Source organism: Candoia aspera, chromosome 5, assembly GCF_035149785.1.
Source record: "Candoia aspera isolate rCanAsp1 chromosome 5, rCanAsp1.hap2, whole genome shotgun sequence".
In the NCBI taxonomy this organism is placed as follows: domain Eukaryota; kingdom Metazoa; phylum Chordata; class Lepidosauria; order Squamata; family Boidae; genus Candoia; species Candoia aspera.
The window spans coordinates 98,550,911-98,615,700 of NC_086157.1; the positions used below are offsets into that span (position 1 = coordinate 98,550,911).

Below are 64,790 nucleotides of genomic sequence, written 5' to 3' on the forward strand. Positions count from 1 at the left end.
TTTTTCCCTCACTGAAATTTTTCAGAATGGGGCCTGGTGGCCACCTATCCAGGAAATTAAGGGGATTCTTGAGCAGGGGTTTGAACTATATGAAAACCCTTCTGATTCAGGCATTCTATGATTCTATGGAAGGAAAAGCAAAACAATAAAGTAGCAGTATTATAGATTTGTAGACTGGATAGATAATTTATTTGTCTTAACGAATCATTGCTGTTTGCTGTTTGACCTATATTTTCTTGTTCTGCTGGTTTGAATTTCCTTAAATTAAAACAGTCATCTAGCAATCTTTCAAACCAACTAACAATAGTGTTACTTTTTCTTTGTGCAAAATAGCTGAGGAGTCAAGTAACAAGCTGTGTTTAAATACCTCTAATAAAAATATCCAGTTGAAGTGATAGGGTAAAACACACTGTGATGTTTTGTTAAAACACAGTCCGTGGAAAAATGTTGGAGTTGTTTCTAATTCCAGTAAGCGTTTATGGGGATCTGAAGCAAGGACTAAAAATTGGAAATGCATTTTGGCTTTGCGCCCAGCATAAATGTAACCTCTTCCAAACTATTTTCCTACCAGCTATATTTAAGGAGAAGTGGCTAATGTTGATGAAAGAAAAGCACTATATTACAGTACTGATCATCAAACATTCAATTCGATAAACATTCAGGGCCATGTCTCTTGGAACCAGACAAAACAAGGGAGAGAAAGAACACAGTGTGCCTTGCATTTTAATGCTCAACAAACACAGGGTGAGAAGGGGAGAGGCTTCATCAATTTATTCCATGTAGTGGGATATCTTCCTTGAGAAACAAAAACAGTATCCTGATCTTTCTGTAAAAGGAATTCATGGCCCTTTTTGGGGGGGTGGAGTGGGGGAAAATCCTATTTTCCTAAAAGGAATTAAAAGTGGAGGTATACTCCTTCATCTGAATGGTACATGACACACTGAGTGTGGTAGGTTAGTGTTGCCTTGTCTAGTCATGTGCCCTTCCCCATGATACTCCGTTCCATAGCTCTCCCCCATTGCATTTTCTCTTCCCCTTGCTACTGAATAAACAGAGTGGTCCTGAGAACCACCAAAAGATCTGTTGCACTGATGCAGAATTTTGGGCTCCCCTGAACACGCTGTGGTCTATGTTTTGGAGATAGATAGCTACTTGTCTGACTTGGGCTATTTTGTCTACAAAGACAACTATACTTATATCAGAAAGGGAAGAAAGAGAAGCCACAGATGGAATTCCGCACAGCAATGTCAGCAGGATCTTGCTGTTTCCATCAGAATGACAGAAGCAGAATCATGACATCAAGATGCAAACTCTGACCCTTTGGGGTGTGCATGTTGCATTGTGATGTAATATGGAAAAGGAGCAGGGTTCCTTTGTAATGTGGCACTACTGTTTTCATGATTCTGCCTACTGTTGCACCTGCTATGGATCCTGCCGGCCCTACAACAACATTTGCAGGATATTTCTGGTGGGTACGCATGCATTTGTATTACCTAAACCAGGGGTTAAGAAACTTTTAAAAAATGTTAAAATTGTAGGCCAGTTCTAAGCTGAGTCTTGTTTCATAATGCCATTTTTATTATTAGGTGTTGAAAATTTAGGAAGCTGAATAGCTTTGCATGTATATTAATGGAGGGTGTGGCTTTTGCGTGCAACTGAATGCCAAAGGGGAGTTGGCAATTTGATAGTCCCTCTCCACCTGGCTTGCAGGACTACACAGTGGACAGTGGACTACACTGCAAAGCTGCTGTAAGGACCCACAGTTGTCAAGCATACCATTCATCAAATGAATATCATGCACTGTTGGAAGGAACAAACAAGCAAACCCACATTTCTTGATGTTGAACACTGACCCTTGTTATAGGTGAGAAACCTATGTATGAAAAACCAACAAGGTAGGTTATGCATTCAAAAACTCTTGTGTGACAATGAGAATTGCTGCATTGTTGAAGTCTCTGTAGGGCTGATAGGAAGCAGATTTATGCTGCCGATTATATCTGCCTTAACGCCCTATTTATATTTACCCAGATCATCATCGTCATCATCATTATCGTCATCATCTTCCTGCGATCATTCAAAAGAAGAAAAACATCTCTGGAAATAAACCATGTTTCCTGTTCAGAATTGCCAAGTCTTATGCCTGCTCAAGGGTATAGATAATTTTAATGCGTATGTGTGCATGTGTGAAATTTATTCAACTTGGCGGGGGGCAAAGTTCATTCCTCTACATTGCATGCATTTGTATGATGTTGCCTATTTTTGATAATATAGGAAAATTCAGTTGTGGAATACTGTAAAGGATTTACATATTTAGCATATGCTTTCTTAGCTATCCCTTGCTTATCAAACCTACATCAGGAAACAATCAATATTTTCAGGTCAAGGGCCACCCTTTGAAAAGGGTGCTGGATGTAGCCTTCAGAAGAAAGGCAGCAGTCAGGACAAAGAAATAGATGAGGCTAGACAAAAATGACATTTAATTAATTTATATTACCTTAAATTAAAATTATTAATGCTGTTACTATGATTGCTCCCCCTGTATTTTCTATTTTTAAAACTATTTGAAAAAAAGGAAAGGAAAATGAGAACACCTCCCACAAAATACATAATAGATGCATGTAACAAGCTGTTAGCAATTAAGACACTTAACAATAATAAAAAGTAAATAAAATATACGAGGTATATCAACACAAATGTCTAAATAGTCCTCCAAATGAGGCTCCCCATGTATTTAATTGCCAGAGATGACGCAATACTGCAGTAGATTCATGCGCTGGACAAAGGGATGGAATAGATGATCTCTACAGCACCTTCCAACCCTTACTTTCTATAATTGTATGATTAATATTGTTTTGATGAGGTCAAGTTTTCATTTGTTTCATTCATCCTGGTACCAAAATTGTTTGAATGTTACAGCAATATTCATACAATTTTCCTAGGAACAATAGAGAGATGGTTTGCTGCTGCCTTCCTAGTTTGAATCTGGAATTGGCTTGCTTCACACATGCAGAGCCTACAGCCCTCATCCCCACTGTGGCTTACTTTTAGTTGTAGCCCTCCTTTTTTGACCTGGCCAGATCTTTACCTACAGCTCCTTCTCTCACCAGCTTGATTCTACAAACCACTGGAACTTCAGAGTCCTCCCAGCAATCAAGTTGTTCTAAGGGGTTTAAACTCTACAGGTGGTCCTCACTTAACAACCACACATCCAGTGACTGTTCAAAGTTACGATGGGGCTGAACGAGTGGTACTTACAACCGGTCCTCAAGTTTCAGCGATTGCAGAGTCCCGGCAGTCATGTGATCGCAACCTGGGCACTCGGCGACTGGCTCACAATTATGAGGTTGCAGTGTCCTGTGGTCACAGGATCGCCATCTGCGATCTTCCTGGCTGGCTTCCCACAAGCAAGTCCTTGGAGAAGCCAGCAGGAGGTCGCAAATAGCGACCACATGACATAATGCGGGATTAACAACATTGCGGGATTAATTTAATGACAGCGACTGGAAGTGCTGGAACTGCTTCTGCTAAGCAGCACGGTCATGTGATGTCGCACTTTATGACCATGTTGCTTAGCGACATAAATTCTGGTCTCAATTACTGTTGTTAACCGAGGACTGCCTGTACTGGAAACTGAACTGACAGATCATTGCACTTTAGATGACTATTCTTTTGTACGCCGCCCACAGTCATGTTGTCTGAGCAGAGCGCCATAAATATGCTTCAAATAAACAAACAAACAAACAAACAAACAAGCACACACAGCTATCCGCATCCTGGCAGTCAGTGGTTGCAGGAAGGAATATACAGGATCTATCAGAATGGTATATACAGTCCACTTTCCCCTAAGCTCTCAGAGAGAGCAGAGAGATACAGATGTAAAATTATGTCATGCCCCTGTGTACAGGGTTTTGCACAACTCGTCTAAAGTTCAAAGGTTCATGAGTTCAATTCCTGATAGAGGGTTTGAACACCATAGCATAACATCTGGTTACCGACCTCTGATGAGTCTCAGTAGGATGAAACTAGTCATGTAGTGCCTCCTGGAGATCAATGTAATTGAAAATACCACACAAGATATATACTCCGTGTAAAAACAGAGAAATTTCCCTCCTTCAAGGGGGGTGGAAGTCATGTAAAACCCTGTTTTAGATGATCAACCACCCCTATTTTCAATGGAGAAGAAATGGAGGGCAACCATCAATTTCCTACCTGCTGAATGTCTTCTCCCTGCTTTAGGTCACATGTGAATCATCAGTCTATGAAGGAGGAAATGTCACAGAGCTAGTTCTACAATTTTAAAGATGAATCTCCTGGTATGAGTTGTAATGCAGTGCAGTCAGTACATCTGGATCAATACTGTTCAGAAAAGCCAGTACATTTTTAGAAAAAGTTCATAAAAGTGGTCTGAAAAACCCCAAAGCAAAAATAGCTTGTTGATAAAAGAATGACACAACGCTTCATGCAATGCGCAGCTGAGCCTGGGTGCTGCAGCGAGTGTGAAATCCCCAGTCTGTTGTGAAAATTATTGTGTTGTTATTATTTATAGATAAGAGATGGGATATGGGAAGAAGAGATTATTCGTTGTATTTTAAGAGAAGGTGATAAATTACTAAAACTGTTTATACTTGTGATGAAGGAGGAAGTCATTTCTTTATATATTTCTTCTTTTTTTAAAAAAAACTATAGTCTTATTTTTTCTTTCTTTTCTATTTTTCTTTCTATTTTCTTTTTTTCTGCACCTTCTATTTTTTTTCTTTTTTTAGTTTGTATTGTTGTTGTTTATTAAAAAATTATGACGCTGTAATTTTTTAATAAAACTACTGTAAAAAATAAAATAAACTTCATGGTAAAATTTTTTACAGAAGAAGCAAATATCTAAGATCTCCCTGTTAAAGTTATGTCTCTCTTATGATAACAATAGTTTTAATTTTCCTGATTTTAAATAATACCTTTGGGCTTATTTGTTAATTGGGGGCTCAGCCTGAGAGTAACTGATTAGTATTTTTGCAATCCTGGCAAGTTCCAGGTTCTAATTACAGAAAAAAAATGGTTATTTTCTCAGCACTGAAGGTGACTGAACATATCTGGGCCTTTTGGGGCAGAAAAGTCAAATCTGGTTTTCCTCTCATGAAAAATTAATGAAATTTGTAAAATTTAGCTTAACGAAATTTGTAAACTCTCAGACTTTGAATCTGGTTTGTACTGGAGAAGAGGCAATGGAGGAGGAGAAGTTCTTGGAAAAAAGGCAAGAAATAAAAGCAGAATCACAGCAGATGGCACCAGCCAGCCAACTTTGGCTGATGTCAAAAGAACCGAGCAAGGTTCAGGCCTGGATAGTATTTGTGTAGAAATCCACCCAGCACTAAAGCCAAAATAATATCCTATCCTGCTTGATTCCCAAGAAAACAACATGTGGAGTTATCAGGAGTCAACCTTAACTCCAAGGAGACTTTATCTCTAAAATCACAATATACAGAATAAAATGAATAAGGCGGCCCATAAATTAAGCCAAGGGTCTGTTATCCCTCATCGCTGAAAAATTCTAGCCCAGTCTGAGGACTTTCTTGCTTCTTCTCCATCCTTGTCCCGCAAGGTGCAGAATGCTGGACAGCTGGAAAACTTGCATCTTCTTTGGTGCTATTTTACTCTGATAAAGGTATCCCCCAAGTAGGGATTATTATTATTATTATTATCATTATTATTATTATTATTATTATGGTTATCGCACAGTCAGCCAGATGTTTCGAATGGATTTGGCATTTTGTCCACCTATCGAGTCCTTCCCAAGGACCTGGGACAGGCAGATGTTGTTTAATAATATGAAAGGTATCGTCGCAGGGTGGTTGTTGTCGTTGTTATTATTTTTCACGAGCCAGCAAAGCTGTGATTGGGGTTTTACAGAGACGGCGGGAATTCGTAGAAAAAGCTCCCTCTTGAGGGCTGAAGCGCAAGGACTTCAGAGACAGACGCGAGCCAGGCCCGCTGCCCAGGTCGGTGGCGGGGGAAAATCGGAGGATTTGTTTGCCTGGATGAGCATACCCTGTTTTCATTCCGATGTTATTATTGTTCTATGCACTGGCCTGCAAGAAATGCAAATCAGGCAAACGTGCATTCTGGGTCAATTAGAATACAGATCCAGAATACGGCTAGGCTGCCGTTCGGGCGCGGGGACGCTCGGGCCAGCTAGCCTTCGGCCTGCCTGATCGGCGGGAGCCAAGCGAGCGAGCGGCGTCGCAGAACGGAGGCTGAACGCGGGCGCCGGCTTGGAGGACAGGAGCCACAGCAGCGGCAGCGGCCCCGCCTTTTCCCCTCCCCTCCTTCGATGCGGCCCTTTCTGTGCGCATCCCGGAGCCGGGCTGGAGTGAGCTCCTCGCACGCTCGCCATGGAGGGCGTCCGCTCGGCGGCGGTGCTGGAAAACGGCCGCCCGGCCGCTCCGCCGCTGGCGGCGGGGACAGCGACAGCACCCGCAGCTTCCCCTCCGCGCTCCTGCTGCGCCTCTAACCTCTGGGTCCGCGTGAAGGAAAAACTCTGCACGTGGTGAGTCGCAAGAGGGGCAAGGCGCTTTGCAGTGAGCCTGGCCGGGAGGAACTGCTGCAGCTGCGCGTGGGAGCGAGGGGAGCAATCGGCGGCTTTTAAGCCCCCCGAGGCGATCGACCCGCTGCGCTTGGTTGGGCGAGCCCGGTTATTTCAAGCGGGCGACGCCTTGCCAGCCAGCGGGACGAAGAGGTTCAAGGCTGGCGCTCCCCGTCTCCCACACGTGCTTCGTCTGCATCGGCTTCCTTCCTTTGTGAACTTTAGATTGGCAGCTGCTTCGCGCTCCGGGTTAGAAATCAGGCTGTTGAAATCCTTTCAGGCTAGACTGGAAACGGACAGGGAGGAAGGTTCATAGACTGGTTGTGCTTAAGCCCCGGGAAGAGAGGGGGGACCCGCCGCGCGCTGCACGAGCTCAACTTTTGTTCCATTGTTTGATATGTGCCCTGGACTGAGTTCTGATCCAGAACACAGTGTTTTCTGTGCGGTTGTGCCTGCTGGAGAACTTGGAAAAGATCCCTGTCAAGACCATTACCGTATTGTTTAATTTGGGGAAGGAGGACATGACCGGCAGCAGAATACCTGCTTTGGGTGCAGAAGGTCATCCAGGTTGGTCCATTGCTTCTTGAGTTAAAAGGTTCCAGGACCAGGTGGGAAGACCCTGATGTTCCTAACTGCAGAGCGGCAGATATTCTGGGTAAAACAAGTCTCCTGCATGTACAGTTCAACTTCGGATGATTTCAGGGACACAACAGTGTAGTTTTCTTGGCAACAGTATGGAATTGGCTCACTGTTGCCTCCTACCATGTTGTTTTCATCAGCTTCCCAATCTCACATACAGCACTGGTCTTTGCTGGTAGGAGAAACCTGGTCTGAACCTTACCTTCCAAGACCAGTCAATACCAGCCAGATGCTGCTACCTGCTGATTCTAGGAGCCACGGGGCCTCTGGAGGGAAGGGCAAAGTAAACAGTTGCAGACAAATAGCTTGGCTGTGTATAAGAGTATCTGAAGGTGCCCAAAATGATCTGTGGGATGTCAGATGCCTTGTACTGTAGAACAAAGGTGGGGAATCTGGGGCTGGACTTCCAGATGTCCTCAACTACAACTCCCAGCAGCCCCAGTTGAGCAGCCAAATAGAAGAATATTCAGAATTGTAGTTCAATATTATCTGGAGGGACACAAGTTCGCAATTCCTGTTTTAAAGGATGCCCTAAAGATGACAGTTCAGAGGTACCAGAAGGTCAATCTGACAGGCAGAGGAAGAACCTACCCATCTTTGATTTCTAGCTATTGCTACCTAATTGCTCCAATTTCTCAGCCTTATGTGGATTGAACCAGGGGGTTTCTACATGGAAGACCGACGTTCCATTAATGTAAGCCCCCCCCTTTTAAAATTACATATCTAGGCACAAAACAAAACTACTTTTCCAGGAAGCAATGAATTAATATTTTGTCCCTGGTAGAGAATAAAAATGCATACACAACTTCCACTTATCATCTCTTCTTTTCTAACCCTGTAGTCGTAGTGGCACAACACTTTTTGTCTGGTTACTGAATTAATCCATTTGAGGGAGTTGTACATTATGTGGAATTATACACTAATGAAATAATTTATTATTGGGTTTGCATAGCAGCCACATAAACAAAAAAATCTACTTAATTTTAGAATAACTAAGATTATCATGTTAGTTGGTAACTGATCAGGTTAAGCGAGTTAGTGTAGCTACTGTGTGTGGGCTGAGGGTATAATCCACATACCTATGAGCTCTGCCTGAAACCTGTATTAACTTTACAGAAAGGGCATAGACTGACTCAAAACAGACACACTGACAGGCAGGGCTGGCTTGCTTTATGTACATAGAGACACACGGAGAAAGATACGCACATCTGAATTGCAAGAAGGTGTAATTTTCTGTGGCCTGGGACACTTTTTTTTTTAAGAGTCAAGGGCTGCGGGGGGTGTGGTGGTGACATACTGATATCACAGGGTGGTACTAGACATATTTTTAACCCTTTTTAAAGTGCTGTGAATCGAATTGCAGTATAGGTGAGCATTCATTTGATATTGCCCAACTATATGAAAAGCAAGCAGCTTTAACCTTAAGAAAAAGCCCCCAATCCAGATTTCATCAGGCCAAGATAAGGCTACAATATGTTGTGCCAGAGAAATTTTTGCAACGGAAACCGAAAACGCATAAGGAAGAATATCAGAAGTTCAGGCCGTGATTCCCTGCGCAGCTTCTAATTAAATACTTTCAGGTGATTTGCTGGTGTGCTCTAGAATGGGAGGGTTGCATGCTCTGAACAGCCTCTCCAGCATCCAGAGACTGTGCTGCTCACAATAGGTTGGGACTGGAAGTGGGAGGACTCTGGGACTCAACCCTTGGCGTCCCCTCCCTCAACTGCCCCAAATTGAATTCTTCATGCCAATGGCAACCAGCTGTAGAGATACACAACTGTAATTTTTCTGTTCACCCGAAGTAAGTAAACTTCGGGCACTCTTGTTTTGCAAAAAGCCAGATTAAGTTCCTTATCTTCTTTTGGAACCAACTTAATGACATCTCAGTCCTGTTTTGCCTTTCTGCCTTCTCCATTTGGGGAAACCAGGAAGTAAGAAGTTCAAAGTTGTATCATCTGTAGAATTCAGCTGATCAAGCAGGTGGATTAATCTAAGCCAGATATAGTGTTAAGGCACCTCCATTCAGGCATAAATGACTTTTGTAATGTTTTATGGGAAAGCCAGGTTGGTGTAGTGATTAAGGCACCAGGCTAGAGACTGTGAGTTCTAGTCTTGCCTTGGGCATGAAGCCAGCTGGGTGACCTTGGGCCAGTCTCTCTCTCTCAGCCCTAGGAGGCAGGCAATGGCAAATCACTTCCAAAATTTTGCCAAGAAAACTGCAGGACTTGTCCAGGCAATTGCCAGAAGTCAACATTGATTTGACCCCCCGCCCAAAAAAAGTTTCATTGACTCTTTTAGGGAATGTTATATTTGTTTTTTATGACTAAGAAACTCAAGTAGTTCAGCAAAAAAATCTCTTCAGGGTTGATCAGACTCCTCAAGTAATGTTTTAAAAATATTGGATGTCACCCTTATTATGCTGGAGATGTAGTAAGTTTGAAGAGACTTTGGTACCTATGTTATGGACGCGTTCACTTGTAAATCCTTATTGTGTAGATATTATTACAGTGGTTAACCAGGTTCTTGAAGGCAGCTATAGGTTACAGATTATTATATCCCAACAATCTGGAATTTTTCCATCTCTGAAGAGCTTTAGATGTATCAAGTTTGGAAATCTTGAAAATAGTGCTTATGCACTTCTATACGCCCAGTGCTAAAAGTTGACTTATGAAAATTGTCAACTCTCAGACTTTGAGTTTGGTTTCTGTTAAAGATGAGGCAAGACCAGACAGTGTGATTCCATATGATCTAAGTTTAATTTGTTGTTCAAAACAACAATGAAATTGAAGAAAGTTACATGATATCAGTTTTTTTGTTTAAATGGGGTTCTTTTTGTTATTTTTAATATGAGAGGTGTATGTTTTTTAATTTCGTTCAGTTCAGGGTTCCCCAAAGCGGTCAATATCAACCCTCAAGGGTCAATGGGACTATCCAAGTGGTTGATGATTATTATTATTCCTGGTACTATTAATTAAAGTAGGATTTATTAAATTATTTTCATATAATCAGTGTTTGGGAGTCAGTGAACAAGCTGAAACTTCATGAAGGGGTCGATGAGCTGAAGAGTTTGGAGACCTCTGGTTTATTTGCTCCATTTATTTATTTATTTTCTATCCTGCCTTTATTATTTTTATAAATAACTCAAGGCAGGGAACATACCTATTACTCCTTCATCCTCCTATTTTCCCCACAACAACAACCCTGTGAGGTGAGTTGGGCTGAGAGAGAGTGACTGGCCCAAGGTCTCCCAGCCAGCTTTCATGCCTAAGGCAGGACTAGAACTCACAGGCTCCTGGTTTCTAGCCCAGCACCTTAACCACTAGACCAAACTAGTTCTTAATGGACTTTTCCTTTTCTGTTCATTTTTTATGGCTTGTTTTTTTTTTTCCCCTTAGTATATGATAGGATTTTTCTTTCTTCGTTTTCTCTCATGGTATAGATTTTTATACAATGGGCTAGGCTTCTTCTTTAAAGTATATAGTCTTTTATGTAAAAGCTGTATGTCATGTAGATTATGTTTAATATTTAATATTAATGACTTTTTTAAACAAATGCTAATTGTACTGTTTTTAAAGTGGAATTAAATTAAAAGGGGATTAAAAACAGAAAGGAGGAGAAGTTCTTAAAGAAAAGGCAAAGAATAAAAGCAGAATCACAACAGATGACACCAGCAGACTGGCTGATGCCGAAAGAGTCCAGCAAGATTCAGACCAAAATTGTACTTCTATAGGGATCCACCAGGAGATTGCAGCCCTCAGGGATCTGTTACCTCTCCTTGCTGAAAAATTCTAGCCCAGTTTGGGGACCTTCTTGTTTGCTTCCCATCCCTGTCCTGCCAGATGCAGAATTCTGGAGTGCTCAAAAGCTTGCATGCCCTTTGGTGCTATTTTACATGACTCTAATAAAGATATCCCCCAAGTACAAATTTATTTATTTTCCTACGGGCCAGCAAAGCTGTGACTGCAGGAATTCATAGAAAAAGCTCCCTCTTGAGGGCTGAAGCACAAATGCTCATGGCAAAGCCTTGATGAACCTATGTTCGACTGTAATTTTATTATTATTCTGTGACTGCCCTGAATGGTTGTTTAAATTAAAAGTAAATAAATTGCAAACCTTTTGGGAAGATAATTACTGGCAATTATCAGTTTTTGCATTCATGGTTTTGGTGGCAAAATGGGTTGCAAAGGAAAATCTTTTTCCCATCTGGCAGCCAAGATCTTTCCTGCTCCTATTCTGCTTAAGGAACTTGCTTTGAAACCTGAAAGACCAGATGGCATTACTGTGATTGATATAAGGGCAGAGTAGATGGTTTTAAAGGTCAGGCCTATTACTATGATTAAAGTGATGCTTAAAGATTCAGAAGAGTTTGCCACAATCCAATGGCCGTTGCCCGGATTCCAGTCTTCCCACAAAGAGTTTCAAATCACGAGGGTTCAGTCACAACATAATCCTTTTAGTATCCTGGTATAAAATCGATCTATGAGGTCACCAGGAGTTAAAAACCACTTGATGGCACATAATCAATCAATCAAAAATAATGGTATTATATTTTACCTGATTTTTGTCAGTCATATCTAAAGGTGTTTAACTTTGGCAGGCTCATGCATGTTTTCTCATAAAGCCTACATAGCAAGAAAAAAATAAGAAGCTTATGTGTAAAGCCACCCAGTTATGGGTTATTCAACAGATAACCAGGACATAATGCACTGTGTGAAACCAAGCTGTACTAGCCTACTTTGGCGTCTTCTCTGATGATGCTGGGTTCACATACCATGCAAAGCTGTATTTTCCTCAATAATGGTTTTGTGAAGATATCGCAGTACTGGGTTTACATATAATACTAATGCATAAACATGACTTACAAATCAGAATGAGTGAATTTACACAACAGGTAAACTCAAAACTAAATGGACTTTTTTTCTTAGGATGCATGCACCCAGCTTAAAGTAGATTCTTGGCTTGAATATCCTCTTTTGCTTTGTTTACCAACTTGCTTAATGAAGAGTTATTGTAAAGGCAGTAAAGTGATTATAGTAATATGAATTTTGGGTTCTTGTTCTTTCTAGACAAAATGGCTAGTTTTTAAAAAGTCTAAAAAAGTGAAGAACAAATTAAATTTCAACATTAGACAAAATGGATAGAGTTTGAACTCTAGTGTAGGCAAAAGCAAATTCAATGGAAGTTCAATTTGCCTGGTATTCCATCAAAAATGTAATTCTATGAGAACTTTCTTGAACAGTATTATTTTTAAGTGATATACAGTACTTCTGGACAGAAATAAGTTTTGAGTTAATTTAACCTTCTGGTCCAACATGTGAAGTTCACTTCTAATTTATAAGGCACTCTTTGAATTACCAGTAACCTAACTGTTAAACATTTACCTCCAATCACACCTTTGTACTTCTCTGCCAGTTAAAAACACATTTATGAACTCTGTCAGTTACAAATGAGAATGGAATGCAGTTTGGGGGATGCTTTCAAAATGTTAAAGGTTATCCATTGCCACTTCTATTAAAAATGTGCAGACTTGGTCAGAAATCAAAGCTCTCTAAAACAGAAGATGACTTCAGCCTTTCATTTAAAAGTCAAAGCTCTTCAAAGCAGAAGATGTTTAAAATCTTGTCCCTTATAAATTTGAAGCCCAGCTGGGGTCAATTTGGTCTCAACTCTTTTTTGTGTGTGTCTGATGCCCTTGGGAGGGCACAATCTTGTGATTGTGTCAGGTAATCTCCCTCTTTTTGTTGAAAAAAAATACTAGAATGTACAGTAGAGGTATGTTAAGCACCTGTTATAATTTAAACAGACTATCTGCCCAAGCAGAAAAAAGTGGCACAACCCTTGAAGGGTGAAAGAATAGGATGTCTCTTTGTCCATACTGTGTTGCACCTTCTTATAAGTGCAGTGCCCAGAACTGGATATAGTGCAGCAAATGAGCTGGATGACACTGGGGGGACTGACAGCTGACATGGGATGTGCAGAAAGATGGTAGTTTTCAAAGAAATGGAAGATGGGGCCAATAGAAAATGACCCAGAATTCTTACAATGGCTTTAGAAGAGTGGCGGTCATCCCACAAACTACGTGTGCCCCTCAGCCCCTATTTTCTTGTACTGCAGAGCTCCCTGAGACCATGTGGCTGAAATTTGTCAGCAAAATAACTAATTTATTTTCTTTTTTTGCTGTTATTAGCCTTAGGTGCTGCTTTAGTCAATAGATTCTGAGCTGTTAACAACATTCCACAGAGTAAAAAGTTCAAAAGCATACAAAGAAAAGCATAATTGACATTCAGTCTGGGGTCTTCCTATCATAAACCAGGATGAACTTCCACCAACGTCCTACGTGCCATCCCTGAGGGCCTTCCTTTTGAAAGATAACAGAAATGATGCCATCCTTGTCTCCAAAAATAAGTCATGCAAGGCAACTGCCTTTTGAACCAGCCGTAGCTTCTGCATGGTCCTCAAGGGCAGTCCTACATAGAAAGAATTACCACTGCTCTGGTTGTGAGATGACAATAGGAGGAATAGCCTTTGTTAAAGTCTCCCATTCTAGGAAAGGCTGCAGCTGGTGCACCAGCCATCCAGACCCTGACAGCCTCTGGGTACTGGCTAAAGACTTTGATTGGGTCTCCTGTTCTGTTAGGAGTGGAGATATGCAACTAGTTATCATCAACATGCTGATGGTAATTGAACTCTCCAGCAACTATCAGGTGGTCCAGAAGGATACTGCAATCAGTGGTATTGATTGTTGTTGAGAAGTGCAACAGGACCTAGAGAATCTCCTGCTTCTTTAGTCATTTTGATCTCTGGCAGCAGCATCCCCAACCACTCCTCCCTGGGTACCATCTTCCACCACTCTGTTCCACCAAAATTTTCATGTTTTCCCCTTCTCTTCTTCCTTCTCACTGCAGCTTCTCACATTCACTTTCCCACTCACTTTCCTCCTATATATCACTAAAGACTCAGATGCACTAGGAAAAAAACCATCAACCTACTTAATTCTCTCTTCCTGGCATGCAACACTTTTGCTTTCTGTGTCATCTTGCAAAACCAAACCAAACCAAAAATAAAAGAGCCAGTTTGGTCTAGAGGTTAAGGCAATGGGCTCTCAGCCCAAGAGCTAATCAGGCATGGTATGAGAATTCTAGTCCCGCCTTAGGCATGAAAGCCGGCTGGGTGACCTTAGGCCAGTCCCTCTCTCTCAGCCCAAGAGCCAATCAGGCGTGGTATGAGAGTTCTAGTCCCGCCTCAGGCATGAAAGCTGGCTGGGTGACCTTGGGCCAGTCACTCTCTCAGCCCAAGCCACCTCACAGGGTTGTTGTTGTGGGGAAAATAGGAAGAGGAAGGAGTGTTAGGTACGTTCACCGTCTTGAGTTATTTATAAGAATAATAAAGGGGGGATATAGGGACGCGGTGGCGCTGCGGGTTAAACCGCTGAGCTGTCGATTGGAAGGTCGGCGGTTCAAAACCGCGCGGCGGGGTGAGCTCCCGTTGTTAATCAGCTCCTGCTCACCTAGCAGTTCGAAAACATGCAAATGTGAGTAGATCAATAGGTACCGCTTTGGCGGGAAGGTAATGGCGTTCCGTGTCGTCATGCTGGCCACATGACCCGGAAGTGTCCTATGGACAACGCCGGCTCCAAGGCTTAGAAACGGAGATGAGCACCGCCCCCTAGAGTCGGACTCGACTGGACTTTACGTCAAGGGAAACCTTTACCTTTACCTAAAGGGGGGATAGAAAATAAATAAAATAAAAATAAATAAAAAATATAAAACCATTCACTGTTCTTTTTTTTTTGTTTTTCCCACCCTGAATATTTGGTGGCCAGGTTTTTTTTTAAATCGTATGGCATAGCAGTTTGGTGTTCATGCTGCTTTTTCTTGCTGGGAAATCCTTCATAGTTACTGGTAGCTCTGCTTTATTCTGCACTGGCCGGGCCACCTTTTGAATGATTTTTTAGTTCATGGAATGAATTGGAGTATATCCAGAAATGGATGATCTGGATGTTGAGGGCTGTATATGTTTAGTCCTATGAGCAATTGTTGAAAATGCTGCGTATGTTTAGTCTGCAGAAAAGGAGATTAAGACAAGTTATGAAAGCAATTGCTAAACATTTGGAAGATTGCTGTGCAGAAGTGGGCTTGGAGTTTTCTCTTGCTTCATACAACAAACTAGAATGAGGTGGGTGGAAACCTCAGGAAAGCAGATTTTGGCTAAACATGAGAGGCGGGAGCTCTTCGGCATTGGAAAGTCTTGCTTCGTGGGCAGAGTGAGGATTAGATTCTCCTCCCTTGGAAGTATGTTCAAACAGAGATTGGATGGCCTCTAATTTAGGATGCTATCTGTCTGTCCTTCACTGCAGTCTGCACTGATCAGGAAATCAAGTTAGGTCATCTCCAAGCTCCTACAGGCTCTTTGAATCTCTGCAGTTATTGACCATTTAAACTATCTCATAAATCACCTCTTACCTCCAGAGTAAGAATAAGGTAAAGAGGACCAATCTCAGTACAGATTCTTATTTCCGTCCATTGTGTGCACTACCCATTTAGTCCTTGTTCGTTTTATGTTATTGATTGAAATGCTACATTTACTCAGGAGCCTTTAGTGAGGAGGATCATCAACAAGTTTAATGTTTTAAATTTGTTAAATAAAAATCCTAAGCATTCTAGGTCTACTGCAGCCTTCCCAGATCTGTTGGACTACAATTCCCATTATCTAGGGAGCTGATTACTCTGTCACTGTCATTGAGAGGTCTCATTGATATATCTGGAGACCCAAAGATTTGGAGAAAGCAATGTTACCAGACCACCCCATTCCCATGCTTACTGACACTCTTAACGAATCCAAACAGGTTAATGAGTCGAGACTTACCTTTGCAGATGCCCTTTGTAATGGTACAAAGAATACAATGGTATTCTTGGGAGACAGGAGGGAAAGCCACAGACTGGAGAATCAGCATGTAAAAGGTGTCTCAGTCCTCAGAAGGGGGGAGGCCATGGGAAACGTTTTGGAAGGGACCCTCCCTAGTTTCATAGAGAGTAAAAGGAAAAGAGAGGAGAAATACTTTCAGTCTTACAATAAAGATAGAGCTAGTACTTCTGAGTGTGCTTCTTGTCTGGACTACCCCCCAGGACAGTACCCTTGCAGGGAATGTGCAAATGTCCAAGGGTACTGTCTATTCACAGGTGAACAGCTCTGTTGTGGTTTTGGGTCAGTGGAATAAATCAGGACCATACTCTGCATAACTAAAAGTCTGTCTGAGATCATTCCCATTACCTCATCCAAGAAGCAGCAGAAGCAAAAGCTCCAATATTAATCTTTACTGTCATTGTAAAGTGGGGCAGGGAAAGGCAGCCAAAAGATAATTCTTCTTTTATTTATGGGATGATAAATAATTGATAAGAAGTGGTAATCAATAGCTATCCCAGTAGCACAATTAGGGAAACAAGCAGAGAAGAACATGCTTATTAGGCAAGTATGTTTGTGATCCTTTCTTTATGGAAAACTGATTTCCACAGATGATATACAAGCTTTTTCAGCCATCATTCCAATATTATAATTCTATACACCCCTCCCTGGAATTCTCCCACTAGTAGAATGTTAACACCATCAAGAATTGCCCCACGTTTTATTTACAAACATACTGCCTCTTTAATTTCCATCATTTTGGCAGCACTTCTGTTTGGCACATCTTTTTATATTCTATTAATTTTGATATTGATTGTTTTCCATGGGGCAAAAGTTAGGTGATATGATGCATTGAGTTGTTCATATAACAAAATGCTTCTATGTAATTTAATGTGAGAACTTGTATGTAATGTTTGCACTGGGGAGAAACATTGAAGAAAACTGGTGCAAATAATAATACATTAACTTAATAGGTTTGCATTCTAAGAAGACGCCTCCGAGACTGCTACCAATGAGGGAAAATAAGATGTGGTAGGATCCTTAAAGTATGTAAGCAAAAGACAGTCATGAGCAATGTTTGGGGTCAGTGGGCACAGATGAAATTATGAGAGCACATATGGGCATTCTCACAGGCATGGAGTGTTTGCCCATTCACAAAAAAGTTGATGTGGATGGATAGCACCATTCACCAGAAAGCAAACTGGTGATCATCACTTGCTCTAGTCCTCCAGGAATGTCTGTCAACATAGTTTGTTGTTATAGTTAATCAAGTCAACTGTGACTTCTGGTGATTGCAAGAGCAAGTCCATGCAGATTTCTTTGTAATGTTTCTGTTGCCATTGCCTTTTTCCTGAGAGAGAGGGACTGGCCCAGAGTCACCCAGTTGTCTTTTATGCCTAGGCAGAACTAAAACTCAGTCTCCAACTTCTGGTCGAGTGCCTTTAGCCACTACACCAAAAATTGCTAGTTTCATTTTCTCTTTTTCTGGGCAGAGCAGAACTTTTCCAAACAAGGATTGGCAACCATTATTAGGGTCTAAGAACATCTATGGAACCTATAAAGAGCCTAGAGGTATTCATGTGAGTAAAAGCTATGCTTTACTTTCTCATATGCCAGTTTCCCACTTAATTTTTAAAATGAAAAAATAGGAGTGCATATCCCAGTGTAGAACATTTTCTCTTTAATCCTTAAAAAATTGCTGTTGCTGTTCTAACTCCTTCAGTTTAAATATTCTGCTGTGAGAATGGTAGAAATTCTTCCCCACTTGAAACGGTACTGCCTAAACAGTGAGAGCTAGATAGCATTGGATGTTGGTTCTGCAGGATCAGGCTTTCTCCTCACCCAAGTAACCACATGCCCCTTTATTCTTCCTTTTTCCAAGTATCTGGGTCAACTGATAAATGGAACACTTTGCTGATTAAATTCTTCTTACTAACAGAGATACAAGTACATTTCCAAGGGCATTGTCATGTATTATGGATTGCCTTATTCTGTAAATAGATAAATAAAGTAAGCCTTTCTAAACCACTCTCCTTTTGTATTTGCAGGCATATTGTGAAAACACTTCTCCTGGGTCAGATACTCTCCTTGCTTATTTGTGGGACTGCGGTCACAAGCCAGTTTCTTGCCGACAAGTACAGCATCAACACTCCAATGCTGCAGAGTTTCATAAACTATTGTTTGCTTTTCCTAGCATATACAACGACTCTGGCATTTAGGAAAGGTAAAATGGGATATGTTGAGTGCAGAGAGTTCCTGTGTTACTCTCCAACCATGCCGTCCTTCAGAATAGTCCATTCCACCCTCTAACTTCATCTTCTGTTTCCTATTAAATTTTATCCCTCCCTCCATTCAATTTATATGGCTCACTAACTCACCAAGGCAACTCTGAGTGGCTAACATAAAATTAAACAATAAGAAACAAGAATAATAACAAAGATATAGCAAAACATACATTCAGCACCATCAAATCCCACATGTACCACCTAAGGTGGGGACATCCAACTATCCTAGCTTTAGTCTCAGAGAGTGCTTTTTTCCATACCCCATTTAAATTCAGGTGTTGGTAGAACAGAAAACATCTGTGAACATCTGTGGAAAAGTACATGGACTGACATGTTTGCTTTTTCTTCAGATGGTGATGGACTCTTGCAGATCCTAAAGAGGAAATGGTGGAAGTACATTTTGCTTGGATTGGCTGATGTTGAAGCTAACTACACCATTGTAAAAGCCTATCAATATACAACCATAACAAGTGTCCAGGTAAAAATAATAGTGCATCTTTTGGCATATTAAACATTAATATTTTCAATGTGGCAAGAGTTTTTCTAGGCAACTGCTATTTAGAATCTGTCTAATATAGTAGGGTGATCCAAATTAGATCCTAACTTAAGTCATGAAGTTCATTGGGTGATCTTGGATGGATCTCTGTCTTGGCTTAACCAATTTTATAGGGTTGTTGCAAGAATGCAGTTATGGTGGAAAGAAACACTTATGCCACCTTGGGTTTCTTGAAATAAAAGTTGGATATAAATACAATAAATCAGTAGGAGAATGCTGAATCCATCTGTTTTAGGATAGAAGTGGCTGTTAAAATACAGCACTGCCCCTCTCCATGTAGCTCCTGCATTCCAAGAAAAGTTATCCCACATTGTTGTACTGAACTTACAATGACCTCATTTTGTGTGCCTACTAAAATGTGTTTTTATGACCAAATTTATCCCTGATTTTTAAGATTTTAGAAGCCTTCAGGCAAGGCAGAGCCATTAATGAAAGATCACAGCATGCAATCTGAGAATTCTTTCACATAGCCTTAAATTATATCAGTTTTCCTTGCAAAGTAAAAATTATACTGTTGTGCCGTTGGTCCACCCTGTGGGCTGAGCACCCTTTGGCACTGGTGCTGGGTGATGTGGATTTCACAGTTGAAATCATAGTTTCACAGTGGATAGATTCTCGACTTTGTAAATGCAAATACATATTTTTATTGTCTGCAGTCTACTAAACATAACCATTTCCTTGCTGACAGGATACTTTTGATGTTTCATCAGTGGCTTGTGTCCCTCTGCAGGTGTCTGTGTGGGGAGAGCATTGTGGTAATACATATAAATATGTTTCTGCTACTGAAGCAGTGAAATTTCTATTGGCCTAAAATTAGGGCTGAATTGAGAAGAAGCATTCTTTTTATTCAATTGTGGATTGTCACAAAAGTAGGACATTTCGGTGGAAGGAGCTCTCTTCCTTTCCTGACAATCCAACATTTTGCTCTGTAATGTTAGATTATGAGAGCCAGTTTGGTGTAGTGGTTAAAGGTGACGGACTATAAACTTGGAGATTGTCATTTGAATCCTCTCTTAGGCATGGAAGCTTGCTAGGTAATTTTGGATCAGTCTGTCGTGAGTAAGGATGGCGAGCAGCATTTCTTGGTTTTCTGAAGACATTCCAAATGTCTCTCGTTAATTTCTTGTTCCTCCCTCTTTTGATGGGAGTAGGAGTTTGTTAGGATTGATGTCCTAACAGCCAGGAAACACGCTGAGACAAGGAACTGGTCTCTAATGTTTTATTGCTTGTACATAACAGGAATCCTAACAAACTGAAGAAGCATGGGAAAAACCCAGCCATATAAACCCCAAAGGCTAAGGCGGGCCCGATCTGTGTCTCTTTGAATGGCTGCCCAATTCCTCAGTGCTACGCATGCACTTAACAGTCTGGATGGGAGCCCCCTGCTCGCCATCCTTGCTCATGACACAGTCTCTCTCAGCCCTAGACTGAGAAATCAAAGGTATCTTTCTACCAGCCTGCATTAGATCAGAGTGGAAGATTACAGTCCATAACCTTCAACAAAGAGATCTTTATCTTTCAGTGGATTGATTCAGGATGTTGTTGTTAAGTAATAAACATTCAACGCACCCCTGTCTCAATTTTAGACTACTGATTAACCTGTTTAACTATTCCTTCTCTAAGCGCTTGGGGACATATTGATGTTATAATTCAGTTGGTGTTTGGGGAGCAATATTTCTCCATTACCCTCATCCATAAATCAAGAGAAACTCTCAAGGCCTCCTCAGCCTAGTAGCCCACAGATTCTTCTTTTGAAATCACATAGTGTAAATGTGCATTGATAGATTGAAAAGCTGTCTTTGGTAAATTAGCATTTTTTTAAAAGATACATTTCTAGTAGAATTACTTACAAAACATTCTCCTCAACTGGAAACTTCCTCTCCGTGGGAGTGATCCAGCTGCTTGTTTTGGGTAAGAGAAACCAACTCTGTTTGCTTTGTTTTTCAGACTGATTTCAGTTTGAGGAAATGTTTTGTAGATTTTTTGTCTTTGAGGCCGATAGCAGTAGGAACGCTGATGCTGTTTCCCAGCTGCTAAGATCACAGTAAGACTATGGACAGTCTCCTGACTGTGAGCTTCATTGAATTCAGGGCCTCTTATGGTCTTGTGAGGAAGGTTAAACTGAGAGAGGGTGGTTGGTGCAAAGTTATTCAGTGAGTCTCCATGGCTGACAATGGTCTTGAACCTGGGTTTTACTAGACCTAGTCTGACATCTTAACCACTATATCACACTACTTCTCATGGTAAGGACAAATAGGGAGGGAATGGATGCTAAATTACAAGGATCAGAGGAAGAATTTCTTTAATTTCTGCTTGGTGGTGGCCAAGTTTTTATTTTAAAATGTGCCCAGGATAATTCCATTTGAAATGGCATACTTTTTATTGCTGTTGTTAATATGGCTTCATTTGAAAGAAAAAATTCCAACCTGGAAGACTCTTGTTCAGGGTTCCTGCAAGGCAACAGTGCCCTTTTTAAGTTGTTCCTTTCTATGAAGAAACAAAAGGGAGACAAAGAGGCAAATATAGGCTCCATTTGCAAGAAGGAATGAATAAAAAAACAAGGAAGGTTTATATGAAAAAAAATTACATAGCTTATGATATTGTCAGGCTCTTCATTTGTTGTTAATGTATGACTTGGTATGTGTGATTAATTTCTCCCAGTACAGAACACCTTATGAAAACTCTTGAGCAGAAATATTGACAGAAACAGAAGCATTAGCTAAAGGAAAATAAGATTTATAAAATGTGGTTAGCTCTTCATGTTTTCTTTCTTCGTCTTTTGGAAATATTTTATTTTGGCTACTGCAGCTATAGGGGAATGTATAGCTCTGTTGTATGGGAAAGACTCATAGCACAAATAGAGACTTCAGAACTCAATTCAGCAAAAATTAATGATTCAGTCCCAGTAAAAAACCTGGAACATAACTTAATCTCGACTGTCCTTAAGTTTGATTGTTTCCTTAGGTAGTGGGAGCAGAACATTTTTCAGCCAAGAACCAGGTTTGACTTTGGCAATCAAAGAAGTTTGACCAGGACACTAGACCTTGGCCAGGACAAAGATGTATGAGGGCAAAAAAAATGAACTTTGGTTTAATTTAAGTTTAGATTAAGGAAAAAATACTTTTATTAATTTAGAGCTAATAAGGTGAATAATTTTCTGTCACCTTGAACTTTACAATTCAGTGGCAGCTTTGGAAGGACCTTAGTTTATGTACCCCTGTGTTCCAGTAATGACCATCTGAAAAGATCTCCTTGAGTTGAGTTCAACCATTAAGTTTTCTTGGCAACAGTTTGGAAATACTGCCTTCTAGGATTTTCCCCCCCAGCATAAACTACAGTCCTTGGACTTTCTCATGGTCTCTCATTGAGCTATTAACTATAGTATGTACCATCCTGCTTGGCTTTGGTTGATCCAGCCAAGATCAACCAGGTACTGCTACTAACTGGGTATTAGTATAGCTCTTAAAAGACCATTTAGGCATTTACACTGGTCAGGTACCATATCCCCAGCATCGCCCAACTGGATGAGAAAGAGCACTTTCCATTCTTTTTTTATGATAGAGATCTCTTTCTTTCTTCATATGGCAGCTCCTGGACTGTTTTGGGATTCCTGTGCTGATGGCTTTATCATGGTTCATCCTCCGTGCAAGATATAAACTAATCCATTTCATTGCTGTTGCTGTCTGTCTGTTGGGCGTAGGGACCATGGTCGGTGCAGATATATTAGCTGGAAGGCAAGATGGTGAAGGTAAGATTTGGGCAAAATAACTTGGTGAAATATCCCAAAACTCTAACCATGATAGTGGCAAGAAACTTATTCAATATTTTGAATTTGTTGATGTGAATCAGATTTGTGCCTAGTAGTGGAGAATGTTCTCCAGAAAGGTCTGTGTAGACAAAATAATAGCAGTCCTCTTGTTTGGATAGAAAAAATAATTTTTCTACGCTGTGCTAAGTTCAGAAAGTCAGTATGCTTTATTGGTAACCTAGATATTTCCAGCCTAAAAAAGCTAGCTAGCTAGCTACATGGAAAGATAGATATACACACTTTTATCTAGACACTGATAGCAAAATCAGTTTACAAGAAAATCTTTGGCAGGAAAATGATTAGTCCTCTCTTTTTTCTCCAAAAACGAATTGGGAAACAAAAAAAAAATCCAAGAATTACTGTCAGGAAGTGCTGACTGTATGTTATTGAGAAAAATTAGCCAAATTATTGGTGTGGGTGGATTTCTTTTAAAGGAAAGAAATGTTCCTTACACTGCCGCAAAACTTAAGTCATCCACTTTGCTCCTTAAAAATCCCTCCAATGCCACATATGATTAGCTACTCTTATTTGAGGATATTCAGGGAGCTGGGTGGCATAAGTGGGATGTAGTTGCAGATTGCCCACCCTTGCATTAGGTGCTCAGTAGATCGATGACTTGGCTGAGTGTAGAAGAGCTTCAGAACTTCACTTATTGCAATACTGTTATTAATGCTTACTTATCCTGGCACAAGTGAGTTTCTGCTTGGATGGAAATGTCATGAACTGCTCTCATGAGGAAATTGGATAGCAGATGTACATTACTGCTTTCTTTAGATAGTGGAAGGGGGATAGCTTAGAGGAAGGTCCTAGATCCATATTTTGCCATTCAAGATACCTGCAGTACCTTTGAGATATTGTCTACCAGTGCAGCTGTGTTGCTGCAAATATGTGGTGCTGAAAGATTCATGTTTTCCAGCCAGCTGGTAAAGGAGAATAGATTATATACTTACAGTCCTGTGCACTCAGCTTGCAACCCACAAAGACTTTTCCTCCATAGAGCATGGGGAGGTGTTGTATGCAAGAGAAGATGGGAATTACTGTTTTCTGCCTCTCCTGCATAACATCCTGTGCTCTTCTCCAAAGAGTCAGGTGCAATTCTCTTCCTGCAAGGTTTTGTGCTGAGGAAAGCATGTGAGAACCCGCTGCCACCACGTTCCACCCCCTGATGTCATCCAGTTCTTGGGGAATGGGACAAGAATCCAGTGCCTGCCTAGTTTCATCACCAACCCCTCTCTATTGACATGGTTCTGGAATTTAGTTGTGGTGCATACTCAGCTGTGGAATACCTACTGGGCTTACAGGTGATTCCATGTTTAGCTTTGGCATATCCTTTTAGAAGGTCAGGTAAAGGAGGCCATCTCAGGGTTGGCAGTGGAGTTCCCCAGGCTTATGGTTCTGGAGGACTTCAACCTGCCTTCCCTGGGGCGGGCCTCTGAGGCAGCTCGGGAATTCATGGCTACCATGGCAGCCATGGGCCTGACTCAGATTATTCGCGACCCAACTCGAGACAGTGGCCTCACCCTGGATTTAGTTTTCTTGTCGGAGCAGTGGCAATGTGACCTGAGGGGAGAGTTACAGCTATCCCCATTGTCATGGTCAGATCACCCCCTGATGGCCTTGAGGTTCTCTTATGCCACCCCCCTCCGCAGGGAGGCAGAACCCATTCGATTGGTCCGCCCCCGGTGACTGATGGACCCAGTAGGGTTTCAGAGGGAGCTGGGGGTTATACCTGGGGATCTGCTGAACGGTCCAGCGGAGGCCCTGGCCGCCACCTGGAATAGGGAGGCGGCTGGGGCCTTGGACAGGATCGCACCTGTGCGACCTCTCTTGCCTCATCACACTCGATGCTCCCCATGGTTTACGGAGGAGCTGAGCATTTTGAAGAGGACTAAGAGATGTCTAGAGCGCCACTGGAGGAAGACAAAGACTGAATCCGACTGAACACTGGTTAGAGCCTCTATTAAGGCCTACCTGGTGGTGATAAAAGCGGCGAAGCGTCAATACTTCTCCGCTCTTATTGCATCTGCAGAATGCTGCCCAACGGTCCTATTTAAAATCACTCAATCCCTTTTGGGGAAGGTGGGTGCAGTGACCCACTTGCAGGGCCGTGCAGAGGAGTTCTTGGAGCATTTGCAAGACAAAATCGCTCAGATCCGCTCTACGTTAGACTCCAAGCGTGAGGCAGGGTCTGTGGAGATACCAAGGGATCGTACTGACCATGTTATCTGGGAACAGTTTGATCCTGTTGGACCCGAGGAAGTGGACAGGATCATCCAGACAGTAAATGCCACCACTTGCCAATTAGATCCATGTCCCTCCTGGCTGGTGAAAGCAGCTCGGGAGGTGACATGTGGTTGGGTCCAGGCGATGGTTAATACATCCTTGAGGGAGGGGGTGTTTCCAGCTGCCTTTAAGGAAGCACTGGTACAACCCCTCCTCAAGAAACCATCGTTGGTCCCTACTGTACTGGATAATTTTCGTCCAGTCTCCCACCTCCCCTTTTTGGGGAAAGTGGTTGAGAAAGTGGTGACATTACAACTCCAGAGGATTCTGGAGGAAACAGATTATCTAGACCCCTTTCAGTCAGGTTTCAGGCCAGGATATGGGACAGAAATGGCATTGGTCGCACTTATGGATGATCTCTGGCAGGAGCAGGATGGGGGTGGTGCATCCATCCTGGCTCTTCTTGACCTCTCAGCGGCTTTTGATACCATTGACCATGGTATCCTTTTGGGTTGGCTCAGGGAGTTGGGGGTGGGCGGCGTAGTTTTGCGCTGGTTCACCTCTTCCTCCATGGCTGGTCCCAGTCGGTGATGATGGGGGGGAGAGATCCGACCCTCGACCTCTCCTTTGTGGGGTGCCACAGGGCTTGGTCCTCTCTCCTCTCCTATTTAACATCTACATGAAACCGCTGGGCGAGATCATCCGTCACCACGGGATGAGGTATCATCAGTATGCCAATGATACTCAATTGTATATCTCCATCCCGGGTGAGGTAAGTGATGCTGTGACTGCCCTCTCTCGGTGCCTGGGGGCTGTAGGGGTCTGGATGGGGAACAACAGGCTTTGGCTGAACCCTGGTTAAGACGGAGTGGCTGTGGGTTAAGGGTTCCTCCGTATCCGGGACTTTGTCATGTTTAGTTCTGGATGGGGTTGCACTGCCCCAGACAGACCCGGTGAGTAACCTGGGGGTCCTCTTGGACTCATGGCTCCTGCTGGAAGAGCAGGTGGCAGCCGTGGCCGGAAGGGCCTTTGCACAGCTTCGTGTTGTGCACCAGTTGCACCCTTTCCTGGATCGGGAAGCCCTTCGGACGGTCACTCATGCCCTTGTTATCTCCCATATAGACTACTGCAATGTGCTCTACATGGGGCTGCCCTTGAAGAGTATCTGGAAGCTTCAGCTGGTCCAGAACGCAGCTGCACGGGCTATTTTTGGCGCCCCTAGAAGGGCGCACATAACACCTTTGCTACGTGAGCTGCATTGGATACCAGTTTGCTTCCAGGTCCAATTCAAGGTGTTGGTTATCACCTTTAAAGCCCTACATGGCATGGGACCGGGTTACCTGAGGGACCGCCTCTTCCCCGTATCATCAGCCTGTCCCACCTGTTTATGCAGAGAGGGCATGCTGCAGACCCCGTCAATAAGAGAAGTCCATCTGGCGGGGTCGAGGAGGCGGGCCTTCTCTGCAGTAGCACCCGCCCTTTGGAACATCTTGCCCCCGGAGGTAAGATTAGCCCCATCGCTTTTAGCCTTCCAGAGGAAGTTGAAGACCTGGCTCTGCCACCAGGCTTGGGGCAGGGAGGAGAATTGACATACTTGGGGTTGGCTGGTGCCTTGAAGTGCCCCTCCTACATGATGGTTGAAGAGATCATAGCCATCTGGATTTTATGAGCTGGGGTAGTTAAGAAATTGTTTTGGTTTTTAATGGGATTTTATTGGAATTTTACTGTGTTTTTATTTGAGTTTTTATTGTATATTTATTCTGTGCTGTAAACCGCCCAGAGTCCCTCCGGTTGGAGATGGGCGGTGACAAATTTGATAAATAAAATAAAAATAAAAAAATAAAATAAAGGAGACAGACTCTATCTGGAACCTTGAAGAGCCTTTGCCAATGATAGTACACAGGCTTGAAGAAAAACAGGCTGTGTCTCCAATTCAAATAATGGCCGCATAGCTTTCTGAATATGCCTCTAATTTATACTCATGGTATCTAATCCAGCAAGTCAAACTTGCATCAACTTTTGTGGATCAGGGTGTGGGCCAGAGTCCCTGCATCAATGTTCATCTCTGCCAGATCTTGTTTTCCATCTACCTTTCAAGTTTCTTTTTTTAAATAGTAATTTTATTAAAAAGTACAATTGCAAAGATAAAAACTAATACAAATTTTAAAAATGCAAAAGAATGAAAGGAAAATATAGAAGGTGCAGAAAAGAAAAAAATAGAAAGAAAAATAGAAAAGAGAGAAAACATAAGACTATAGTAAAGAAAAAGAAAAGAAATATATAAAGAAATGACTTCCCCCTTCATCACAAGTATAAACAATTTTGGTAACTTATCACCTTCTCTTAAAATACAACAAATGATCTCATCCTCCCATATCCCATTTCTTATATGTAAACACATCCTTAAAACCTTGTCATTTCAGTCCTGGTGTCAGCAAAAGTCCATTAAGGGTTACCAGAGATAACAACGTATCTATTTTAACCTTGATCAAATAAATAAACTTTATATTCCTTCCTTTTACTTTTAATAATCTTGATCTTTAGTCCCTTCAAATAATGTCCTAGAAGTTGATTTCTTTTCATTTGTCCCTTCTCACAAAATTTTTCAAAGCTTTAACAAGCTCTTTTGTAAATCCAATATAGGAAAATTATGCAGGTCACTCTCTTAGTTTGTTATTTGTATGTCCTTTTTAACTGTTAAGACATCAGCTGGTTTCGTTTATATATCCAGTGTAGCATCTTTTTCCATGTCGTTCTTTAGCCTGTCATTTTTAAATCCACTTTCAGATCAGTCTCAATCTTGTCATATATAACTTGTTCCTCTTTCATAATATCTTTTAAACACAGTCTATCTATAGAGGAAAGCACTCTTAAAATTAACTTCTGGATCCATTGTTTAAAAATATCCTTCAATATATCCAATGTTAAAATATTTTGCTTCATTCTGTATTAGTCAAATTTAAGTGTTCTTCTCCTTTAATTGTGATCTTTAGTTCCTTCTGGTTCCCTCTACCATCCAACATTCAGAGACTCATCCTGTCAGTTTTTTAAAGAGAATTCAAAACAAAAGCATTTTCCTATAGGAAGGATTCTTGTAATTAATTTCAAAATCTTATTTCAAATGCATATGGACCCTTAGTCCATTTGTAACTTTCCAAAATCAAAGTTCTAATCACCCCTTTGCTGTTTACTCCAAAAGAAGAAAAAAAAAACACAACTCTTTAAACTTGTATTTAAAACTTCTTTCGCTAAGGATTGAAGGAAACTCACCCAGTGCTATAAAACTTGTCAATCCAAAGGTTCCTAAACAGTTCCAAAGCAGTTGACAAGCAATTTCTGAAAGTGATTAGAAAAGGAAGTATCTTTAACAATTCTGACCGCAGTTTGAGCAAAGTGGCTATTCCTTGTCTCTCAGAGCTCTAAACCCGCTGGAGGCCACTGTCTTGTGGTCTCACGAGGAGGAACTGTCTGGAGCACTTGTGGGCAATCTAGAGTCTTCTCCTTCTCTGGAGAGGAATTATGAAGAGCTGGTCTAATCACTGACTCTTCATTCTACCACAGTCCTCAGCCCTGCTTTTAGCAGAGCCATCTTCAGTTGCCATTTCTTCCTTGGAAGTCGTACCTACCTTTCAAGTTTCATAGGTGTTTTTCAAGTAGGAGATTCATATCCTAGATAAAATAGTAAGTTCAATTGAGGACAGAGTGCTGAAGTCTCTGGCTGCCCTAATGATAGGCAGAAGTCCAGCACCTTCTTCTTGCCCTCTTGCAATAGCCGCATAGTCCTCAGAAATTTTTCATTTGTTTAATATCCACTTGTTTAAAAGACTGTAACTCTGCCAGGAAAAACACCCCCACCCCATAAAAACTTGCATTTCTGTTAAAAACAATAGTTTGGATGTTGAACAAGATTCTCAATAGGATCATGTTGCAGTAAGGCTTAGTAAAACAAGGGCTAAAAGTCTTGGCCTCAAAATAAAATAAAATTAACATCCATTTGGAAACTTTCTGAAATGAGAACTTGGTCCAGCTCTTACAGAGATTGATCTATTGATTTTCATGGAGAGTTAACTTAGGCCATTAATGCAAAAAATAGAGACATGCGGGGAGGAAATTTAAGATTCTGGAAAGGTAATAATTGGCATTAATTGGACATGCAGTTTTCTTCCGGGTTTCTTAAAATGTCCAAGAACAGGTAATATGTTTGTTTTCAACAAAATCACTTAAAATTGTCTTTGGCTATCCATATAGAATTCACTATTCACATTAGTGTTTAGACTGTCTGAATTAGGACTAGATATCATGTTTTAGAGCAAGAAAAGCTTTCTTATGTAGGAATGACCTGATTTCAGGAGGAACCCAAACATGAGTGTCTGCAGGAGCTTTTATCAAACTGTTAAAAGCAGTTTTGCAGCACAAGCTCTGGTTCTTTCGTAGGTGTGTGTAAAGTTGTGACACATGCACCAAAGAGACAGGGCTTATGTTGTGATGCCACAATGCTTTCATCATTCTGCCCCCCCACCTGCTTCACCCTGCAGATGCCACTGAACCCAAGCTGTTCTGAGAATGTTTCTTGACTTTAAAGTCAAAAACGACTTATAGGGAGTCCAAAGCCGACCTGTAGAGAGGAAGAGTAGGCAAAGAGCTTTGGAGTGAATACTGTCTGCACTCTCTGGAGCCTTTAATTATTGAAATAAATAGTTATTGAAATAAATAATTATTTAAACATGTGCTGTTAATGGACAGTTTGAGAATTGCTACTCTTGATTTTAGGCTTTGTAAAGAAATAGTTCTGTTTGGAGATAGGAAAGGTAGGAATATTTAGGAATTCAGCATCCATAGGGAGAGTCACTCTCTCCTTCTCTCTTCCCCTCTCCCTGTCCCTTTCCCTCTCTCCTGTACACATACACACAGAAGCATCACATGCCTTTGCCATATTTGATGCTTACTTTGTGTTTTCAGCTAAGTATTCTCAGCATCTGGTCAGGGTTTAGCCATCTTCTTAGTTGTATCTGCCTAATTATACTTTTCTGATTTAGGCTCAGTGCCTTTCAATGCATGACAACATCCAGGCTGTCAAAAAATTGAATAAAGGCGTAAAAGAATTTCCACCTGCAATGTAGGGGGAAATATAAATATATAGCCTTCAAATCAGTTTTGATTCCTGACAACTGCTGGACAAGTCCTTGCAGTTTTCTTGGCAGCATTTTCAGAAGTGGCGTGCCATTGCCTTCTTCTTGCAACGGCTGGGAGAAAGTGACTGGTCCAAAGTCCCCAGCTGACTTTGTGCCCAAGGCAAGACTAGAACTCATGGCCTCCTGGTTTCTAGCCCACTGCCTTTAACCACCACACCAAGCTGGGTCTCCAATGTAGAATAGTCAGGATGAAATAAAAAGATAGCCAGAAAACTCCTGCTGCCCCCAGAAAACAAAAAATGAAGAGGCAACAGCTGGCATCACCTAACAAAGCAGCAGTAAAAATCCTACGTGAGCAGCTCTACCTTGATGAGGTAAACAGGCTTCCTGAGAGAGAATATGTTGTAATGTTGGCACTGTAACCAGGATTAGAAAACTCCTCTGTATACTTGTGCTACACCTCATCTGGAGGACAAGGGAGGACCCACTGAGGATATTGGAAAAATATTTACCAGCAACAGTATTTTATCATCAGAATGCTGAGGAACAGAGAGACAGTATAAAGTTTTTAGTGAAGGTTTTATTTTGATGGTTACTTTGGCTAACAGATCAATAATTTCAACAGTATCTCCAAAGGGAACCATGAGAGGTTGATGGTAAAGCTGAGACATAAACATTAATTGCTCATAAAGGTCATATGCTGTGCTATTTTATAGTATTTGTGCTATTATGGTTGTTAAATGCTCACCTAAAGTGGAAATCCAACCCTTCTGTAGGATTTCATAGGGCACATTTGGTGGGGGGCAGAGAGGGGGATAAATAAGTCAAGATAGTGTCTGCAGCTGCATGATTGAATCCCCACCCCTTTTTTATGTGTCTCACACATACAACATACATAAAAAGGGGCGGGGATTCAAACACATGGTTGCAGCTGCCATTGTGATCTTTTTGACGATCATGGATTTAATGCTGATTTCCAGTTTTGTTCCCTTGTTTTTTTCATGCTGAGAAGAGAAACATGAATAATACCTTTTTCATTATTGCTTCAGCCAGATAAAGATACATGGTAAGGATATTAAAGGCTAGTTGTTGGCCTTAATTTTACAACATGTAGTTTTGTACAATTAAGGCCAAAAGTTTTGGATGCTTGGATTGAATTCTTCAATTCAGAATATTGAACTGAATATTGAATTGAGTTCTTCAGTAGATACAGGTAAGTTGCTCTTTCATTAAATCCTTTCCAACAATTATGGGAAACAGTACAATTCATGTGGATTCAAATAATTGGGTATCTAAATACTATTTTTAATATTTTTTTCTGATTTTTGCAGAACAGGGTTTGAGAGGCTTATTTTACTATATTTTGTTCAGGATCTGTTACCATTCAAGTAACTTTTTCAAACTACTCTTAAGAGTCTTAGAAAAGCCTGTATTTCTTCTGCTATTATTTATACATCTTGGATACTATTCCTTGTGGATTTTCATGGTCATTAAATGTTATTTGCTCACAAACTTTGACTTAAGAGTATAGTATGAGAGCTGAAGCATGCAATCTCATTGATCTCTAACTAGCTGATTATTATATCGTTCTGAGGCATTTGCTTCCATGATATAGGAAACCTATCTGTGCATAAATCTTGTAATTTGAATACCTTCAGTGTTTGTAGTTGGAAGAATTTGCCTATGTAAAAAAGTGACACAAGAAAGAAATTAGAAGTGAAGTTAAAAGCTTTTAGCTGCCCCTCCAGCCTCCTTGATATACTCAGGATTACATATAAAAAGAGATTCTTAAGTCTTTAACTGATACACTTTGAAGGTAAAGTCTTCTCAAGTTGAGATCCTTGCTGGGTGATTTCTCAACAATAATATTTTATTTATTTATTTATCACATTTCTTCACTGCCCATCTTGGCAAGCGACTCTGGGCTTATGGAAGGGGGTCATCATTATTTTATTCTGGAATGTTTTCTGAAGATTTCCTGGTGCTCTCCCACCCAAATGCTAACCACGTCTGATCCTTCTTAGCTTTTTGAGGACAGCCATGATCAGTTAGTTGGGGGATGTACCTTAAAAGGAAAGGAAATCTAAGAAAATGTTCCAAATCCTACCTATCATTTATTTGAAACTAGGCAACTCAAACCAGAGTTGGGTTTTGAAGAAGCATTAAACACAGGCAATGTCTATTGAACAGAAAAGAGCAAAGAAACTCCTTCCTATAAACATTTTCAGTATTGGAAATATTACCAACAATCCTTTTAATTTTACTATTAAAAGTTCCCTTTTTGTTGTTGTCCTTGTTTTCTGTGCAGGAAGTGATGTGGTGGTTGGAGATGTGCTAGTCCTCCTCGGCGCTTCATTATATGCCATTTCGAATGTGAGTGAGGAATACATTGTGAAAAATCTGAGCAGAATGGAGTTTCTAGGAATGGTGGGCTTGTTTGGGACTGTTATCAGCGGTCTGCAGCTGTAAGGATCTACTATATGTCTTTTAATTCTAATTAAGAAAACCATCCACAGCACAGAATTTCTCTTCTGTGAATTGGTGGGTGTATTATAAATCCATTGTTAACATCATAATTAACCTTTTTTGGAGTTTGAGCATCTGTAGGCTTGCAACCTGGAGAGATCTTCATATTTCTTGACTTGGGCCACCAAGTTTTCTTATACTTATTGCTTCTCCCCAATTCTTTGTGTCTTTTCATTTGTGTACCTCTTCCCTTCTATAGCAAGCAGAACATAAAATTACGGGGGAAACCTTCAGGTTTCATCTGACAACTGATGATACTGACTTGCTTGCCTGATCTAATGTGTACACCTTGGACATAGCCTGAATTCAGCATTCATTTGACTACTTGTGGCTTATGAGCTGAGGGCAAAGTCAGATGGAATTTCAAATCCTGCAAATGGTTATTCATGCAAATAATCTCTTTGACTTTCATAGAACTAGTCATGGGATTAAAGATTCTGTGAGATTAACCATTAGTAGGTTCAAATCCTGATTTTCTGCAACCATTGCTACAGACCCTTTATCTTTTACAGTTACAGCAAGCACAAATTCAACTGTTCTTCTCATTGATTCATTTCTATGTTTACTTATTTACTTTAAAATTTTTTAGGGACCAATTGAAGTCCATTGAATTCCGAACTCTCATTTATAGTTACACAATTAAAACAGAGTCTCTTTGGATGATTTAAAACAATTCTTCTCTCGAGTTCCTTGCCACCTGGACTGAGTTGCTGTTTATAAAAGAAACTACTAAAGGACTCACCTTGTATCTCGTCATCGTTTTTCTCTACTCTCTCTTCCGTTACTTTCCCTGTCTCCCCACCATCTTTCCCAGTATACAAAAATGTGGATGATCACAGAAGCACGGTTAGAGTTTTCACAATCTTTAGCTGCCATTAGTGGTTCTCTATATTTTGCACTCCATACTGGCTTAGTTGATTGCGTGAACTAGACCAATGAAACCTGAAGCTGTGGGTTAGTTGCTGGCACTGTTCTTCATATTGTTTCTTAAAATAATACTTTATATCAATAGCAGACTCATTTTCTGGGTGTGGTTCCCCATATAACTGAAATAGTACAAGGGAGGTGTCAGCATTCAGGGAAAATTTTTCAAAACTTTAAGATTTTTTTTAGAACAACAGATTCCTGGTAAAAAGAACAATTGAGGAAAAAGTTGTTAAAGAATAAATATGCTCAGTGAGAATAAATGCTGATTAACTTTGAGAAAAGGATATGGAAATAATATTAAATATGTTTTTGATTTCCAAATTAATCTCTCTGATCCCATCCTGATTGAATTCTGTGGTCCTTGACTGACTGAGAAAGTAAACGTGTTTCAGTTAGTAAGCTTTTCTTGATATGCCAAATGTTGAGATGTGGACTTGTGTGCTTGAATGCAACAAAACCATTTTATTTGAACCTTGGAAAATCCAATTCTTAACTTACTGGTGACAGTTTTCAGTTCATCAAAAAAACTCCCTTTTCTGTGCTTTCTAATATAATATGTATCATCATCGTAGTCATCATTGTCATCATCTGTATGCTACCTGACTCCCAACTCTCCGTAGCTCAATTTTACTATTTTAAGAGAATATAATTGACAAAGTGGGCTCTGTTCTCTGAAAGCTTATGTTGTTATAAATCTGTTCTTCTTTAAGGAGCAAGAAAATGTTTTTATGTGCACGGATCTCCAAAACTGTAATTCTGTGCATTCTGACTTGAGAGTGAGCTCCATTGAACCCAGTGGGACTGACTTTTAAATAAACACGAATACTTAAGCTAATTTTCTGTAAGCTAATTTGTCTGTTATTGTTATTTAGTTCTCATTATTTTATTCTAGATTCTGGAAACAATAACCTCACATTTTAATCTGCATTTCTTTTGTTTTTATTCTTTCTCCTCCTCTTTCCCTGCCATTTCCTTAGAGCTATTGTGGAACACAGAGACATAGCTAACATTCAGTGGAACTGGAAAATAGGTATGTATGTGTGCTGTGAGACACTGGGACAAATAAACTTTGAACTGCTTTGCATATCAGGCCTACTCTCATTATATTTAGGTTACCTGATGAACTAAAATGAATAACAAAGTGGAGATAGAGGGATTTTTGCAATACTAGTTACCAGTTTAGAGAAAAGTGCATTAGATCCAGACTTTCTCCTAGCATTGTTGAATACAAATGATCAGTACAATTAACACTTAACATTCCCTGTTTGTTTTCTTCATTAGACTGAAGATATTGTGATTTAGACATACTCAGTGTTCTCTGGAATGTACACCATTAGTTTAATTACTTTAATTTATGGTGCAGAGCAAGAGGCAAGAAGGGAAGTACTGTAGTTCGGTGACAAAGCAGATTCTTTGCCCGTGGCGGATCCAAGATTAATTTTATTTAGAAGGATGAGGGAGCAACTAATGGAAAACCCCCTCTGTGGGGCATCTGCAGGGAAAGACAAGGGGGGCAAACGATGCATGCGTGATGATGTCATAGTGCTGTTTGCACAGTGGCATCATTGGACACCACGGGTTAGATGGTCAAATCAGTCTGATCTTTTATAAAGCAAAATTCTAGAAATAGCCATAGAACCTCAGTTAAAAGCCTGGGGGAAAATCCCAATTCTCTCCCAGTGGAATCACAGCAACAAAAAACAAGATTAGAGGAAGTGGTCTTGGTTGTGCTTCTGAAATGGTAAAAATGACTCCAATAATAAAAGGAACTTGTCAGTTTCCAGAAGCAGTGTGGGTGAGTTGTAAAACGAAGGCTGTGGTGGTGGGCATTCCTGTTTCTCTCTCTCTCTCTGTGTGTGTGTGTGTGTGTAAGAGGATGCAGGTAAGAAAGCATGTCATGACATAAAGCCTGCAACTTTTGTGCTTGCATCAGGTATCAAGGAGTATGTATGTAAGGGCAGGGTTTGCATCACGATGTCATCATACACATGTCTTCATTTTGATGTCATCTCCATTTGCTGTAGAGGCCTGTGGATATGACGTTAACTGTTAATAAGCATATAGTTTAGCAATCTTGCATTCCCATCTGCTGCTTGGCTACAGTTCTCATTGCCAACCAGGATGGCCAGCGATTAGGGATTGTGGATATTGTTGTTTCACCTGTATTGGGAAAATCTCTATGTAGATCATGACAGTTTTACAAAAGTATTGATGTGGGGAAAAAAGCAACTTCTGATTATTGGTGTTTGCCCTCCCCCCACTGTTATAGTCTTGGCATTTGGTCTCTGAACCGATAAGCCATTGCTTTCTTTTCCAGCCCTGCTCTTCGTGGCCTTTGCCCTGTGTATGTTTGGGTTGTACAGTTTCATGCCGATTGTGATTAGGGTGACCAGTGCTACCTCCGTCAACTTGGGCATCCTGACAGCTGATCTCTACAGCCTTTTCTTTGGACTTTTCCTCTTTGGCTACAAGGTGAGAGAGACTCGGATCCTGGTAATTGAGCCCGTTCAAGTATGATTGCAATCAGGAGTAAAAGCATCAGCAGTTTTGCAACCCTTTAATAACTAACAGATTTATTTTAGTATAAATGTTCATCGATTAGAATTCACATGTATTACAGCATAAGTTTTTGTAGACTACAGTCTACATCAGATGCCAGAGGAATAAAAGAGTATCCGCGGATACATTATTTTTGTGGGGGATGGAAGAATGTCAGCCGTGTTCCCTGGTCATGCAACTTTGACTGCCAAGCATTTGATCCTACTGGAGACAACCAGTGAGGTGGCCAGTTATTCAGCAAAGTTCTTCACAAATGAGCCTAAGCCTGAAAGGGGCAGCTAGTGGCTACATGCAGCCCCCGGTCCATTTTCATGGCCCCGAGAGTCCTCATAAGTCACATCACCAAAATTCAGTAGCAAATATAGAAATGTGATAGAGCAATTTTGCTGGATTTATTAAGCCTCCTTTTACTACCCCAGTTTTCCTAAAACCTGTTCCCCAATGAAGAAGATTAGCTTAAAATTCATCTCTGTCCCCTTGTATGGCAGATATACCTCCTGAAGTTCTTGGAAGCAAAAAGGTTCCCCATCATTGCTTGTTTTAACTCTGGTTTGTTGAGCTATCATGATCCTGATTTACACTTTGCACTAAGCCAAAACCACCGTTTCCAAGCCATACTTGCTGGGGTCACATGTCATGCTCAGCCAAAAGCAAGTTAAACATATTTATGAGTTAGTGCTGGGTGTGAACACAAGCAATGATTGAATTTCCCTGAATGATAAAACCTGGGAACCTGAAAACGCCATGAATTCTGAGATCTGTAGTGCCACCGCATCTGGAGAATGCCAGTTTGGAAAAGCCAGAGCACATATTACCATGAAAGGCAGGCCAGCCCGCTTCAAGCTCCCCATGCTTAATAAGCCACTGCACATAAACCATGTAGTCAGAATAAGATTTTGAAAGTTTACTCTGGTTGATCTGATGAAACTCTGTCAGCTTGCTGCAAGCCTCCATCACAGTATGTTTTTACAGTGATAAACCAGCATTGTCTACTGCATTTAGATAACTGATTTGCTGAAACAGCTGAGAGGAGATGAGATGAAAATCTGCCCTTTTAAGAAGCTTAGATTTATGACTCCAAAAGGTCGTTTTTCCTAGCAATACTGCTGTCTCAGATTCTTGGCCTGGAGCTGGTTTCAAATCTAAAAGAGTCGTTTCTTTGGGTTTGAAAGCTCTTTGTTCTGCACATACATCATCTTCGTAGGTCTGGTTGGATTTTCAGGTTGTGTGTATCTGACAAGTAAATCTTTATATCAAATTAAATGTTGACTTGCTGTATGTTTTGTAATATTGCATATATTCAGAGATAGAGCTGAGTTAGGCAAGGGTAAGACGTGACTCACATACAGCTTTTGTTTTCATTCATAAGGTCCATAGTTCAGTCACAAGTATTTCAACTTCAACAGAATGATAGGAAATAAGCATGGCTGGCACTTTTGGAGAAGCAGCTTTGAGTCAGAATATATAATAGGGAGCTGGAATGATATAAAATTACCTGCATAAGAGAACCTTTAATGTGCCAACTCTTGTTGACTAAAGAATATTGAAGCTTTTCAGATCACTCAGAATTCTTAACAGGTTCTTTTCTCAGAAGAAGAATTACACTTAACCAAATAATTACATTTTCTTAAATCTGCAGAGCTTGCATGCCTCAGAGCAATTCATTCAAATATGTGCAGTTCAATGTTTAATTGGCTAAAACTTTATTTATGATTGGATTTAAGGTCTTCTGTATGTTTATAGCAGGTGTGCATGACAGTTTGGACACCAAGGTTTGCACGTGGATTTTGAGTGACATGCCAGGGGCCATGGTAGAAAAGTAAATTTGGTTTCATTTCATTTACACTTAAACAGAACTATAACTAATTATGGTTCATATAATTACTGTCCAATCACAACAAGTGGTAGTATCTAGCCAACCTTTGCTGATCTTGAAAAAACTGAGCAGATTGGACCCAGTTAATATTTGGATAGGAAACACTGGGAGTCCCAGGGTTGTAAACTTGACTTGGAGGTTGGAAAAACATCTCAGAAGAAGGGAGTGGCAAACTTCTTTCATATAGTTGCCAAGAAAACAACATAGACATATTCATATAGGAGGTCTCTAGGGCACTCATGTGATCTTGGGAGGTCTTTGGGGACCCATGTGGTCAACAGCTATGATGGAGTGAGGAATTGCAGACCTAACTCAGCTCCTTCTATTTTTCTGCCTCACCATACTTACACACGTGTGTGTGTGTTTTTTAATTTAATTCTACTATTATTCTGATACGCTGACTAATTCTTCTTTGTGATTCTTGCAAGATTGAAGATTTCTAAGAGGAAAAATGTATAGGTGTTAGCAAGCTCTTGTTCCTATCATCCTAACCAGTGACTATTCTGGCTCAGGGTGATGGGAACTGAAATCCAAGAGAATATGAAGGGTCATAGGTTTCTGCAGTCCTCATGTATAAGAACATAAGAATCTGTCATATCAGAAGTTTGTTTTGGCAGCCCCGTGTATTCAATACTGATTGGCAGAATTTCTGAGAGGGGTCTTCATCAACTATTTTGTATTTTGTTTCATTCATTTCTCACAATTTGTCAAGGGAGGAATAGGTGGCATGTCTGAAGCTCAGCCTCTCACTTTCCCCTGTGAAGTAGGTTGTACTGAGAGATAGTGAAATCATCCAGGTTCAAATGAGGTTGCCAAGTCTAGCAGTCTGCTGCACCTCACTAGTCAAGAGACTTTTACATGCAAACATTTGCTAAAATGCATATTACTTCCCCCATATTGCACTTTAGCTATTCTGCTGCATTCAGAATTAGAAACGTTACAAAACAAGTGGTTTTTCTCTTGCTTTTTCAGTACTTCTTTATGGATGTAGAGGTAATTCTAAGATTTTCTAATGCTTGTGATTACAATTTGAGGTGGTGATGGTGATTAAAATCTATAAAAAGAAAAGCCAGTTATGGGCACAGTACCTCTCTTTTCCAAATTCTCAGTGTCGAGCAAGAAACAAACCAAGTCAGGTCTATCATAATTATTAATGGTTGGTTTCATAAAATAAATTCAGACTCCTTCCCTACAGCTTTCCAAGTGTAAATAGTATAACTGGTATTGCCCTAGACTTCCTTCCCCAATTTTGGCTATAAGTTTCATACCACTATTTTATTCCCTGACACTAGCAGACAACATTAGTGCTAGGTGGAAGAGGCATCTCTTTGACAAATCGCAGTTTTGTGGATTTCCACAAGAGGGTCTCCTTCCTTTGGAGTTTGAACAAGCCAAGATAATTTTGATGCAACACATTCTAGAAAGACAACAAGACCATATTTCCTGCCCAGGAATGTTTTCCTGAGCAGGCAGTCTTACATTTTCAGACCAGCAAGATGCTATATATTGTCATGAGTACTGATGGCGAGCAGGAGGGGGCCTCTATCCAGGGGGGAAAACGCATGCATAGTGCTGAGGAATTAAGCAGCCATTCAAAGAGACACAGATCAGACCCGCCTTAACTTTTGGGGTTTATCTGTCTGGGTTTTTCCCACTCTTTTTCAGTTTGTTAGGATTTTCTGTCTAATGTAGCAGTAATAAAACACTAGAGACCTATTCCTTGTCTCAGCGTGGTTCCTGACTGTTAGGACATATATAATATAAATTATATTACAGTATCTAAGCTGAGAAGGGCCTTAACGCTGGCTCGATTTAATGTCTCCCTTCAGCTATTTTGGAAGGCGGATTTATCTCCTGCTCGACAATGTCCATGTATACTGTTTGCTGCCAGCAAGTTAAGATCCAAGCTGACTAATCCCCATTTGTTAACATAGTACAGCTGTTGCTAACCTCTGAACAACACCGAAATTTTATTTTATTTTACTTATTCTACTTCTGTCTTAGAGTTTTAGTGTTTTGCCTTAGTTTTAGATAAATAACACTCTGTTTCTTAGCTTTAGAGAGACAGTTTATACTGGTAATAATAATGGTAATAATATTCTATGCTATCCTTTTATTTATTTATTATTTTAGCTTATCCAGCTTTCCTCTTTTACTTGTAAACAGTTTGTTAATTGTTTTGCTCTCTACTGGTTGTTCATCTGAAAATTTCAGCCCTACTTGCTTCAGTGACACATTGCTCGGCTATTGGAAATATACTTGGAAATATACTTACTTACATATACTTACGCACTAGCAATGCGTAATGAAACCTGAGCTTCACTACAGCTACTGGAGAAATTTGTTAACGATTTACTTTTTCTTGAAGGCAGTCATCAGTGAAGGATGTTTGTGACAAAACTCCCATATAAGCAAGCCCAACAATAAATGGTTAGATCTACTAACTTGTACCCTTGTACCTTGTCCAGATATTGTTTTATTTTTTTCATAAAATATAAAAATATTTCATGCTAAGGCATGGTTTAGTGAATAAGCTATGGCTGGCTCATGTCACATAATCTTCTAAGGCATAAACCATGGTTTTCAAACTACAGTGGCTGGGTTTATGCAGACTGCTAAACCAAAATATGATTTCTTTCTTTTTATTAGTGAGTAATATGAACTCACCACACAGTTTTCATGTTTCTTGACCAGAGTCATCATATTTGGGCTGCAAAAATCTGGACAGCTACTGGATGGCATCAGTGAGTTCGAGTGCTTCTATTTCTGTTTGCTGCCAACTAATCTAAATCATTGTCCAGATTTTTGCAGCTCAGATGAGGTAGTCCTACTGTTGACTAAAAGCAGGAAAACATGCCTCTAACTTCTAGTGACTGAGATTAAAGAATCTCACATATGGGAATGAGGCTTCAGGTTACCTTACCCAAGGCGAGCTAGCAGAAAAAATACACCCCCATCCTGCAAATTGCCTTGTCCACCACCAACAATTAAAATATCATGTTGGAAGCAAAAGTGCTCATAATCTGTCCCCTGATTTGGATGACTGCCAAATTGGAGTGTTATGAAACATTTTGAGATAAAGATAGAATCTTATCTTTGCATGATACAGATTTGGAGCCTTGAACCAGAGCTGTTTTGTCATGCTATGGAGACCTTGCCCATCATCTCATTAGCCATGGATAACTTGGAACTGCTTATTGGTTCTTCTAGAATTTCTGGCAGACAGAGCATCTACCCTTTGTCTGAGGACAGATAGAGCTTCAGAGTTTTTAGTTCTTTTCTGATCTGCTGTATCCAAATCTATCTTTTAGATAGATATAATACATTTCAACTTTCATACCAAAAGCAAAGGTGAAAGGTCAAGATGGATACCAACTCCTTACTGCATAAACTCGCTCCTGTAGCTAAATTATGTCTTCAGTTTTGAAAGAATGTTGAAGCTAATGCCAGGCCTAAGACTTATTCTCTTCAGCTACTGCCGTTTGAATCAATAATGTGAGGGAAGATGAGAAGTAAAGCTGGTTAAGTAGAGCAAAAGTGATGTGTGACTGGGGAAGGGCCTAGAATTAAATCTCCCTCTCCCACCTTCTCTTTCTGTCTATCCAATAGCACAGGCCTTGAGCTGGCTCATTAATTAGCCAAATGTAATTGAAATAATTTGATACCGTACTCCTCTTGCAGTAAATCCTCTGCGGTTAAAGGAAAAACCCACAAAATGCCTAGGCTTAAGAGCAAAACCATCTGGTAGAAGCCATGTTGATGCTGTCTGTGTCATATCATCACATAAATGATGCAAATAGTGTAATTTGGGTCATTTGCACCATTGCATAAATGATGCAGATTTACACATAACATCCCTCCCTCCTCTGGATGCCCATGTTTAAGATGGATTTTATGGTTACCTGTATTTGTATGGAAGAGACTATTCATGCTCTGCTCTTCTCTCTCTTTTTTGTGTTCATCAGTTTTCAGTGCTGTATCTCTTATCCTTTGTGGTCATCATGATAGGCTTCATCATGTACTGCTCCACCCCAACCCGTACTGCAGAAGTTGCTTCAACCACCTTGCCAATGGCAGATAGTACTGGGTTTGACAACCTTGCTTTAAAAATTGAGGAGAACCACCTGGATTCAACTGATCCTCTGGCAGCACAGCACAACAAAGAAGACATCCAGGCAGAAGACACAACAGCTACAAAATTAACAGCCTTGTGAATATGAAGTTTCAACTGCCAGAGTTGTCCTGGAAAAGTCAGGAAGCAACAGATAATGAACATGATACTATGTTAGGGTGGACAAACTGGAGAAATACCAATGGTAGAATTTGTGTTAATGATGAAGTCTGGAAATGTATCACAAAATAAGGAGGGCTAAATCCTTACTTGAAAGATTGGTATTAATTCTTGTCCACTGAAGTTATTCTTAGAGCTGACAGGTGAATAGAAAGGTAGAGACTAGACTGTCTTTCTATTAAAGAAAGCCAGATTAAACTCAGAATAAATACATGTCTTATTTTGAGTAATTTCTTATGTTCTCAAGGATTATACATGGTCAGTGAGGTTATCAAAAAGAAAATGGAAAGAGGGAAAACAAGGAAAAACACAAAGCATAAAATCAGATGGCAAATAGGATCAGAGAGGCTGGGAACTCTAAAGGAAGAGAGTTCAATGTTAGCGAAGAATCCTTACCTCCCAGACTCCTAAACCATAAGGATGAGAAATTACATTTTGGAAGTGTGAATTTGGTAACAGACCCTGATCTTATCCAGTTAACATGGAGAGACGATTTGTATTCTTCACATTAATATAATTGCATCACAACTCTTGAAGACTAGTATACTTAGGTTCAGTTGCATTGACTGCTGATGCTAATAAATGAAAGAAAAATATGACTAATTTTATGAAGTGAAAAGATGCACCAAATCATACCAGTTGCAGCTTGCTTCATTCCATTCATTCATTCATTCATTCATTCATTCATTCATTCATTCATTCACACACACACACACACACACACAGGACCAGAAATATTGGAACAAGGATAACTTTTGGCATTCAGCCTCTGTACACCAACACATTGAAGTTGAAAGGAAACACACCAAGATGGGAGCGAAGTCAGGACTTTCAGCTGTCATTCAAGGGGTTTGACAAAAGTGGAGCATTAACCATTCAGGAAGTACAGCCAAAAAAAAAAAGCATACACCCCCCCCCATCGGTGGCTCATAAGTAATGAAACAAACTGACATCATTACAAACATAAGGATCACCTTTAATACCTGGATGAAAATCCTTTGCAGTCAGTGACTGCCTGAAGTCTGGAACCCATGGACATGACCAAATGCTGAGTTTCCTCCCTCGAGATGCTTTGCCAGGCCTTTACTGCAGCTGCCTTCTGCTTGTTTGTGGGTCTTTCTGCCTTCAGTCTTGTCTTCAGTAAGTGAAAAGCATGCTCTATTGGGTTGAGATCAGGTGACTGACTTGGCCACTGAAGAACATCCTACTTCTTTGCCTTGAGAAACTCTTGGGTAGATCTGCAATATGAAGCAGCGTCCTATCAGTTTGGCAGCATTTGGCTGAATTTGAGCAGAAAGTATAGCCCTATACACTTCAGAGTTCATCCTGCTGCTTTTAATCAGCAGTCAGGTCATCAAGAAACACCACTGACCCGGTTCCACTGGCAGCCATACATGCTCATGCCATAACACTGCCTCCACCATGTTTGACAGATGATGTGGTATGCTTTGGATCAGGAGCTGTTCCTTTCCTTCTCCATACTTTTCTCTTCCCATCATTCTGGTGCAAGTTAATCGTGGTTTCATCAGTCCAAAGAATCTTATTCCAGAACTGGGCAGGCCTTTTTAGGTGTTTTCTGGCAAAGTCTAATCTGGCTTTTCTGTTCTTGAGCATTACCGGTGGTTTGCACCTTGTTGTGAAGCCTCTGTATTTACATTCATAAAGCCGTCTCTTGGCTGTAGATGTTGACAATGACATGCCTACTTCCTCAAGAGTGTTCTTGACCTGGCTAGATGTTGTGAAAGAGTTCATCGTGAGCAGAATTCTGCGGTCATCCACTTTAGTTGTCTTCCATGGTCTTCCAGGCCTCTTGCCGTTGCTGAGCTTGCCAGTTAGTTCCTTCTTTTTCAGGATGTTCCAAACTGTTGTACTGGCCATTCCCAATGTTTTTGCTATCTCTCTGATGGGTTTATTGAGAGTTCCAGTGAACAGGTACCCATTGCAAATCTAACACTCAGAACCACCTCCAGGCTTTTTATCTGCTTGATTGGTCATGGGGTACCCAGGAAACAGGCCACACCTGGTTATGCAACTGCTTGTCAGCCATTTGTTCCATTACTTATGAGCCACCAACGATGGGGGTGTCTGTATGCCACTGGCTGTACTTCCTGAATGGTCAGTGCCTCACTTTTGTCAAACCCCTTGAATGACAGCTGAAAGTCCTGACTTCACTCCCATCTGGGTGCGTTTCCTTTCAACTTCAATGTGGTGGTGTACAGAGGCCAAATGCCAAAACAGTTATCCTTGTTCCAATATTTCTGGTCCTGTCTGTCTGTGTCTGTGTATATGTATGCCTCTTCGGTTGGCATAGCGTGCAGCAACCAAACAAGATATTTTATTGTTTGCAGGAGATAATCTATCTGTAGATCATCTCTTTGGAAATGTAAAGATACTATTAACAACAAGTGGTTTCCCAAGTCATATGAATTTATATGTATATATAAACAGAAGGGAGACATTTATCACCTTCCAGGTGTTGCTGAACTATACTTCCCAACATCTCTCACCTTTGACCACACTACTTGATGTTTCTGACAGTTGCAGTTCAGCAACCTCTGGAGGGCCATAAGTTCTCCAGCTCCTGATATAAAATGGGAATTGGGGTCACCATTCCCAAATTCACCTCACTAGCAGCTCCAAGGAGATAATTTGAATGGTGTTGGTCAAGTAGAAGTAGTTGGTATGGGTTTAATCCCACTTGTTTTATATTCCCTGAAAGAGTGATCAGAAATACACCAGATTTCTTTTATGGCATTTAAAAAATAACGTGGCACCTTCCAAGAACTATTGCCCCATCCCTGGGGAAAGAAAACAAAGAGCAAGGTCTTGTTTCAAAGTGGCCTTGGGGGGAAAACACAAGGACTCAATTCTTTCAAGTTCCCATTGACCCCTTTGCATTTTTGTCATTTGCATATTTGTATTTTTGGAACACAAGCTACCTGAAAAATTACGAGGGAATGTTCTGAGTGGGGCTTGGTACTTCTTTACCTTATTTATTTCACATATACCCTCTGTACCCAAGTGGGAAAAGTAGGTAGCTAGAACTTTCTACTGCCACACTAGGGTGGTAAGCTCTGTCACAGTGTTTCTGAACCTTGGCACCTTTAAGATGGCTGGGGAATTCTGGGAATTGAAGTCCACCCGTCTTAAAGTTGCCAAGGTTGAGAAACACTGCTCTATCATGACCCTCATGGAAGATAGGATTATTCCCTTAACTTAAGCATTTCTAGGATCACAGTGGGAACAATATGCACAGTCCTACTGCTTTTGACTTTTTTTCTATTTAAAGGTTTATATTACTGGCTAAACTTAAAGTTACAATTTGTCAGATGCAACTGTTCTGCCCATGAATAAACAGCAAAATTATCTGAGGTTTTTCATCACTTAAAAAGGGAATGAAATGTATAACTTAGTTTTGCTTAATAGTCACACAATAAAGTATTATCCTGAGTTTTTATTCATTGTTTGATTTCATTATTTTACCCCAGCCTTCTTCAGAAGCGCATGAATTGAAGTATATGGGGACTCCCTTGTCATTGCAATCTTGTCAGATAAATTAAATGGAGTACAAACTTGGGTTTCCTACTCTTTCTGTGCTTGACTGCAGCCCTCTTGAATTATACTGAAAATATCAAACTCTTATATTTGAGGAAGGGCAAGTGCAACAGATCCAGTGGTTTTAGATTCCCTTTGTTGCCTTCCAGGCATAGAGTGAGTTTATAGCAAAAGTTAGGCCTGGTAACGGTATCTAGTTTTCCTGGAAACATTTTGGAAGAAGTTTTTTATTGCCTTTTTCCAGAATGTTTTTTCACTTTCTCAGTAAAACCAACAGCTCTGGAATTCCAGCCTGGGCCCCATCCATGTATTTATCAAAGCTGACTCTACTTAGCTTCTAAGATCAGTCAAGGTCAGTTTGCCCCTGCCTGAAGCAAGTTAGCAGAAGGAACCTCAATTTATTGAAATTGTAGGAGAACTAGGTCAGTCTATGGTGGCTTCACAAAACATGCTTGGGTAAAATGTGCTTGCCTAGTTTGCAGTTCAGTGTCATGTGAACAGGTTTAAGTGTACTTGCAGGTAGGCCCAAAGCAGCCAAGCTGAAACGGGTGTTTTCATGGGCACTTTCAGATGTGATGGGGCTGAAAGGCAAGGCACCCTTTGGATAGTGCTAAATATTTTAAAATTGCATCTTGTGCCACTAGATGGCACCCAGAGAACTTTTTTCTATTAACAATGCACCCTTGGGAGAATTTGGTTCTATGGTGGATGGGGAATGGGAAAGGCTGCAGAATTTTGATAGAAAAAAGGGAAAGGATTTTAGCTTAAAAAGTAAATATAAGCCAGCACTTTTGTTTGCACAACTCATTTAATTGAGACAGTTAATACCAGTGGCCACATATGTATAACATTATAAAACTGGTTAATTTTAAGCTTGATTCACAACAGGCTTGGGGGCAACTTCATCACATACAGACTGATGAAGTCCGAGCTGTCTATAGCTCAATATGAAAAAGACCTTGGTGGCCATAGTTGACATTCAGTGAGGATGTTGACCCTGTGTGTGGTAGCTGTGAAAAAGGCAAATTCCACTGTAATGTTCAATAGTAAAGGAGGAAAAAGCTGTTATCAACAGCTGTTTGTTCTGAGACACAATATTAGCTCTGTTGGAGTGCAGTAAGCTGCCAAATACTAGTTGAAGGGGTACAGTGAAAGAGAGCTTATGTCTCAATATCTTGCTCATTAGCAACCATGAAAAACAAAATGCTGGATTAAGATTAGTCTTGGCCTTATCCACCTGGGCTATCCTAATTTTTTAGGATTGACAGATGAGAATCTTGTTGGGTCAAATCAAAGGCACATCAGGTACTGCATCTTGTTTCCCACAACTATGCCTATGGAATTTATTTTATCGCTTCTTGGCCTTTGGGTCAAGATCAAGTGTAGAGTACAAGATAGATTTATAAAGCAAATATCCTGCTTTTCCTCTAGGACAATGTTTCTCAACCTTAGTAACTTTAAGGTGTGTGGACTTCAACTCCCAGAATTCCCCAGCCAGAATAAATTCTGGGAGTTGAAGTCCACAAACCTTAAAGTTGCCAAGGTTGAGAAACACTGCTCTAGGAACTCAAGTTGGTGTGCATACCCTCCCTCTCCCATGTCTTCCCTATAACAACTGAGCTTTCATGGCTCAGGGTAGACTTAAGCCTAGATTTTCTCATTCCTAGTCTGACCCCTTAATCCAGGGTTTCTCAACCAGGGTTCCATGGAACCCTGGGGTTCCACAAGAGGTCACTAAGGGTTACCTGGGAGATCACAATTTATTTTAAAAAAATATTTCAAATTCCAGCTACTTCACATTAAAGAGGTAAGTTTCATTCTATTTTTTTAGTTCAAGAACATTGTTTTGCTTGTCAGAAAAGAGGGCATTACAATAATTTAAACTTGATGTCACCAGCAAATGTCACCAATACTAAGTCTCTTTCCTACTGGAATACAACTGGTTTATTAAGTGAAGTGTGCCACAGATATTATGTGTTTGTCCAACATCAATGCTGGATCCAAGAGGTTCTCCAGGCTGTGAAGTTGCTCCTTAAAGTCTCCTTAAAGGGTGTCTCCATTCCAAATATATGTCACCTAGAATGCACCTCACCTGATTCCAGTCCTTAGCCTTTGGAATCAGCAACAATTCTGTCTTGTCTGAATATTTTGTGTTTATATGAAGTGAAATGGAACTTGGAGAATGGCACAACGCTATTAAAATAAGGCATTATAAATTCCCTCCTGCCTGCTACAAACAGCAATTTCATGGCTGTTCACCTACCCTTGACATGAAATTGTTTATATCTTGGAATCTAAGCTTCCTTACCAATGTTGGAGAACTCTGTCACTCAAAGAATTTATATGTTTCAAAGATGCCTTAGCAATTTATGAATCAATTAATGAAAAGGAACTGTATTTCACACTCTAATTTATAGCAGTTCACAATTCTGTTACTATGGAACCGCACATATCTGAACCCATTAGAATGATTACAGGCATCTTTAGCAAAAGTACAGTTGCAATAAGTTTAACTGAATGTGAAACTCTCTCCAATGGATCTTTGATATGAGCCTTGACAAACTCCTGAAGTAAAGTAATAGTGCTACTATTATGATTAATTTTGATGCTATCTGAATATCCATCAGCATTGTATTTTTTTACATTTATTGTCAATTTATTTTTTTAAAAAAGGAATAAATCCCTAAATGGACCACTCCACTCTACAATTCAATACTTGTTAACATATATGAAGCAAATTTTCCCCCAATACAAACTAACCCCATACCATATTGCTTGAATTAACAAAATAAAAAAATGAACCAACATTCATATGATTGTCTGAATCAGTCTTTCTCAGTCTCAGCAACTTTACATCGTATTTTCCCATATTCTCCAAATTTCCAAGTATTCATTATGTGTTCACGCTAAAAATGTGACTTTAGTGTCTCTGTTAATGAAAAGGACCTGGAAGTTTTTAAAATAGAAACTGTATTGATTTAAACCAGGATTAATCTAAATTAACATCCTAGCAGACTGTGTTCAATTAACTCAATCTCACCTGATTTACATGGGAAGGACCTCTGGGAGATTGAAGTTTGACAAAATATGCATTGTAGAGCATTATATTCCCACTGATATTTGGGATGGAATAGTGAATATAGATAACCTGTTGGAATATGTCTTTAGAAATCTCTGAGAGGTCATTCTTCTCTGAGGTTTGAGTTAGTCATTCTGTAACTGTGTCTCACATCTGTGGTTAATGAAATTAATTATACATATTGTATGTGAATATACAAGCATATTTGTGGACATGCATATGGAGATATGCTGCCTAATAACCGGAGCTGGGGGAATATCCATTTTTAAAAAAAAAATTAAACTGATTCATTAAAGTAACTTTTCTACAGGCTTACCCATCCCATACCTTGTACATTCAGGTTGTTAATCTAAGGTTGCAAATCTGGTCATATATCTGTGGAACATCCCAAAATAGGGTTTTTTGAAGGCCCATTTTTATCAGAGGGATTATAATATGGCTCAGATGGGACTTAACATGTGTACCAAAGCTGTGTTCGTAGAATGAGTTTGCCTCAGTTTCACCCTTGTTATAATTTAGGATATTTCCACATGGCACAATTCCTCTCCCTAATTCCTCCAAAATGTTTTGAAGTCAAGCATGTGATTATCTTCATTCCTGCTAACCTTGGAATGCTGAAAACAGACCATAAACTTTATGAGCCAATTGCTTGCTGGGGAAGGTGACGACTGGGGAGGGCAATGGCAAACTGCCCCGCTATAGTCTGCCAAGAAAACATCATGAAAGTGGCATCCCCCCAAAGGGTTAGACATGACTTGGTGCTTGCACAGGGGACCTTTCACCAGCCAATAGCCTAGTAGCAAGTGTAAATAGTATCATTCAATCAGTGCCCCTCCTTTTGAACTGCAGCAATAACTGGAATAACGGGGGGGGGGGGAGCAAATTGGTATTCCCCTCCTGTATTTTCAATGCCCGTTGCGTGTTTCACCATTTTGCAGATGGTGTTGTTGCTCTTAAGTGAAAGCTGTTTGGTTGTCAAGACATTTGTATATGCATATACATTCCAACTGAAAGCAGTAATGCACAACATCCTGGTGTTACAGGCAGGCACTTTCTCTACCAGCTACAACTACAGTTGTAAATGGCCATGTTCAACATCTTATGCAAGTGTGTCTGGGATGGGTGTGGAAGTCTGGGGATTTTAATTTAGTATAGAACCTTCAATCAATTGGAATAAAGTTTCTAAGCAAAATTGATTACAGAACTGAAGAATCCGCCATGCATATCTTCTGGAATTTAATTTAGTTGACATGTGGAGATAATTCAATCTGATTCAACAAGTCTTTCAGCTCATGGTACATGTTTTATTGCCTCAATGTGAAGCTAAACAGGTTGAGAACTTAGAATTAATTAATTAATTAAGAGATTAGAATAACTTTTTTTTAATTGTATGGCATAGCAGTTCGGTGTTCGTGCTGCTTTTTCTTGCTGGGAAATCCTTGTGAGGTCCAGCAGCCAGATGTGTAGACTATTTAGCCGTGACAAGTCACGTTGCCCAGGGTGCACCACGAGGAGGCTAGTCTACATTGCACCGAGTTGGGCTGAGAGAGTCTGACTGGCCCAAGGTCACCCAGCTGGCTTTCATGCCTAAGGCGGGACTAGAACTTTTAGGCTCCCAGTTTCTAGCCCAGAACCTTAACCACTAGACCAAACTGGCTCTCATTAGAATAACTGATCAAGCTCCACTTAAATTAGCAGTAATAGCAGTAGTAATTTTATTTAGCTTGCACTTACAATTAAACACAATACTGCTAAATAAACTAACATGCCATATAAAACAATGAAAGTATGAAACAATATAATAATCAACATTAAGAATGTATGATCAGTGTTTTTGGATTAGAAGTATTTTATCTATCTTTTTAATCCATATTTGTCTTCTTCTGTCTTAGCTTTATTAAAGCAGTTTAAAAAAGGTGAGTGAGTCATGTCTCACTTGGCCAAAACCTGGAGGATGGTTAAGCCTAGAGTTTGGTGCATAGTCCTTACATAATTCTGGAAAATCAAGCTAGGCATTTTTTTTCTCAGTGTCTGTGCAACTGACTAAACCTGGCTGGAAGAATTAATGTTGGGTTTACTAAGAACACTGCTTGTGAATTTTACTGAAGAACTCCCAGTTCAGGCAGACCTCAGCGGGAAAATGTCTTGAACCGAAACGCAAAGCCCAAGCATCACAAATACAGCAAAATTGACTGCAATTTTTTCTTATTTGCAGCTTTTTTATTTAAATCACAACTGTCCAAGGAGGATGATATTGTACAACCCTGATGCTAGATGACTTAATTAATCCTGATTAGGTTTCACTTAATGCTGTCAGTAATTTTAGAAATAAAATTTTCCCACGTTATTTGTCCTTGTAAGTGAAACCAGCTGAAGTATTTCTCTAGTATCTATTTAATTGTCCTTTGTATGAAGATGTTCAAGGTGAATTTATCCCGTGTTTGCCTCAGATACTGTAGCTTTTAATTGGCCAATGCTTCCAACATGCTTAATTTCCTTTTTTTAATGATGCTATGATACTGAATAGAATTGTTATTTTTAAATGGCATGAGCTAAGGTGAATAGTAAATTCTGCAATGATAATTGAATTGTATAATGGTGATGCATTTCAGTGGATCCTCCTTATCTTTTATATGGCCAAATGCCACAAATGGGGATGGCTTGAAAGAAAGCTCCATTAAATGCAGTGGAAGTTACTTCTAAATAAAATGCTATAAGATCAAACTTTCTAGCAGTAAAAAAAAAGCTTTGTAAAAATGGAGTGCGCAGTTTTTAATTTAATCCAGTTTGGCAGTCCACCTTCTTGGATAAAATCAGGGGACAGAAATATTGCAGATGAATTGTGTCAACTTAAATAAAGAGCATTCACTATCCTGGCTGACAATTCTGCTTACTTAATCATAAATCCAGAGCAAGACAAGTGATGCTTATATTGTATTAACTCACATTTGGTTTATGAAACTTTCTTCTTCAATCATCAGTGTATGAAATAAAATTTGCCAAGAAGAAAACTGTCATGTGTATGACCTTTAACATTGGTCATGCTGGATCTGAAACTCTAATTCAACATAGATGAATGGAAATGATGACTTAATACCATTATATTCCTAAGAGTGATTATGCAGTGTATCCTGATAGCCAGGGACACGTGTGTGTGTGTCAAAATCTGCCAAGTGGTGGGTGTGGTGTCACCACTGAAGTCCCATCCCTTTTGTACATGTGCCAAAATTCACACCTCTACAAAAGACTTGGAGCTTCAAGCATGTTATGATGCTGCACCTTCCATCTTGTAGATTTTCACATGTGCACACACACCTTCCCCACCCCTGGGGAATGGCCGTGCTGACAGCTCTCTGGAATCAGGAATCAGGCTCTAAGTCAAATTAAATAAAAGACAAAAAATAACACAAAACATCTTTACTTGATGGAAATTCTTCCACATTCCACATATGTAAGATTAATTAATCAAGTCTTATTTCAAGTCTTATTTCTTTCATATCCATCCAACCCTGTTACCATAGATTCTTATAAAGGATGAAGACCTAATTTACATGATCATTTTTAATTTTTTAACCTTAGAACATTGCTTAATCTTAGTTTCCAAAATACTGCAATAATCCACCAAATTAGGATTTGATACAAAGGCCACTCTGTTGGTGTTAGATGCAAGTGGATCTTATTTGTTAGTAGATATTGTCAGATGACTCTTGGTAAAATCCTAGCTGGAGAAGGAAATTTTTTTTTTCTTTGCTTGGGTGGGTTCAATCATTTTTAAAAAAATCAAAACTAGTTACAGTGTGTGTAATGACCTAGTAATATCCTGCAGTATGGATGGACAATCTTCTTCCCATGAGGTGTGTAGCAGTTTTGTTTGTAAATTGTTTTTATGGAGTTTCAGCATATTGAAGTATACAGATTGTATACACATTGTATACACATTGAAGTATACACATTGTTCACATACAAAAGTTAAGGAATAGATAACCAAGCTGGAAGAGCCATGCCACCATTTTGCAAACCTTTAAAATAATTTCTCTTAGATTCTTATGTATATCTTCCAAAGAGAAAGAGGTTATAATATGAAGAAGCTGAATAAAAGAAACCAGGTGACATCAAACAGTCCCAATATGAAGAGAGTTAACAAAGATCTATGCTAGTTTGTGTGCCATGTCTGCCATTACTGCCATGGTCAGTACTTTGAGATACCCTTTAGCAATGAATAATTCTTCCGTTGATCACCAATCATGTCTATAACGGTTAATAAAAATGGATTAAATTTTCATTAGGAATAGATACATAAATAATTGAAATTTGGATAAAAGTCCAACTAATGTTGGTCCATGCTTGACTTTGCTGCATGACCTTAGCAATTTTAGCAAAAAGTTTGGATCTCAGTATTACTAGGAAAGGCCACCACATATAAATGTCCACACCCCTATCCAAGAGCCTCTCAACTTGATGGTGATTGAGTATTAATACAATCCAAATGAACAGGTGAAAGGTACTTTCTATGGAGTAGTTTCAAAATTGTTTCTCTTGTTGGAAGAGATGTAAGTTATGTTAAGCTCTTTGTTACTGAACACAAAAAAACACATGTGTGTGCACGTGTACACACGCATCTCCAAGACCTGACAGTGGGATGGTTGCCCGTCTCTGCTCTATAGAGATGATAGGGTCCGGATTTTGTTGCAATTCACCTTTGAGCACATTGGCTTTCTGCACTGTCTCTGAATGTTAGGGACAATAGATGAAGAGACAGATGCATTTTTATGTCCTTTCCTTATAGAAGGCTTTGTTGTTTGCATGCCTCAATATCAGATGCCTTGTATTGGTTAGACCAGTGTTTCTCATCCTTATAAACTTTAAGATGTGTGGACTTCAACTCCCAGAATTCCCCAGCCAGCATGAATTCTGGGAGTTGAATTCCACACATCTTAAAGTTGCTGAGTCTGAAAAACACTGGGTTATATGGATCCTTAATCAATTTCTTCCTCTCTCAGTTTACAGTAGGCCCCTTTCTCTTCTGATTCTGATCTATGCCATTCCGGTTCTTACCTGGCTGTCTTTACTTAATTGAGGAAAGCACATTGCAGACTCTTAAATGTAGACAGACTTAAGTAATTCAGGCTTCCCTATCACAACTTCAGTGTTTCTCTCTCGAAACATTCTTTCCACTGTATTAAGCTATCTGCTGTCCAGCAGACTTCTCACTGCTCTCCTGGGAATAATCAGCTGCCACCACTTCTAAGCCGCAGAGAGCAGTAGGTTTTTTCTGGTCAGATGTTTCAAACTAGCACATGGTGTGAGATGTATTAATCTTTGAACATACCTAGAGTAGGACTCCGGGGGCTGAAAATGTTCAATGCCTATTTATTTAAGGAACATCTCAACAGCTAGATCCCAGAATTAATTGAAATAACAATATCTGATTACAATCTATTATGCAACCATTCTGGGCTCCTATCTCCGCTCACCACTGTCTCCTTTCACATTTCCTATGCCCAACCCTACTTTCTGACCTTTGTGGTCATTCATCCCTTCTCTCTTCCCTTATGTCATGTGTTGTGAAGAACACTATAGTTCATACTATCTCCGTTTCCCTATCTTGTGTGCATAATTAATGTGCCAGTGCTATAGCCCCTGGAAGTATACACACTAATGAATTAATTCTAAATATGGCTGGAAGAATGCATGAGAGAGATCCAAGAACCATTTTTTGTTATAGGGCTCTGCATCTTTAATTCCCATTATACCTGTTGGGTAAGTCTTTAGTAATTGTTTAGGAATCTGCTAGTGTTATTTAATCAAAGACAGTGTATCTGAATTAAAATGTACAAATAAATCATGTCTATGATTTATCATCCAGTCATGTGTATCACTTCAACTGTTATGGCTTCTAGCAAAGATCTTGGAAATTTCTCCTTTTGGGAGATGGGCAGTGATAAATTTGATTAATAAATAAAAAATAAAATAAATAAATTGTAGTTTCATGAAATAATGACAAATTTGTTTGTGATTCCATAGCTTCACTCTCAATGAATTAAAACTCCTGTGGTTCTCTAGCAGAGGGAATAAATGGTCACTTAGGCCTGGATCACATGCTCTTGGATTTCAATCTGCAAATTCACTTTGATAAGAGGAAAAATGAGACATTCATATCACAAATGTCTCATAATTGTTTAAAGAAGAAAACTCTCATTGATGGTCTCTTTCCAGCTCTTCTTCCAGGCCACAGACAGGCTTGTTTGGGATATTCAGGTGACTGCAATAAGTACAGGAGATTTTTGTAAACATACTTAACTTGCTTTAGGATTCAGGGCCTTGTCTCTTGGCCCTCTTGTCTCTTCTCTCAAAGCTCAGACATATTTGAAGAAGACAAAGGTACAGGTAGGAACAGCAAAAGTGAAAAGGGTCATTACCTCCACCACTGGCACTGCCAGGTTACAGGCCATAGAATATTCAGAGCAGTGTAGTCAGTACAGTAATCTGTCCCTGAAATTCCACTTTCAGGTGCCAGTCCTGGCTGCCATGTGATCAACTCATGTTTGTGTTGGCAACTTGTTCTGTGGGAGACCATTTACAATGGTTCCGTGGGTAGGAGTATGTCCAATCCTAAATCTTGCCTTTGATACAACATTTAAGAATATAAATTTGACCATGAAAAAGGTGTAGACGGAAAGTTAATCCTTCCCCAGAGTTTTCATTGTCAACTCCCAGTTCTTCTACTCATTTACTTACAGTGAGATAAGTATGCAAATAAACCAAAATTATGAGAAAAAAAAACAATTGCAAATGACCCGCACATGATAAAAAGGGCAGTCAATTAACTCATATTTAACAATGCTTCTAAGGGCAATCTTTCATTCCAGTTCCCAAAAGAAAGAGAGTTGTAACTGGAGATTAACAAAAGAACAAATGTTTTGGTCATGGACACCAGAGCTGTATGTCTCTGCTCTGTTAACATCAAGTTAACACAAGCAGATCCTTCAGTGAAGATCAAGCAGCTCTGTTAAACCCCTTAAACATCATTAATCCTGTTCAACAGGTGTTGTTGCATGAAAGTCTAGCTGAGACTTAGATATTTGACCTGGTCTGTGACTCCAGGCTAAACATACACTTGCAGGATCTCTCTCACAATCTGTTTAAGAAATAGAGATGAGTGCAATATGATAGCAAGCAATGACTCAAATTGTTTTAATTTTCTGTTGAATTTTATTGTAAACCACTTTGACATTTTTCATGGGAGCGGAGATCTAAATATTTTAATATAAGACAAATCAACAAGTATAGGCTTGTTAGGTGTATACCTTAGCTGACAATCCAGAAATAATTGGGTTTCTGGGGCTTTAAATGCCTCAGCTAAGCAAAGCCATGCAAACCCAGCCATTATGACTTTGTAAGATTTGCTTTTGTCGCAAACCTACAAAGCAAAGCATTAGCCAGAGTTGGGCCCTAGGACCTTGGTAGATGATGTAGAAGGGTACCTTTTACCACCATACAGTGTTTTCAATGTAAAATAACTGAAACTCTGCTTCTCAGCAGGTCTTCTTTTACTTCATGGCTCCCTCGCTCCTTTTGCACAAAGTGTCTCCAATTATCTGGGTAGAAAGAGGAAGGGCATGACTGCTTCTAACCTCCTTCCGAACCAAAGAAGGCAATCTCTGAGTATAAAAAGGTAACACAACACCTTGTCCTGCCTTTAGACCAGAGGAAGCTTCCTAATTCTGATTGAAGAGAGGGACCTGAATGGGGTGGAGTTTCAGGAAAGAGTGGAGTTTTGGGGTGGGCTTCAACTTGATGACTCCCCCACCCCAAGCACAGGTGAAGTCAATCAGCAGAAACTCCTGCAGAGCAGCTTATGTCATATTCCCAAATCACTTAAATCATTCCCAATATGATATTCCCAGATCACTAATAAAAGAATGAAGAGCCAACAAGGCAATGCCATTGTTAATTATTGCTACCTAAAATGCTTGGTAGAGAGCCAGTTTGGTGTAGTGGTTAAAGGAGCAGGCTAGAAACCAGGAGACTGAGAGTTCTAGTCCTGCCTTAAGCACAAAGCCAGCTGGGTGACCTTGGGCCAGTCCCTTCTCTCAGCCTTAGAAAGAAGAAGGCAATGGCAAACCACTTCTGAAATCTTACCAAGAAAACTATATGGACTTTCCAGGCAGTCACCAGGGGTCAACACTGACTTGAAGGCAACAAACAAACAAACAAACAAACAAAAAACACTTGGTAGAACTTTTCTTAGAATTCAGAGATTTTTCATACTTCTAATATTTTTCTTCTTTTGAAATCAGGACCTAATTAGTCAAAATTGGGCATACTGAAAGTTGTCATCTCCCAAAAGATGTATTTCATAGCTGCATAGCAGGAAGAAATTATGGACTTCTTTCTTCTCATTGCTGTATCGCTATGATAGCAGAAATTGGATCTTCCAAATGATTCCTGCCATATGATTCTTAAGAGTGACAAAGAATCCTGAAGATTAAGAAATCAGTAAAGATTTACCAGACTTAAAGGAATGTCCTCTGTTTTTGTTATTCCTCCCTTTTTGCTGGGAAGAAGGAAGTAGGAAGATTAAGAGAAAATGTAACAGATTAAGTTTTGCTGATTCTCTGTCACCTCCAAGTTGAGTTACAACAGCATGGGAGTTTCTTTCGGTGCCTACACTTTCTTAGAACCCCTTATATGTCTGGAGATAAAGGGAGGCTTTGGAGAGGTGGCAGGTGAACAACTATTCTCTACCAGAACCATAGCTTACAGTAGACTGACTGCCTTTGTGACTCTCTCTGTTAATATGAAATATAATATTTTTTATTTCAAAAATCTAACAAGGAGAACACTACAGCAATGGCATCCCTCTATGGCTGCCATTGGTGACATGAGCTTCTGGGAGAGAAGTGGAAAATTTGGCTGTCCTACAAAGAAGTCCCATTCATAGTTTAGCAGCTGCTAGCCAACTGCAGGCTGTTGATTTGTACTCCAGTACTATCCTTTCTTATTTCCTGTTGAGTAACAGGCAAGGCTGCTCAGTGTCACACAATGGCACTTGTACATTTAAAGCCAAAACTAATGGATAATGCAAAATGGCTACATGTCCACTTAATGGCAAGCACCTATAAAACTGCTATGGTCCCCTTCTCATCTTACCGTCACAGATGGAATTTCTGAAGTTCCTGTCATCTGGTGTAATCTCAGAAGCTCTATGCTACACAGGAAGTGCCCACATTGCAATCCCTCCCTGACCATTCACACCCCAGCACCATTCAGTTCACAAAACGTTCAGTGGAAGGATCCTCAAGAAGAGGATCCTCAATACCAGCTTTTCCCCTATAGTTTTTGATGTTTTAGAAGCACTGCAGGAAGGAAATAGGATCTGCATATGACAAATGGGAAAGTGTGCTGCTACAGGCCAAGAATGAAAAAGAGAGATCTGGCTTTACCATTCTGTCAGAAGACAGATGCCAAAGAAGGGGAAATGTTCACAGGGCCAGCAGTTGCATAATTCACATATAGTTTGCGGCCATATGGGAGTCACATCAGGGAAGGCAGCTCCCACATGGGGTTTTTACAGGGCTATCTTTAGGCAGGCATTTTTAATTAATTATTTTTTCTTGTCAGTATCTGAAACCTAAAACAGAAGTAAGGGAGATTACTTACAGAGCCGTTTAAGTAATGCCCCATCTCCTCCCTCCTGCAGAATGCATGGGATTTTGCTCTCTTAAATGGTCGCCAATCCTGGTATGTGGCAAGAAGCCTGGAATGGCCTATTCTTAGCTGAAGAAAATGTAAGTCGGTCAAGTTACAGAAGTTCTTACGAACATCATATCTCCATAGAAAACCATCTTGGTTCTGTTTAAGACTGAAACAACTCTTGTTCTTTTCTTTCATACCAAATTTTGACCTTCTATGGGATTTGGACAAGACGAAAATTTGAATGTGTCCATATATAAAACTGCAACTACCTGCATGAGAACTGTGAGGTCATTTCTTTGTAGCACCAGAAGAACAATTTATAAAGGAGCAGAGATGGAGGAAAAAGGTGATATAAAAAGACCATGCAGTTATCACCTTTACCTCCTGTCTATTCTCAGTTCTTTTTCCTGTTAATCACATAGCCCATAATTTACTGTATATAACTCTTGCAAGTTGTTACGTTCTGGATCCAAGGATGTATATAAGCAACCACATGGAAAGTACAGAAAAGACGCCTCATGGAGGTCCAATTTGAGGTCCAACGTTTGAGCTTTATAACTATCAAGCAGAGAGGTAGTATGGATCAGTCAAATTTAAAAGTTCCATTGGTTAGCTCATACCTTAATTTAAGACCCAGCAATTGAATGGAAACTAAACTCATCTAAGGTGGCCTTCTGGGGCTGCTGCTGTTGGTGATTAGCCAACTTATAGAAATTTCAGAAATGAGACCTTGTAGATTATAGAAAATGTGAACATATCTCTCTCTGTTGCCATTGCCCGGCTCCATTAGTTTTCCTGATCTTTCCCCTTGGCTTCCTCTAAGTGATGATACATATACATCAGAAGACTTGGGCCCAGCTATCCCATGCAAAACTACTTCCCATCTTTGAGTCTCAAGATGTTGCTAGACTACATCATTCCCAGCCAGAACAACCAATTCATCAATAATATCTGACATCAATATAATAACCAAAGACACTAAATCAATCACAGCAACATGACCTCAGACTTCAAATGCCCTGGGAAACATTTCTGTTTTACCGCCTTGGGGAATGACACCCGGGTCAGTGCCACCTATACCTCTGGAGGGAAGCTGTTCCACAAAGTGGGGGTCATTGCAGAGAAACACTGCCTCTGAATATGCACTGTGGGGCACCTAAAATCTTCCCCAACTCAGACAAATGGACCAGGCAGGTAATTCTCACCTGCAGGAGGCACTCCTGAAAATACAGGTAGTCCGTGACTTACGACTGTTCATTGAAAGATGGTCTGAAGTTACAACAGCCTTGACATGGGAACTTTATGGCTTGTAAAGCACTTCCAAGCATCGCAAAATGTTGAACCTTCCCCCTGGTCACATGACTGCATTTCTGGCACTTGGTAACTGGCTCGCATTTATGACTGGTTGCAGTGTCCCGCGGTCACATGATCGCGTTTTGTGGTGTGTTTTCTGGCAAAAAAACACCCATTGGGGAAGCTAGATTTGCTTAACGACTGTGGTGATTTGTTTAATGATCTGTGATTCACTTAATGACTGCTGTAAAATAGTTGCAAAATTGGGTCCAGTCACATAGTGACTCAGCTTATGACTGCAACAACTTATGATGGGAATTCCGGTTCCAATTGTGGTCGTAAGTCAAGGATTACCTGTAAACCAAGTGATGTAGAGCTTTAAAGGTTGAAATCAGCACTTTGAATTGCACTCAGAAGCCTATTAGAAGCCAATGCAATGCCCACAATACAGGTATTATATGGTTCCAATAGAAGATAATATATGTAGTTCAGGGTTGAACTATGGAGTCCTTGGTGCTCTCTGAGCTTGGTTGTTTCCTTGCAGATGTTTTATTACCTGACTAGGTAACATGATGATGATGTTACCTAGTTGGGTAATGAAACATCTGCAAGCAAACAACCAAGCTCAGAGAGCACCAAGGACTCCACTGGTATTATATGGCTGTAGCAGCTCTCACTCACCAGCATGTGGCCAGCTCCAGCCTGCACCAACAGCATAGACTTCAAAGGCAGACCACACTGCCATGGTCTTAACAAGCACTGATGTCTGAAAGAAGGTTTACATATCATTTTTTCCTGGAATTAAAAAAACAGCAACAAATGAAATGGCAAAGAATCATGTCACTATTTCTTGCTGCTGGAACTTGGTGCTTTGATCTCTGGGGGCTATCTAACAGAGGCTTGTGAATACCAGGAGGATATTATGGCTAAGGAGGGTTGTATAACACATTTCCCTCAGCTAAAATAGGGATGAATAGTTGTGGTTCACATGTTATGAGAATCTAGTTATTGTCTTAGACCAGTGTTTCTCAACCTTGGCAACTTTAGGATGTGTGGACTTCAATTCTTAGAGTTCCCCAGCCAGCAAGGAGTTGAAGTCCATGTTGGAATTATCAGGGATCAATTCAGCATTGTCTCATGAGCATAAGGGGGTCGCTCTAGCAAATTGCATATCTATTGTGCTTGTGGGATGTCACATGGGTCACCTGATTTCCATTTCCTCCTTCTTCTTGGGCTTGGGAATTAACAATCTCCATTACCTTGTGCGCAGACATGCAAGCAGGAGCTGCTGCAGGAATGCAGCCCTCCCCCAACCATCCTCTGCTACCAAGAACCAGTGATGATTAACTGCTTTCTACTATGAATCTACTTGTACCCAGATCTACTGAATAAAAGTAAGCTATCTCTATTTTTTCTTCATCTAACTACTATGTGAAGACTGAATTTATTTCTGAATGTAGTTAAGCTTAATGTACAAGTTCTTTTTTTGGTTCACGCTTCTACTCTGCAAGATTGCTGTTAGCTGCTTGGAGTTCTTTTACTAACCTTTAAAAACTCCATCAGTCCACACATCTTAAAACTGCTAAGGTTAGGAAACACTGTCTTAGACCATCAGATTACAGAGTTATTAATTTGTGTAAAACGGTTAAGTGAGCATAGCAGTTACAGTTTGTCGTCCTGGGTTCACTTATTTATGTTATTTGTTTATTTACAGTGTTTGTATACCACCAACCCAGCATGGACTCCTAGCAGTTTAGGGGTTTGTATGCTGTAAAAACTAGCCAGTGTATCTGTAACAATGCAATTTTTTTCACCACAAGTAAGATTTCTGCTACTTCTGGGTCCCTCTTTACTGAACAGCTCTCAGGGTTGGTTCCGAGCATTTCAGGAAGTAAGTTTGCAAACCAGCTGATTCCTTTCTGTGAGTGGCCAAACTCCTCCTTACCCCAGTCGTCTCTTCCAATTGGCTTGCCCTTTTTTTCTGGACTCGATCCACAAAACTGCTCAGGAAGAGAAATTTCAACGTGAGTAGAAGTTGCTACTGCATTTCCTACTCTTGCCATTTTTGCTTACAGGATAGGAGGTGACAAGCGGAGAGCAAGAAGGAAGATCAGCAGGTCTGGGAAATGGTTCTGCTGCAGAAGGCAGTCTCCCTAGGCAGTGGGGCTGACCGGTGCCAATTGGAATAGCATCCGATTCTCACGTTTCTCTCTGGCTCTCTTTCTGTATTTATTCCCTGCTATGCTGGGAACAGCTACTTCGGGAAGGCAGACCTTAATCTGCATTTTTTTTTTGTTCTGTTCAATTGTGTCTGATTCTTGGAGACTGCCTGGACAAGTCCCTGCAGTTTTCTTGACAAGATTTCAGAAGTGGTTTGCCATTTCCTTCTTCCTAGAGCTGGGAGAGAGAGACTGGCCCAAGGTCTCCCAGCTGGCCTTCTGCCTAAGGCGAGACTAGAACTCACTGTCTCCCAGTTTCTAGTCTGTTGCCTTAACCACTACACCAAACTGGCTGTCCAATCTGCATTACATTTGCTTAAATATTATTTAAGCAAATGATTAACCATTCCTCACTCTAGGACTACACATAAAAATCAGAAAAATGACATTACAGGGAAAATCCATCCTGTCATCATCCATTTCTTTCTCCAGGCCAATATTTTATTATTGTAGACCATGTTAATTAGTTGGACAATGAAATATAATGACTGTCCAGAGTCTTCTTGGAGTCTGATGATCACACGCTTTAACGTTAATCAATTTACCTACTTGAAGAGGAATGGTGATATGGAAGAACTACACAAGAAGGTAAGTATCTATGTAGAATAAAGCAAACATATCTAAGCATGATTATTGTCAAGCAATCCCTGGGGACCTGAAGTTGTCTTGTGGAAGTATAGAACACAATGTCTGATTATGAGCTGAAACAGATGCCTGATTCATGCTATAAATATCCACTGCTGTCTGTCTTCACCTTGAAATGATGTCAAGTTAATAACTATTTGGCTATGTTAGAGAGGTTCGGAAAGCTTAGGATGCTTAGCTTAGGTTTGTTGGAGTCCAAAGCTCAACTATTCTCTCACATGGAGTCAATTATATTATAGGCAAGAATTAGGAAGTCTGTACTGATGTGAACACAATGTATGGATGGCAGTTATACTTGGACAAATAAGTCCCACAGAGTTGCTGTAATTGGAATGCATAGGTAGTTGCCTAGTAGACCTATTTCAGTATTACTAACTGAGTGGTGATAATGCTACAGTACTGACACACACTCCGGAAATGCAGGAGATTGAAGACGGGATCTTCCGCTTGCAGAACATGTGTTCTACCACTAACCTATGATTCTTCTCATAGAAGATTCTCTGGGTAGATGTTTTAGGAATGTTCTACTTTGATCTCTTTCCCTCTACTTTTGATTGCGCACTAGATATGGGTCATGGTTACCATCAGAAATTCTTTCATCAACTATAGTTGAATTTAGTTCAGTGCAGTAGGGCTAAAAGCATTAATAACCTTAAATTGATTAGGAAATGATCTGGAAATGTTTAGGAAAGTCAAAATAACTTCATTTGATGCTAAAAAATCAAAGCTTTTTCTAATACATAGGTATTTACAAAATGTTCAATTTTAAGGAATCATCCACATGTCTTGCATGATGAGGTGTAAAGATGTCCCACTAATCCTTTCTTGAGGACACATCTTCACAATGTAGCTTCCATCTCATTGCCAGTCTACTGCTAAGATGTTCTGGCATGAATGTAGTGTTTTCCCTGGTATTGTGACAGAAGACCTCCCATCTGGAGATTCTAAGGATCATGAAGAGCAAGCCTTGGAGGTCAGCTGGGTTACAACTGGCCTGGAAGATATGCTGTGGGACCAGTCACTTATTTCTGCACCTCCACAGCCATTTTGATTGTGGTTGCAAGAGACACCTCACCAGCTCAGCCCATTTCACTTTATTTATTTTTGAAGTTTAGACAAGGGAATGTTGATCTCATGTAAGACTGAATACAGGATTTCCAAGAGACTGATATTCCCATAAGCAAAAATAGACCATCAGCCTCCTTGCTGAGGTGTGGTAAAGATAGATTCTGAAAGTAGTGCTTTTGGTATAATTATATTTTTCTCTTTCTCATCTAAAGGAGTCTCACATGCCCATGAGGTGGAGCCCTAAGCCAGATTTCTGCAATTGTCATGGGAATGTTGAATAATTCTGCAACAGTAATAAAATGGAGAAAGATGATAACATATGTTTATTTTTCAATAAATAAGTTGAGAGAACATCACTTGTTTTGCTTTTATACTCATGCAGTCCTCAAAATTACTTAGCTTTCTTCATGGAGTTGGGCTTGTCCTCAGAAGTATCAAGATATGAGAGTCTATGAAAACAACAAAGTAAGTATGCATACACACAAAGTTCACAGGTGTATTGTAGCGGCAAGCCAATATGTACAGTGCACTTCTAACTTTTCCTTAGGAAAACCCATAGAAAACACCATAAAATTTCATAATTGGTTTGATTTTTCTAAGTGGGGTATTTCACAGTTGGGTTACCAATGAAAACCAGCTGTCAGTTTCACCTGTGGTCTCCCAATAAATGATGGCCACCATTTTTCTTCAGGGGGCCTCAAAGTATGGGCCATAGGCATTGTTCTTGCTTTAGTTTCAAACATGTGTTGCACATCACCATGCTGCACTATTCTGAAGCCTCACTGCCTTCACTATGTTCTCTTCTGAGAAAAGGTGGGGGATATTAATGAAAGAAACTCCCAGGAGAACACAATATATTCATCACTTCCATTTCCATTTCCATTTCCACTTCTACTTTTTCTTTTCTTCTTTTTAATCTTTTTTTCCAATTCCAG

At 40.2% G+C, this 64,790-nt stretch overlaps 1 protein-coding gene across 1 annotated transcript; it reads left to right on the forward strand.

Annotated features, from left to right (window-relative positions):
• The first annotated feature begins 6,347 nt into the window (after nt 1-6,347).
• SLC35F2 (solute carrier family 35 member F2) lies at nt 6,348-42,939 on the forward strand. The gene is made up of 8 exons (XM_063305820.1): nt 6,348-6,538; nt 18,163-18,338; nt 18,750-18,877; nt 22,544-22,703; nt 32,427-32,583; nt 34,549-34,601; nt 35,889-36,043; nt 41,972-42,939. Exons 1-8 carry the CDS (start codon nt 6,384-6,386, stop codon nt 42,218-42,220), a joined length of 1,233 nt encoding a protein of 410 aa, XP_063161890.1. The 5' UTR covers nt 6,348-6,383; the 3' UTR covers nt 42,221-42,939.
• The last annotated feature ends 21,851 nt before the right edge of the window (nt 42,940-64,790 follow it).

Excerpts from the sequence above, each read along its gene's own strand:
- SLC35F2 (XM_063305820.1), top strand. The coding sequence starts at position 6,384 with ATGGAGGGCGTCCGCTCGGCGGCGGTGCTGGAAAACGGCCGCCCGGCC. Across the intron at positions 32,584-34,548 it reads GTTATCAGCGGTCTGCAGCT|AGCTATTGTGGAACACAGAG; the intron begins GTAAGGATCTAC and ends CCATTTCCTTAG. Across the intron at positions 34,602-35,888 it reads TCAGTGGAACTGGAAAATAG|CCCTGCTCTTCGTGGCCTTT; the intron begins GTATGTATGTGT and ends TTTCTTTTCCAG.